Source organism: Dreissena polymorpha, chromosome 5, assembly GCF_020536995.1.
Source record: "Dreissena polymorpha isolate Duluth1 chromosome 5, UMN_Dpol_1.0, whole genome shotgun sequence".
NCBI classification, from domain to species: Eukaryota; Metazoa; Mollusca; class Bivalvia; order Myida; family Dreissenidae; genus Dreissena; species Dreissena polymorpha.
The window spans coordinates 5003512-5075600 of NC_068359.1; the positions used below are offsets into that span (position 1 = coordinate 5003512).

General features: G+C 35.2%; 1 protein-coding gene and 2 long non-coding RNA genes across 5 annotated transcripts in view; all 3 read left to right on the forward strand.

The window, feature by feature from the left end:
* LOC127832253 (uncharacterized) overlaps positions 1–7046 on the forward strand; it is a 116205-nt gene extending 109159 nt beyond the window's left edge. The window contains exons 36-39 of the mRNA XM_052357580.1: positions 870–997; positions 1439–1643; positions 3999–4157; positions 4778–7046. Of these exons, the coding sequence (XP_052213540.1) occupies positions 870–997; positions 1439–1643; positions 3999–4157; positions 4778–4976 (691 nt within the window). The 3' untranslated portion in view covers positions 4977–7046. The remainder of the gene's footprint in view (positions 1–869; positions 998–1438; positions 1644–3998; positions 4158–4777) is intronic.
* Positions 7047–23616: 16570 nt separating this feature from the next.
* LOC127832315 (uncharacterized) lies at positions 23617–27102 on the forward strand. Its single transcript, XR_008026779.1, has 4 exons — positions 23617–24013; positions 24724–24836; positions 25139–25232; positions 25608–27102. It is a non-coding gene; the product is annotated as an uncharacterized LOC127832315 (long non-coding RNA).
* Positions 27103–27247: 145 nt separating this feature from the next.
* On the forward strand, positions 27248–47885 carry LOC127832311 (uncharacterized). Of its 3 annotated transcripts, none has more exons than XR_008026772.1 (8): positions 27248–27408; positions 29397–29464; positions 30043–31887; positions 44884–45142; positions 45400–45577; positions 46135–46338; positions 46615–46728; positions 47149–47885. It is a non-coding gene; the product is annotated as an uncharacterized LOC127832311 (long non-coding RNA). The 3 variants fall into 3 exon arrangements; XR_008026773.1 differs by having other exon boundaries at positions 44972–45142; positions 46615–46776; XR_008026771.1 differs by having other exon boundaries at positions 44972–45142; positions 47149–47884.
* The last annotated feature ends 24204 nt before the right edge of the window (positions 47886–72089 follow it).

A 72089-nucleotide genomic window follows, 5' to 3' on the forward strand; every position in this document is an offset into this window, starting at 1 on the left:
TGACCCCTATTAATTTTCAGGTCACTAGGTCAAAGGTCAGGGTCACAGTGACAAAAAATATATTCACAGAATGGCTGCCACTACAACTGACAGCCCATATGGGGGTCATGCATGTTTTACAAACAGCTCTTGTTGTTTTATTATTATTCTATTTATGACAACAGTTTTTAACCAGGTTTTCCAAAGGAAAAAACTGGTTATTAGATTGGCGAATGCGGGCGGGCTGGCTGGCGGGCTGGCTGGCTGGCGAGCGAGAGGCGGAACAAGCTTGTCCGGGCCATAACTATGTCGTTCATTGTCAGATTTTAAAATCATTTGGCACATTTGTTCACCATCATTGGATGGTGTGTCGCGCGAAATAATTACGTCGATATCTCCAAGGTCAAGGTCACACTTTTGAGTTCAAAGGTCAAAAATGGCCATAAATGAGCTTGTCCTGGCCATAACTATGTCATTCATTGTGAGATTTTAAAATCATTTGGCACATTTGTTCACCATCATGGGACGGTGTGTCGCACGAAAGAATCATGTCAATATCTCCAATGTCAAGGTCGCCATGACTAAAAATAGATTTTTTTTAAAAACAAACTTACAAAGGGGGTTAATTTTGTTTGTTCATTTCAAAAGTTCAGTTTGAGTTTTCTCCATTTATCAGATTTTTTTTTCACAATGAAAACCTGGTTTTGTGACAATTTTGTCCCTTGTTGTGTTTATTTTGAAAGTACACACAAGTATACTGCATTTAGAAACACTATTCTGCAGCCTTAAAAAAAGGCATGTTTCTTTTAAATCACCTTAAAAAGGTAAAGTAATTAGAATTGATTCAAGTATAGTTTTGATAATTATAGTGACTGTCACAATGTTGTTAGGCATACGTTGCTGCGAATGCAGAAAGAGATTCGCGCCCAGTCAGCGGCGCAACGACGGAACGCCTATGACATGATCCAGAAAGACAAACAGGCACAGAAACTCTTTAACTCTCGATGTGACTCTGCCAGTACGATCTTTTGTTACTTTTATTTTTTGCTAAGATTGGAGACCCAATCATTTTTAATTGTTTTTTGCTTGAAGAAAAAATGCGGTAATTAATATATTTTCTTTAATGACTTAGGTTTTATGAGATATTGTCCTGTACTTTATTGCTTAGATTTAAAAGACCTGTACTTTAAATATACATGTTTGATAATATTCATTAATTTTAATTGGAAAAAAAACACACACACTACAAAACTCTGATTTACTTCAGAAGTCAGTTTGAGTTTTTAAAAACTTAAAATTGACCTTAAATGCAATCTTTTTGGTTAATACTGTGGCAAACATTGGCATAATGTCTGAATTCTACTTTATAACTGCAAGATGAAATAAACCATTTTGAAAAATCAACTATCTGATAGATGATGTAAATGTCCATATTTTCCATAAATGTCCATATTTCCAGTTGGCGGGTTCTCCCAGACCGATACCTCAAGTATTCAGATGGTGAAGCGCGCCAACACATCCATGTCTGTGCCTATCACCATGGGTTACGGGGTGGGTACTGCCCCACCGCCTATTAGAGACACACCCCGCCCCAAGACTGCCGGCCCAAACATGCAGCAGCAGCAGATCCTGAAAAATGAACTGAGTCAGGAGAAAGCATACCGGTATGATGGTGAGTCAGGAGAATGCATACAGGTATGGTGGTGAGTCAGGAGAAAGCATACAGGTATGGTGGTGAGTCATTAGAAAGCATACTGGTATGGTGGTGAGTCAGGAGAAAGCATACAGGTATGGTGGTGAGTCAGGAGAAAGCATACAGGTATGGTGGTGAGTCAGGAGAAAGCATACAGGTATGGTGGTGAGTCAGGAGAAAGCATACAGGTGTGATGGTGAGTCAGGAGAAAGCATACTGGTATGGTGGTGAGTCAGGAGAAAGCATACAAGTATGGTGGTGAGTCAGGAGAAAGCATACAGGTATGGTGGTGAGTCAGGAGAAAGCATACAGGTATGGTGGTGAGTCAGGAGAAAGCATACAGGTATGGTGGTGAGTCAGGAGAAAGCATACAGGTTTGGTGGTGAGTCAGGAGAAAGCATACAGGTATGGTGGTGAGTCAGGAGAAAGCATACAGGTATGATAATGAGTCAGGAGAAAGCATACAGGTATGATGGTCAGTCAGGAGAAAGCAAACAGGTGAGATGGTGAGTCAGGAGAAAGCATACAGGTGTGGTAATGAGTCAGGAGAAAGCATACAGGTATGGTGGTGAGTCAGGAGAAAGCATACAGGTATGGTGGTGAGTCAGGAGAAAGCATACAGGTATGGTGGTGAGTCAGGAGAAAGCATACAGATATGATGGTGAGTAAGGAGAAAGCATAAAGGTATGATGGTGAGTCAGGAGAAAGCATACAGGTATGGTGGTGTGTCAGGAGGAAGCATACAGGTATGGTGCAGGTATGGTGGTGAGTCAAGAGAAAGCATACAGGTATGGTGGTGAGTCAGGAGAAAGCATACAGGTATGGTGGTGTGTCAGGAGAAAGCATACAGGTATGGTGGTGAGTCAGGAGAAAGCATACAGGTATGGTAGTGAGTCAGGAGAAAGCATACAGGTATTGTGGTGCATTTTGTTTGTATGCCCTGTCTGTCTGTCCGTCCAACCAGCACCCATTTCTGAAGATTTTTCCTGAAAGCTTTCAAATATTTACCTGAGTTTTGGTGTTTCAGTCTATCTGCAGGACTTACAGATCAAGTCTGAGTTTTTTTCTGGTCCATTAATTTTTGGCCAAGTTACGTTACTTGAAACTAAAATTTTTATCTAAAATAGCTGCTATGCAGCTACAAAGTGCAGTAGGGGGCATTTTTGTCACAAACACATCTCTTGTTGTATAGTTAATTTGGTCATCTGCTATGAAAGCTGTGTATACTTGAGACACTTGCAAGTTAGTTTAAATTTAGGATGGCTACACATGGCAAATAGGTATTCAAACTAAATAAAAATCAAATAAATGGCATTAGGCAAAGTGCAAGTGGCTGCTCCACCTTTTGGATTGTTTGTCAGGTGAATGTTTCATTTTGATTCAAAGAAACAAACACTAACAACTTTGCAAACCATCCTTGTACACTAACACACCCACCATCATTTCTATTCAAACAACTGCAAGCTTAGCACAGCTTATCTTAAATAAGCAAAAAAAGTGTATAACATAGATATTGCAAGCTGCATACAATCACATGGTTAAATTAATGAACTCAAAAGTATACTCTTATTACATGCAGTTTAAATAAATATGATGGACAGAAGACAGACAATAGTTAAATACACCCAAATATACATGATACAATATTGTAAGCAAGTTATTGTATGTCATATTCAAACAACAATATGAATATTTGTACATGTTTCCTGTCCAAATTATTATTTTAATTGTTAAATATATGAAGGCGTTGTGCAAGTCAATATAGGTCAATATCACCAAGCAAACCATATCCTTGAATATCGTCTCTTGATCCTCTTGATTCAGTTTCCTGTGTAGTACCAGCACTGAAATTGTATTTGTGTTAGCTTGGGATTAAAAAGTAAAATACATTTAAATAATTCCTTATTATAATAAACATGGCATTGCCACTAAATAAGATTTTCAATGTTTCAGAGATCAATTAAAATAAATTGATCTTTGAAACATTGAAAACCTTAAGTTTTGTGGCAATGCCATGTTTATTATAATGAGGAATTACTCAGAACTTTTACCATATTATCCATTCTACATTTGATGGGCCAGTTAATTCAGTCTGTAATTTCAAGTGGTGATTGGATTAAACTTATTTTGCCATTATCAACCAAACCTCTTGATTCAAATATTACAGCTGTCAGGGACTGATATTATGTGTATCACTTAGTAGCGAAACCAGCTAACACAGGAAAAGTGTAAGTGCGTTAACAGACTGCAGTTGAAGTACCAGACTGAAGTACTGTTGAATATGACGAATAGTCTGCATTAAATAACTAACATATTTGCTCTGCAGGTACAGGTTGAGCAAGCAGCAGCCCTCTACTGCACGGTCGCGGCCTGCCAGTTCCAAGTCCATCTCCACAGTTGCAGACTTCAGTCCACACTGGATTGATCCGCGCAACCCAGACGCTTGGAGACTTAAGTCCAGTCGGTCTATACCAAGCAAGTGCAAGTAGGTCTCACATGGATGTAGTTTGGGTTACACACAGTTATATCAACACAACATTGTACAATTTTGTAACATTTGAATTATTTCATTAGAGACTTTATAAATTCAATGTTCAAGAATGAAGAGCCATGATGCTTTTTTTATTATGAAAATTGATAACTTAAAGATACCATATTACTTGGGTTTCTTTTGTATTATTTTCTTATTGGGAAGTAAAACAATTTTAAAAGCATATGTTAACATTCATTTTGCAAGTTACAAAAAAGTTATTACATCTTAATATATTTAAACTGTATTCTAGTTAAATTTTGCTGTCAAGCATTTCTAGCTAATTTAAGACTTTGTATAGCTAATATTGCTCAGTGTTCTTGTCATTTTACCCTTTGCATGCTGGGAAATTTGTCATCTGCTAAAATGTCGTCTGCTGAATTTCTAAAAAAAGCATTTTCTTCGATTTTTTTCACAGAATACTATCAAAATAGCAAATAGTTTGGATCCTGATGAGACGCCACGTTCTGTGGCGTCTCATCTGGATCCAAACTGTTTGCAAAGTCCTTCAAAATTCGGTTCCCGCACTGATAGAGTTAATTGGAGTATCATGCACATTTCTTTTTCTTTTCCAGTCGTTATGTCCTAGTGAGCAAGCCTAGGGAGAAACCAACCATGGCTGCCCCTTCACCACTAGAGGAGCAGCTATTGGTCGAGAGGTTCCCGAAAATGGGGTCAAAGGTCGTTCCTAATATGGCAGAACTGATAACCCCAAGGGTCAAAAAGTCATATACAATGGAGTACAGTCCATTTGTATATCAGAGATTTGCATAGCACTGGGAATTCGTTTAGTGTAGGAAACAAATGTGCCTTTTAAAAACAACAACTTTTTTGTACATGTATGTGCTTCAAACATGTGAAAACATGTTATATCATTTTCCAGGTAATCTATGCATTTATATTTTCAATTTGAAATCTTAAGCATCACTTATTTAAATTTATACTTTACCTTACCATATGCAACAATGTTTTTAACTTAAAGTTATTTATCTTAATTTGCATCGACATCTTTAACTTAATTTTTGATAAGTAATTAATGCATTAAGTTGTCACATTTTTCATCAACTATTTCAAGTTGATTATCTGCTTGATACCTATGTTTAATTCATTTAATTTTATCATTTGCTACAGAAACGTGCCTTAAATATGCTTGTAAACAACAAAAATGTGTGTACGTACGTTTAGTATGTGCATGATGTCTATGCATTTCAGTTGTAATAGTGATTTGGTGGTAATCCATTAATCAGTAGTTAAGCAACTTTTGTGTCTGAATATCAGCTTCAATCAGTCAGGTTGCACTGAAAACATTGCTGCACAATTTGCCATTTCTCCCTTGCGTGGATTTTAAGAATCCACTGTCTGTACAGCCATGCTTGCTGTGTTGCCTCCCCATGTTGTTATTATTATTTTATCATCTATTTTGCATTTCTATCTTTACATACCAGTATGACTCATCAACTGTGTGCATTTAATTCCACACAAAATCAGGGTTTGCTTGTTTCCTATTTTCATTTAATAATGATGTAACAAAAAATTATGTGTAAGGTGCTTGGAAGGAGTATTGACAAGACAAAACACTGTCTCATTCACTATTGGGACTATATGTAAGCTAAATTTATAGGGAAGGGGGGGGGGGCTATAACTCTAAACATGTATTGCTCAAAACATTATTGGAGTATTTTTTTCACTGATTTGACAGTTCATATATATTTATAGTTCAACTAAGAAATATTTCTGACAATACCTGAATATTTCTACTAAATCCTTATGACTTAAAGTGCTAACAGTGTAATTATAATATGAAATTGGTCAGTAACTGGGTATAAAGATTAGGCGAATGGAATAATTTTTAATTGAATAAACAATTATAATGGGCATGCTGCCTGGAGAAAACTCCTACACAAATACAAGCTGCTACAGTTTATCCTACATCTATGAGTTCATGTATATTGACAGTGTGAATTGATTTTGTCATTAGTATGATGTGAAGTGTAAGTTAATCATGTTAGCTGCTCAACATTGCATTTATATTATCAGTACATATTCAGTCAGTATTTTGGTACAAATTGTACATTCTGTCAGTTCTTTGAAATTATTAATGAGCCACACAGCCAGTATTACTTGAGTTACTTCTGTTTGCCAGAAACAAATCTGTGATGTGTGAATGCTAGTTAATTTACTTTAAAACATGTAATTGATGTATGTTTTTACAGAGATCTTTATTTTGTTCAACGCAAAAGTTTTATTTAAATCTGAACCATACCTGAACCATTAGTTTTTTTTTGCACTACTACAATATATTTTGATCAGTGCCAGAAATATTCATATTTGGTAAGCTAGATGTTTATGTTGTGGTTTATCAAAAATCTAAAACATACAGCCAACACGCTCAAGCAATAGTAATACTACTCCTAAACATCTCACAGACATGACCATCTAATCTCACAAAATCTCCAACATACTATTCACAAATGTATTGCCTTGTTTGCTGTATATAATTGTTCTATGACATAACACAAGTTTAGTTCAAGTTTGGAAGACTTGCCAACTAAACAACCACATAGAATTTCAACATAAAACTGTGTACATGCAGTCACAAGTCGTACAGACTTGTCCCCTCTATGCTTGTGCTAAGAGAAGTCTTCAATTGCAAGAAAGATATCATACCAGTATTGTGGATATCTCGGCTCAACACATGATCAAATGTGATTCTTGGACATGTTTCATTATAATATGGTGTCATTGTTGAACAGCATTAAAATAAAAATCAAATAGAAACATGAAGCAATGCCGTGACCTGCTCATCCATTACATGAATATAATTCACCTGAACTTGTGTACAGAACCAAATTCAAATTCAAATTCACTCAAATTCACCACAGTGTGAAAGAGTCTAAGCATTCTGGATAGTTTAAGACAAGAGTTATTTTAGTTATTTTTATTCCCCTTCCATGTATGGATACCTTGAGTCATTAAAGCAATTAGCATGTCCGTTCCCTCTTCTGCCTGTTTGTAATCTGTTTGAGATAAATCTGTACAAGGTATTTCAACAAACATAACATTACCTTATTTTGACATTGACCTCCAATTCAAAAAGGTCTTAATTCTTAGTTGACCTGACTCGACTGACATTAAAACGACTTACCAATAACCATTGAACTTTCAATAATGACTTAACACACATCACATTACCTTATTTTGAATTACCCGGTAGACATTAACTAAACTTTTGTCAAATACTTCATCACATGGGCCAATTAATCTATTCATTTGATTATAGCATGATCATTTCAAAATGAAATAAATCATGTATATACTTGTATAATTAACTTAAGAATCCAAATTGTAAATGTCTTGGCACTTCTTTTCTGCGAGGAAATCTGGAACTCATGTTACGTACCCAAATAGTTTATTTCAAGGATAAGGAAAGTATATGTGGAAAATTCTGCATTTGGATATATCTAGGATATGCATTCAGGCTACCAGTGTTGATGAAAATGTCATTCATGAATCGTTTTAATGAAATAATGGTGTATGTAAATATCAGACGTGAATACCATGTCATACTAAGAATTAATGTACTATCTTACATGTCCACGATTATTTTATTTTTGAGTCTAAGTAATACAATTAGTAAGTTTGATAATTGATATACAGGTACGATGGTTACATACCATGTGTTTGTTTTCAAAAGTTGACAGTGTGGTATTTTCAAGTTTTGTTAATTTTCTCAGTGAATTTTTTTATGATGCTGTTGTTGTGAACTGTTTGAATATATATTTATTTTTGTTGACTGTGATGTTAGCCTGTGATAATTTTGTAATAAAATATTTTATATCAGTGTTTTATGAGTCGATGTGCTTACAGATTAGAGTATTACTACTCATTTCTGTGGTTGTTTTTTCTATTTGCTAAATATTTTTTATTTTTGTGTCTAAGCCAGCTTTTCACCTTACCTGACCTTTGTAAGTGTCCAATAAACTTTCCCGCGGCTAGACACGAATGAATACACTTCATTTATTCCATTGGCTGATTTGAGCATAATCCCCCAGAACGTTGGAAACATGACTGCGTCTTTGTAGTATAGCATGTAACAAGTTATCATTGGGACAAATCTTCTGACCAAGTTTCATGAAGATCGGAAAATAAATGTAGACTCTAGAGTGTTAACAAGGTCTTACTATAGCCACATAAGGAAAAATGCCCTGCCCCCTGGCGGCCATGTTTTTCAACCAAAGGGCATCATTTTTAAACTCGTCCAAGATAGTATTAGGATGAATCTTCTGACCAAGTTTCATGAAGATTGGACAATAAATGTGGCCCCTAGAGCATTAACAAGATTTTACTATAGCCATATAAGGAAAAAATGCCCCGCCTTGTGGCACCCATGTTTTTCAAGCAAAGGTTACCATTTTCAAGCTGGTTCAAGATATCATTGGGATGAATCTTTTGACCAAGTTTCATGAAGATCGGACAATAAATGTGGCCTCTAGAGTGTTAACAAGATTTTACTATAGCCATACATGTATATAGCCATATGAGGAAAAATGTCCCGCCCTTTGGCAGCCATGTTTTTCAAGCAAAGGTTACCGTTTTTGAACTCATCCAAGATATCATTGGGACTAATCTTCTGAGCAAGTTTCATGAAGATCGGAAAATAAATGTGGCCTCTAGTAGAGTGTTAACAAGGTTTTACTATATCCATATAAGGAAAAATGCCCCGCCCCCTGGCGGCCATGTTTTTCAACCAACCAGCATCATTTTCGAACTCGTCCCAGATATTATTGGGATGAATCTTCTGACCAAGTTTCATCAAAGACCTACAAAGACCTGTAGTATAGGTCTTTGTATAGGTCTTTGGTTTCATGAAGATCAGACAATACATGTGGCCTCTAGAGTGTTAACAAGATTTTACTATAGCCCCTTGGCAGCCATGTTTTTAAGTGAATGTACCCATTATCAAACTCATCCAAGATATTATTGAGACCAACCTTCTGACTAAATTTCATGAAGATTGGACAATAAATGTGGCCTCTACAGAGTTAACAAGGCAAATGTTGACGCCGCACAACGCATGACAGACAATAGGCGATCACAAAAGCTCACGTTGTGCTCAGGTGAGCTAAAAAAGTAACCCTCAACTGAGCCCGAACCACTAGAAAAATGGTAAATGTTCAGTAAGACTATTTCCTCACAAATATCACAACTAAAAGGAAAGTTTGCGAATCTGAAACAACTTTTTTAAATTTTGTCAATTTACCAAAACGTTATGAACAAGAAAAGTATAACAAGAGCTGTTAGAGGACAGCGCGCTCGACTATTTGAGTGCTTGACATTATAACGTTAGCCATCATGAGAGGGGGGTATAGTGTGGGTGTGTGGTCATTTAATAGATGATCTTTCAAAAATAAGGGAAACAAAAAATATTAATTTTTTTTTTTTGGGGGGGGGAGGCGGGGACTCTTGGGTGGGGCATGGGGGATGGTTTGGGTGGAGTGCATTGTGGTATGTCAGGTAAGTGCTGTTTTGTAAAAGTATGAAACAAATGTGATAATAAATAAAGAAGTTATGGCAATTTACGCAAAATTTATTAATTTGACCTTGAAAGTCAAGGTCATTCAAAGGTCAAACTCAACTTGCCAGGTACAGTACAATCATGATAGCAAGAAAGTATTTTAAGTTTGAAAGCAATAGCATTGATATTTTAAAAATAAATCGAATCTAAACACAACATTTAACAAAATATTCAAAGTTACAAAGACAAAAAAGGGCCATAATTCCGTTAAAAAGCCAACAAGAATTATACAACTTGCCCAATACCGTCCCCTTACGAGAGTTAGCGAGTTTCCCAAGTCTTAAAAGCAATATCTATGATACTTTAGGAGTAAAATGGACCAAAACACAAAATTTAACCAAATTTTCAATTATCTAAGTATAAAAGAGGCCATAATTCTGTCAAAATGCTTGGTACAGTTGTCTGCTCTTGTTTAAAGATTGGGGTCATGTTGGTAAAGAAGTATGCAAAATATGAAAGCAATATGTCAAAGGACATAGAAAATATTTGAGGCGGAACGCAAACTTTAACAAAGATTTATCAATAATAGATTTATTAATAATATGCATATTCTAAGTGAAAAAATGGCCATAATTGTTACAAAATGCTTGATAGAGTTGTCTGCTCTTGTTTATAGGTTGGGGTCATGTTGGAAAACAAGTATGCAAAATATGAAAGCAATATGTCAAGTGACATTGAACATATTTGGGGTGGTACGCAAACTCTAACATAGATTTATCAATAACATGCATATTCTAAGTTGAAAAAGGGCCATAATTATCACAAAATGCTTGATAGAGTTGTCTGCTCTTGTTTATAGGTTGGGGTCATGTTGGTAAAGAAGTATGCAACATATGAAAGCAATATGTCAAGGGACCTTGAAAATATTCGGGGTAGTACGCAATTTAACATTTGCACGCTAACACTAAAGGGAACGCCGACGCCGGGGTGAGTAGGATTACTCCACTATATATATTTCATATATAATAGTCGAGCTAAAAATCTCACACGGAATTATATAGTTATGACAGGGACCAGATCATTTATGGCCTTTTTTACCTTTGAACTCAAAGTGTGACCTTGACCTTGGAGATATCGACGTAATTCTTTCGCATGTCACACCGTCTAATGATTGTGAACAAATGTACCGAGTAATTTCAAAATTTTACAAGTCATGACATAGTAATGACCAGAACAAGATTATTTATATCCATTTTTGACCTTTGAACTCAACGTGTGACCTTGACGTTGCAGATATCGATGTAATCCTATCGCATGACATATCGTCCAATGATGGTGAACAAATGCGCCAAATGATTTAAAAATCTCACAACGAACGACATAGTTATGGTCCGGACAAGCTCATTTAGAATTGTTCCGTCCGCCCATCCATGGACATTCACCAAACTAATAACCACTTTTTTTCTTAGGAAAACCTGGTTAATAAAAGGTAATTAAAGGGCATTCAATTTAATTACCATTTACTTACTCAATGGTAGGAAGGAGACCAGAGCAACAGAGTTACAACTTTTTGAGGAACTATGAAATGAAATTACGAACAAGTGTCAACTACATCCCTTCTTTTTAGAAAAAAGATTTAAGAATAAAGCATCATATACTTAATATTTCAGATCAGCATCGTGCAAATACAGGAAGAACCAACAATATTGGGTGTAAAAGATCAATGTTACATAGCTTGGTTGTTTATGTGACTGTAATTAACATACCTTGGAAATAAATGTAAAGAAAATGAATGTAATACCTAAAAAGAATAACGTATGGTCTATGGTGATAATTCATTAAATTAAACAAGAAATATCTTTAAAAAAGATATACGGCGTTGATTGTGGTCGATGTTTATGAACGATCAAAAGTTATCTCTATGAGATAAAAAGTAGCGGATGCCTTTTTTCTGCGCAGTTCTTAGCTACATCACAAGCAAATCAATTACGGGGTGTTGCGCCACCTTTCGTGGCTTATTTTGCTGTATGTGATATTATTACTCAGATATCTATTTTTACAGAATAGAAAAACACAAGAATCATGAAAATAAACGAGTGCATATAGGTCAGCCGGCAATACTCGCGAATCTTATTTAATTGCATAATTATAGTATAGAGAATTATTGTGCTCATGCTTAATAAACTGGTCTAAATGGATAAATATTTCTAATTAATTTTATCAAAATTGGTCCTTATCATGCAAATGTTGAAAACATATTAAAAATCGATGATTGACATACCACAATAATATCGCTGAATATCTTTATTTAGTATCTTTTTGATCAAAACAGACTTCAAGTGCACATAGTAAAGGAGACGGCGTTTATATAAAGATTTCTGCAACGGACCGCAAACTGACCTTGATACCTTGCGGATTGGAATGCAATGCATTAAAGTTAGGTAACAATTCTGCTGCTGAAACGACGGCTTGTTTACGCCAACTGTACACGACCAAGGCAACAGCTGTGCCTAAAATATTGATATATCGACAAAGGGACCCGAAACCACGCGGGTTGAAATGCAATGCAAGTAAGTACTAAATATGAGAATATAGCCTTTAGTCGCTTTTGCGCTGGTAATTCTCTGAAAATAAAAGGTGAACGCAAATACTGTATTTATGTCGAAAATTGATTGTAAAACTGTTCTATCTATTGAGCCTTTTCATTAGAGATAAAATTGTTTCATGCAGTAAAACAGTGTTACAAAGACGCGGATATGTTTCCAATGTTCTGGTGTTATACTCAAATCAGCCAATGGAATAAATGAAGTGTATTCAGTCGTACCTAGCCGCGGGAAATTTTATTTGAATATTATTGGACACTTACAAAGGTCAAGTCAGGGTGAAAAGCTGGCTTAATACAGCTTACGCCGAAAAATTAAACTAGTAATGACAAAAAGCTGCCTGATCTATACACGCATATATTATTAAAAATAAATAAAAAAAGCTTGAAATAAATCAATCAAGAAACGCCCGTCATAGAGAAAATATTAATTAAGTTTAACAATATAAACCCGATGACCTATGCATGTATCTGAGACAGTAAAAGTAGATTGGATGCAATTTTGCAGGACAGTTTCTACATTCACCTCTGAAAGTAGTCAATCCGAAATCATATTATTTTAAATCACATGAAAAAGGCATTCAAAATGGCAACGCCCATTAAAATGTCAGTAAAGTCTGGAATTACAGGCAGTTGCGAAGACGCAGGCAACCTGTAAATAAACTCTGACTTGAATCATAAGGATGAAACAAACCTATGATTTAATTGTTTAACTGAAAACTTCATCAAATAAATGCACTGGTAAAATGTTCTTCATTAAGTCTGAAAGCGGTTTATGTGTTCAGCGACGCTTAAAAAGATGTGTAGCTGCCTCTTCAATTAATAACACAGTGACTCTTGAACGCCAGAATGTGATTCCAAGGAAGTACAGGTCAAGGATATTTCAGATATTCATGTCATGCTTTAAAAAATATTGTTTCTGCATTTTCTTAAATATTTATTTAAGACATGTCTTACTTTGTGTGTTTGTTTTTCTGCAAAAAAAAAATTATGATTGTGGTAAATGTCATAGTTAATGATTATTGTATACATGTAATCCTAAACATTGTTTTAATCATAGCGGAATTGGTTTGTTACAAAAATGAAGATGACAATAATATCATATATCAGTCTTAATTCATTATCATGATATAATGTATTATAATATGGATAGGGGTGTTTTATGTAAACAAACATACATTTTCGCATCACAAAATATCTAAGATCTCCAAATACTGGGTATATATTTGAAAGTAAATCCTCAAAGGGAAATAAATAAATTACAAGGGCTGTTTGTAAAACACGCATGCCCCCCAAATGGGCTGTCAGTTGTAGTGGCAGCCATTGTATTAATACGTTAGTGTAAGTGACCTTCACCTTTGAACCAGTGACCTGAATATCAATAGGGGTCATCTGCCAGTCATGATCAATGTACCTAAGAAGTTTCATGATCCTAGGCCTTAGCGCTGTTGAGTTATCATCTGGAAACCATTAACTGTTTTGAGTCAATGTGACCTTGACCTTTGACCTGGTCCCCTAAATATCAGTAGGGGTCATCTACCAGTCATGATCAATTTACCTATGAAGTTTCATGATCCTAGGCCTAAGCATTCTTGAGTAATAATCCGGAAAATATTTTTACTGTTTCCATTCACTGTGACCTTGACCTTTGACCTAGTAATCTGAAAATCAATAGGAGTCATCTACTAGTCATGATCAATTTACCTATGAAGTTTCATGATCATAGGCCTAAGCATTCTTGAGTAATCATCCGGAAAATATTTTTACTGTTTCCATTTACTGTGACCTTGACCTTTGACCTAGTGACCTGAAATCAATAGGGGTCATGTGCTAGTCATGATCAAAGTACTTATGAAGTTTCATGATCTTTGGCCTTAGCATGCTTGAGTTATCATCTGGAAAACATTTTACAATTTCCCGTTGCTGTAACCTTGACCTTTTACCTAGTGACTTGAAAATCAATAGGTGTCATCTGCCAGTCATGATCAATGTACCTATGAAGTTTCATTATCCTAGGACTAAGCGTTTTTGAGTGATGATCCGGAAACCATTTGGTGAAAGGACTGACAGACCGACGGACGGACCGACATGTGCAAAACAATATACCCCCTCTTCTTCGAAGGGGGGGAATTAAACAATATAAAAAGGTAGTATAAAAGACAAAACAGCAAATTACCAATGTTCAATCTATGCAGGTTTTGATAATCAGAGAAAAAATCACCATTCTAAACGATCATATCACATAAACAATGAATATTGGAAGTGTTTATATCTTAATCAAAACAAAATACTTGTTTGGCAGTCTTTTGGAGCTATTTAAGTAGTAGTGACTTACTCCAAATTGGGCTAGAATTTTGTAAAACTTACTTATATGTGGGTACAAATCTTTCAAAATCACTTACCATATGAATTCTGATTATTTTAACGAATCTATCACTTGTTGATTCAGTTAGCCTTATTTGTGCCAAAGAAGGTGTAAATATTTTTTTCCAAAGTTGCAGAGACCTGGATAACACTTATTCCCCAAATATGAATACCGGTACAAGTTTTTTTCTTCTGGAATAACACAGGTTTTGTCGTTATGGGACACAGTTGTGTTTTTTTTTCATACACATTAAAACACAATTTTCCACTTGATCAAAACAAGTTTGGGCACACCTTTGAAAATGAACATAGAATCAAATTGTATGGCCTTGTTTCAAAATGAGGCAATAATCAAGAGATATACTGTCAATATGCCATTTAACAACTCTAATGACAAGGGATTGTATTAAATTTTTGTCTGCAAAATATATAAGTAATGAAACACATAATGTCACCATTGTTAATGTATAGCTTAAATTTTGTATAAATATAATGTCTGTTTTCGGGAAGTACACTTGATATTTATTGCAAAAAATGAAACATTTCCCAGTATATAGAAAAGGGATTTGTCCCCCATTAATATAATCTTAGTTAAGTGTCAAAATCAGACATTGGAAATTCAGTCCCCCTTGTGCAATGTTGCAGACTTCAAATGTGCAAACCCTTTCTATAAGTAAGAAAAAATAATTAGCTGCATTCCTACACTTATCTGCTGTTCAAAACCCAGGACATAAAATAATGGCTCTTCAACAACAAATGATGTCCATTCATTAGTTTGATGTCTTTTGATTTATGTTGAAACAAAGATTATTTTCAATACATTTGCATGTTGAAAGCAAATACAATCGTTTGTCGCAAAATGCATCTTCTCTGAAGCCCCCGCCGGGATTTGAACCCAGATCTCTTTACTCTGGCAAGGAAAGTATTCTATCTTGAAATAAAAGGGCATGTTAGAAGAAAATAATCAATTTTAAGACTAAAAACCTTCAAAAATATTTTATCTGTGGTATAATGTAACAACTTTCCTTAAGATAATTTTTCACCGGATCCTTCTTACATAACACACATCTCTGAATCTGCAATTCATTATAGATTAAGTTCAGTTTTGTATTATTTTGTATTGTTCAAGTATTGTGTTTATCCTCATTGAATGGTATTACTAAAACACATGCGTTAACTATTGGTATTAAAATAATAAAAGATTTCCGATAAAATGTAGATCAGATGACTTTAAATTAAGAGGTCAAAGGTTGACCATTAGCTACAATAAAAGGTAAAAAGGTGAGTAATTTCAGAAATGTTCATCTGAAACTGGAGTTACTGGACTGAAGAAGAAACAGGAAAAATATAAGACAGAAGAAAAAGCTATGAAAGGAGAAGAACGGGGAAAGAAGAAAAAAAAAGAAGAAACAAGATGTGTTTGTGAAACACTATATCCCCCCCATATATTTGACCTTTGACCTTGAAGGATGACCTTGACCTTTTACCACTCAAAATGTTCAGCTCAATGAGATACACATGCACGCCAAATATCAAGTTGCTATATTCAATATTGCAAATGTTATGGCCAATGTTAAAGTTTGACGCAAACAAAACAACAAACAAACCAACAAACAGACCGGGCAAAAACAATATGTCTTCTTGTATAGACTGGGGTACATAAAAACATCAGACAAATGGAAAAAATAGAATTGAAAAAAGAAAATAATAATAAACCTCAAACAATAGCACCGCATAATGGGTGCCACGCTCGGCTGCAAAAGGTTGTCAGATTATTTTTTTAGAGGTCACAGTGACCTTGACCTTTGACCTAGTGACCCAAAATGTGTTTCGCGTGTAGAAGTCATCAAGGTGCATCTACATATGAAGTTTCAAAAGTTGTAGGTGAAAGCACTTTGATTTACGAGCCAATGTTAAGGTTTTAGCACGACGCGGACGGCGAGCTGGCTATGACAATAGCTCGTGTTTTCTCCGAAAACAGCCTCGCTAAAAACAACTTGTTTCATTTTAATATTATGTGCCTATTGAAGTTTTCCAGGAAAGACTTAAGATGGCTTGATATTTTAAATTGCAACATTGTACAAGGGGGACTAAATTTCCGAGGTCTGAATTTGACACTTAACTAAGATTATATTAATGGGGAACAAATCCCTTTTCTATAAACTGGGAAATGTTTCATTTTTTTGCAATAAATATCAAGTGTATTTCCTGAAAACAGACATAATATATATACAAATTTTAAGCTATACATTAACAATGGTGACATTATGTATTTTATTACTTATATATTTTGCAGACAAAAATTTAATACAATCCCTTGTCATTAGAGTTGTTAAATGGCATATTGACAGTATATCTCTTGATTATTGCCTCATTTTTACAATGCCATACAATTTGATTCTATGTTTATCTTCAAAGGTGTGCCCAAACTTCTTTTGATCAAGTGGAAAATTGTGATTTAGTGTGTATGAAAAAAAAACTGTGACCCATAACGACAAAACCTGTGTTATTCCAGAAAAAAAACTTGTACCGGTATTCATATTTGGGGAATAAGTGTTATCCAGGTCTCTGCAACTTTGGAAAAATTTATTTACGCCTTCTTTGGCACAAATAAGGCTTACTGAATCAGCAAGTGATAGATTCATTGAAATAATCAAAATTCATATGGTAAGTGATTTTGAAAGATTTGTACCCACATATAAGTAAGTTTAACAAAATTCTAGCCCAATTTGGAGTAAGTCACTACTACTTAAATAGCTCCAAGAGACTGCCAAACAAGTATTTTGTTTTGATTAAGATATAAACACTTCCAATATTCATTGTTTATGTGATAGGATCGTTTAGAATGGTGATTTATTTTTCTGATTATCAAAACCTGCATAGATTGAACATTGGTAATTTGCTGTTTTGTCTTTTATACTACCTTTTTACATTGTTTTAATTCCCCCCTTCGAAGAAGAGGGAGTATATTGTTTTGCACATATCGGTCCGTCCGTCGGTCTGTCAGTCCTTCCACCAAATGGTTTCCGGATCATCACTCAAGAACGCTTAGTCCTAGGATCATGAAACTGCATAGGTACATTGATCATGACTGGCAGACGACGCCTATTGATTTTCAAGTCACTAGGTAAAAGGTCAAGGTCACAACAACGGGAAACTGTAAAATGTTTTCCAGATGATAATTCAAGCATGCTTAGGCCTAAGATCATGGAACTTCATAAGTACTTTGATCATGACTAGCACATGACCCCTATTGATTTCAGGTCACTAGGTCAAAGGTCAAGGTCACAGTAAATGGAAACAGTAAAAATATTTTCCGGATGATTACTCAAGAATGCTTAGGCCTATGATCATGAAACTTCATAGGTAAATTGATCATGACTGGTAGATGACCCCTACTGATATTCAGGTCACCAGGTCAAAAGTCAAGGTCATATTGACTCAAAACAGTTAATGGTTTCCAGATGATTACTCAACAGCACTTAGGCCTGGGATCATGAAACTTCTTAGGCACATTGATCATGACTGGCAGTTGACCCCTTTTGACATTCAGGTCACTGGTTCAAAGGTGAAGGTCACATACACTAACGTATTCATACAATGGCTGCCACTACAACTGACAGCCCATTTGGGGGGGGGGGAGGGGGCATGCGTGTTTTACAAACAGCCCTTGTAATTTATTTATTCCCCTTTGAGGATTTACTTTCAAATATTTACCCAGTAATTGGAGATCTTAGATATTCTGTGATGCGAAAATATATGTTTGTTTACATAAAACACCCCTTTCCACATTATAATATATTATATTATAATAATGAATTAAGACTGATATATGATATTATTGTCTTTTTCATTTTAGTAACAAACAAATACCGCTATGATAAAAACAATGTTTAGGATTACATGTATACAATGATCATTAACTATGACATTTACAACAATCATAAATTATTTTAAAAATTTACAGATAAACAAACACACAAAGTAAGACATGTCTTAACAAAATATTTATAAAAAATGCAGAAACAATATTTTTTAAAGCATGACATGAATATCTGATAATATCCTTGACCTGTTCTTCCTTGGAATCACATTCTGGCGTTCAAGAGTCACTGTGTTATTAGTTGAAGAAGAAGCTACACATCTTTTTAAGCGTCGCTCTAAACATAAACCGCTTTCAAACTTATTGAAGAACATTTTACCAGTGCATTTAGTTGATGAAGTATTCAGTTAAACAATTAAATCATAGGTTTGTTTCATCCTTATGATTCAAGTCAGAGTTTATTTACAGGTTGCCTGCGTCTTCGCAACTGCCTGTAATTCCAGACTTTACTGACATTTTAATGGGCGTTGCCATTTTGAATGCCTTTTTCATGTGATTTAAAATAATATGATTTCGGATTGACTACTTTCAGAGGTGAATGTAGAAACTGTCCTGCAAAATTGCATCCAATCTAAGTTTACTGTCTCAGATACATGTATAGGTCATCGGGGTTATATTGTTAAACTTAATTAATATTTTCTCTATGACGGGCGTTTCTAGATTGATTTATTTCAAGCTTTTTTTTATTTATTTCGAATAGTATATGCGTGTATAGATCAGGCAGCTTTTTGTCATTACTAGTTTAATTTTTGTTTAATGAATTATCACCATAGTCTATACGGTTATTCTTTTAGGTATTACATTCATTTTCTCTTACATTTATTTCCAATGTATGTTACAGTCACATAAACAACCAAGCTATGTAACATGGATCTTTTACACCCAATATTGTTGGTTCTTCCTGTATTTGCACGATGCTGATCTAAAATATTAAGTATATGATGCTTTATTCTTAAACCTTTTCTTCTAAAAAAAGGGATGTAGTTGACACTTGTTCGTAATTTCATTTCATAGTTCCTAAAAAAGTTGTAACTCTGTTGCTCTGGTCTCCTTCCTACCATTGAGTAAGTAAATGGTAATTAAATTGAATGCCCTTTAATAACCTTTTATAAACCAGGTTTTCCTAAGAAAAAAAAACTGGTTATTAGTTTGGTGAATGTCCATGGATGGGCGGGCGGAACATTTCTAAATCAGCTTGTCCTGGCCATAACTATGTCGTTCGTTGTGAGATTTAAAAACATTTGGCACATTTGTTCACCATCATTGGACGATGTGTCATACGAAAGGATGACATCGATATCTGCAACGCCAAGGTCACACTTTGAGTTCAAAGGTCAAAAATGGATATAAATAATCTTGTCCTGGTCATAATTATGTCATGACTTGTACAATTTTGAAATTGCTTGGTACATTTGTTCACAATAACTATACGGTGTGTCATGCGAAAGAATTACGTCGATATCTCCAAGGTCAAGGTCACACTTTGAGTTCAAAGGTAAAAAATGGCCATACATGACCTTGTCCGTGTCATAAATATGTAATTCCGTGTGAGATTTTTAGCTCGACAATTATATATGAAATATATATAGTGGAGCTATCCTACTCACCCCGGCGTCGGCGTTCCCGTTAGTGTTAGCGTGCAAATGTTGAAGTTTGCGTACCACCTAAAATATTTTCAAGGTCCCTTGACATATTGCTTTCATATTATGCATATTTCTTTACCAACATGACCCCAACCTATAAACAAGAGCAGAAAACTCTTTCAAGCATTTTGTAATAATTATGGCCCTTTTTCCACTTAGAATATGCATATTCTTGATAAATCTATGTTAAAGTTTGCGTACCACCCCAAATATTTTTAATGTCACTTGACATATTGCTTTCATATTTTGCATACTTGTTTTCCAACATGATCCCAACCTATAAACAAGAGCAGACAACTCTATCAAGCATTTTGTAACAATTATGGCCCTTTTTCACTTAACTATGCATATTATTGATAAATCTATGTTAAAGTTTGCGTACTACCCCAAATATTTTCAAGGTCCCTTGACACATTGCTTTCATATTTTGCATACTTCTTTACCATCATGACCACAATCTATAAACAAGAGCAGACAACTGTATCAAGCATTTTGACAGAATTATGGCCCCTTTTATACTTAGATCATTGAACATTTGGTTAAGTTTTGTGTTTTGGTCCATTTTACTCCTAAAGTATCATAGATATTGCTTTTTAGACTTGGGAAACTCGCTAACTATCGTAAGGGGACTGTACTGGGCAAGTTGAATAATTCTGGTTGGCCTTTTAACGGAATTATGGCCCTTTATTGTCTTTGTAACTTTGAATATTTTGTTATATTTTGTGTTTAGATCCAATTTATTTCTAAAGTATCAATGCTATTGCTTTCAAACTTCAAATACTTTCTTGCTATCATGATGTTACTGTACCTGGCAAGTTGAGTTTGACCTTGACCTTTAAATGACCTTGACTCTCAAGGTCAAATTAATAATTTTTGCGTAAATTGCCATAACTTCTTTATTTATGATCACATTTGATTCATACTTTGACAAAACAACACTTACCTGACATATCACAATGCACTCCACCCAAACCATCCCCCATGCCCCACCCCAGAATCCCCCCCCCCCCAAAAAAAAAAAAAATTTAAAAATTGTTTCCCTTATTTTTGAAAGATCATCTTTTAAATGACCACACACCCACATTATATCCCCCCCCCTCTCCATGATGGCTTACGTTATACTGTTAAGCCCTCGAATAGTCGAGCGCGCTGTCCTCTACCAGCTCTTGTTATACTTTTCTTCATAGAGCCCTTATTTTTGGATCAATTCCTTCAATATTTAGTATGTTCATAGGTCACATTAAAGTGACATTTAACGTTTTGGTAAATTGACAAAATTTTAAAAAGTTGTTTCAGATTCGCAAATTTTCCTTTTACTTCTGATATTTGTGAGGAATTAGTCATACTGAACATTGACCATTGTTCTAAAATATCCATTACCGGTATATGCATATTTTGACGATTTTGAAACCTGAAAATTATAAAGTGTTGCAACACGAGATGATTGAATAATTTAGAAAGTTCTGTTGTGGTCGTTATGTTTTGTGAAACTACAAGGATTGCTAATATACTATTAAGTTAAAAATACATCCCCTTAAAGCATGAGCACTGATGGTCAAGTTGTCTAAGCGGGCGACTTTCTACTCCAGGATGTCAGGGGTAAGTGGTTCGAGCCCAGTTGAGGGTTACTTTTTTAGCTCCTCTGAGCACAACGTGAGCTTTTGTGATTGCCTTTTTGTCTGACGTACGTTGTGCGTTGTGCGGCGTCAACATTGCCTTGTTAACTCTGTAGAGGCCACATTTATTGTCCAATCTTCATGAAATTTAGTCCGAAGGTTGGTCTCAATAATATCTTGGATGAGTTTGATTATGGGTACATTCACTTGAAAAACATGGCTGCCAAAGGGCGGGGAATTTTTCCTGGCCATATATGGCTATAGTAAAATCTTGTTAACACTCTAGATGCGACATTTATTGTCTGATCTTCATGAAACTTGGTCAGAAGATTCATCCCAATAATATCTGGGACGAGTTCAAAAATGATGCCAGTTGGTTGAAAAACATGGCTGCCAGGGGGTGGGACATTTTTCCTTATATGGCTATAGTAAAACATTGTTAACACTCTAGAGGCCACATTTATTTTCCGATCTTCATGAAACTTGGTCAGAAGATTTGTCCCAATAATATCTTGTTATCTCAGGTGAGCGACTTTTGGCCTTTCAGGACCTCTGGTTTTCTTTTTTGAATTTTATTCTTGTTTTTTTACTGGAGATTTTAAGGTCAAATGTTTAAATTTATCAAAATACAATGTACAGCATTTAATGACAGCTTCAATACATGTCAAAACATCTGAAAAGGTCCCTTTTAATGGGGTCAATGGTCATGTTGGTCAAGTTCAGGGTTACTTTTGCTAATGATTTTACTATTGATGATTGCGTTTTTTGGCAAAAATTATTCCTAACACCTGTTATGCAATTTTTTACCTGGACCCGTTGTTCACTTTTCACATACACATCCAACAGTACTTGGTTTCTAACCATTACTTGTTGCTATGTTAACATTTAAACTTGATGAGTAACACATTTGCACTTCTTCAATGACATAAAACATGATATAGTTAAATGAAGTAATTTAAACAAAACTTCAACACACGTAAAAATTAGTCAACAGAGAAGCTGTTTCAAATTGAAAACCTGGTTTTTGTGACAAATTTGTCCCTTGTTATACACCCACAAATGAAGTATAGAGGGGTATATACATGTAGGAGTGAACTTGTCTGTCTGTCTGTCTGTCTGTCTGTCTGTCTGTCTGTCTGTCTGTCTGTCTGTCTGTCTGTCTGTCTGTCTGTCTCTAGTTACTGTTTAATTTGAGTTGCAATGCTCTGAGGTTACATTTTATTTACACTTAAATGTATCAGGAATATTGCTGGGCCAAGTGTGAGGTTAAGTGTTCTAAAACCGGTTTAAATCCCCAGTTCTTAGCATAGACCATTCCAATGCGGTTACCCTAGCTTTATTCTAATATGTGTGAATGTTCTTTCGTATTTTGCCGTAGTGTCTTGGCAATTTGGTTACTTGCCATAAATTAAGGACCACTAACGTGCATATAATCGCATGAACTCAATACCAAGAGTACCATCTTGCATAATATCTGAAATAAGCATTATTGACTAAAACTATGATTTCTTAATTTTATATCCACGTGTTTTCGTCAGAAAAGGCTTGTTTTCCGCAGTAACAGTATTCATCATTATATTCACTATTTTTCCCAATTTTCTAAAAAAATGAATTTATTTTAGAAACAATGATAGATAATTTGAATGTACGGATAGGATTTATCGATAACAGTGCTAAAAAGTGTGAAAAATAATACTTAACCAAATGTTGATGATCTTTTAAAAATCAGTCGCGCTGGCTGTATCATGCGTATGATGACGTCATACACTAATGATGTCATACAATAATATGTGACGTCGTCAGCGAAAATCAGTCTTGTGTACGCTGACGTTTATGTCGGGAAATCGCGAGATAAAAATCTTGTACGAAAATGCGCTGGATATTTCGTCTTTTTCATACAATTTCTCGGCTCATAATTTATGACATGCTTTGAAAATTTCCACAATATAGCATGAATATGTCCTTTAAACACTGGCACAATTGGTGGTTTGTAATCCGCTTATTTAATTCAAATTATTCCCCTTGAAAGACACTGTTTCGTTTGTGCAGTTCACAGGTAGCGCAACCTGTCTCGTAGTGTTCATTTTCAATGGCTATTAAACGCTGTAAATCAAAATGACATCGTGTACTAATGGATGTCTTCAACCGAAGAAGGTTCGGAAATGATATTTCCACATGCTTAAAATAGGTAAGTGAAATATATATATGTGTAGTTTGGCTTTGTGATTAATTTTCGCGACTCGCAAGTTTGACCCGGAAGTAAACTGTACGATAGCAACTGAATTGTTTACATGAAATGGTGGAAGATTTAAATTTGACTTTAAAATATCATGTCTCAATTTATTAACACCAACACTATTCCGTGTGAAATTTCACAAGACCAGGACACTTCGTTTTTAAATTTAAATGATTTATCGAATGTAAATGAACTTTATTTTGAAACTTCTCACCCCGCTAGGCGCTACTCAAGATTTGTTTGATGTGGTACATGATTATGAAAGCACAGGAGTTTAAAATTCTATCAATATAGCTAATATAATGGCTTAAGAAAAAAAATATACCCCAATATAGTATAAGACTAGTCTTTATACTATATAGGAGTATAATTTTTTTTATTTAGCCATTAGATTAGCTATATTGATAGAATTTCAAACTCCTGTGATGAAAGTGACCTTGAGTCAAACCATGAGTCTGATATTGATATTGATATAGAAGCTGTCAAAAAAACATCAGATACTGCGTTAATTGAAAAGTCTGAACTTCATGTGGCAGAAGCTGATAAACAAAACAAATTTAAGGTTGACTTTTTAAATATGTTTAAGCACAAATTTAATTAATAATTATTATTATAAAAAAAGTGTTATGTAGATAAATAACCAATAATTTGATATTCTACAGGTTGGGAAGTTACGGTCTTGGCGAACAGCATTCTCACTTTCAGTGTGACAACTGTTGCGGCCAAAATAAAAACAACATAGTCATCTGGTACCTTCTGTGGAGTGTTCTTGTAGGTAATAACAAGCCCTTAGTTATTGTGTTTCTGATAGCTTTTTTTAATGTTGAGAAATTAATTTAGCTAAACCTATTGTTAAAAATATTTGTTTGCAGTAATGCAATTGCAAAATGGTAAAGCATATTGATATGTAGTAAATATGTTAACAAAAAAATTACTCTGGTATCAATCCCAAAAGGAAAATTCTCTTAAAATAATATATTGAAATGAGTCAACATTTTTGAGTCAGTCAATTACTACAAAATACATATTCTAAATTGTAGCCTGACCTTTTTTAATAATTATTTTTTAACATTTCAGGTTTACACAGAATCATCACACGAAGCTTTATGTTGATAAGACATACAAAGTTTACACCAGATTGGCACTTTGGCATCTGGAAGTCAAAGTGGAGGTAAATTCCTTATCACAGTATGGTGTATGTGACCTGCATGATCCTTCTTGATAAACCTTGTTTGCATTCCCATAGGTCTATCCAGTTGTGTAGTTCTGCCATGTAATAAAATATAAAAATAATAAAACATTAATCAATTAAAAATAGTGTGAAGGTACTTTATGTCTTGTAACAGGAAAATAAATATTCATTTTAATGGTTTCAGCTGTTTTATTGGTATGACATTCTTGATATGGCAAACAAAATCCCATGCAAAATCATCCTTCAAACTTTGTAGTTTTCTATTACATCAACAACAACAACTAAATAATAATTTGATAATAGGAAAACTATATTTTGCAATTGTTTCTTAATTAAATGGTAATCTTGATACAGAAACTTCAATGCAGAAATGTTGTCTGATGTCGCTGCGTCTGTGGGGTTATCGTCAAGGACGGGCCACAACATCCCCCAGCTTGTGGGGGACTCTTCCAATCCTGTTGTTATCTAAGACAGGAAGGATTGCCTTACGACATTGTTTCACCACATAAAGAATGTCACCAAATTTCATCAATTTCCATGTGTCAGCGGAGCATCCCGGTGTTGTGGAATGCAGGGAATTTAGTGAATCACCAGTAGTCAGAATCACTCTCAGGAAGGTCTCGAAAGTGAATGTTAATGTGAGCTGTGACAACCTGCCATAAGAAATGTTTGCGAAAGGGCTTGATCTGGACCATCAGTGGTATTTATTTGAAAAAATTCGTGAATTCTGTCGCATAGATGAACCAAAAACTTGACATGTCAGAAACGCGCTACTGGTGAGCAACAAAAAACAGACTGTGCCCCCCAAAAAAGAAGATGCATTAAGATGCGCATCTGATCTTCTCTGATGGTGCCACAACAATTACATACATCATGTATCAGTGTTTATTTTTGCCAAGGTATTGGGTGATATATTTTCCCACAAACAATGCAAAAAATCCTCTATTCCTAGGAAAGCTAAAACATGTATATGATTGCTTAATGTGTCAGTTGATACAGGTTTTGAAATGTTCAATGCAAACTTTTGTTGTTTTAATTGCACAAGCTTATTTTCAAGTTTTTTATATCATATTTACAAAACAAAAATCATTTGTTCCATGTAGATCTAACCATGCAATTGTTTTCACCTTATGGACACAGACTGCCTATCAGAAAAACTGGAAAAAAATCAGTGTGTATATTGTATTTATTTATGTTTTACAATGAAAATCCTATATTTTTGTTTGTTTGCTACATTGTTTCCATAGTAACAAAAACAAACAATTTTTATGTTTAAGTTATTGTTTATTTTTTCTATTTTTCTCTATCAGAAATAATGATAATAATGATTATTTCATTTACTGAAACATTTAGTATCCAAGTGTACTTTCAACCAACACGTTTCAATGCTGTGTTTTTCCATTCTGTTGTGTTTGAGGTTACATTATACTTAAATACACATGTAACTGAATAAAAAAAGCAAATTGTTCATGGAACACACACATTATTGATTGTTATTGTTTAACTAGTTACAAAACAGTGAAATTAATGTTGTGTTTGCCTTTAAACAAACACTTGATTGAAAATACAATTCGTAGATTTATAAAAGGCGTGATTGTGTGCTCTGGTGATTATTTACATGTAGATTGGTTACCATAGCAACACAAATGGTACATTTTAAATGTCCATAATGCTGTTGTCAGTTTATTGCACTATAAATATGTATTTGACTAAAGGAAAGATTATTGTTTTAATAAAACAATGTGCTTGTTGTTTGAAAATTGTCTTTGTTTTTTTGTATTAAATGATAACTTTTAGTGACGGTAAAATGTAGGGTTGGTCACTTTGGAAGGTCATAAAATTAGTTTTGAATGTGATAAATAAAAAAATCTATATCATTTTTGTGAACTACAATGTTCAGAGAATCCAAAATTGCCAAAAAGTCAAAATGTGATTTTTTGAACACAAGACTGATTTTCCCAGCTTTGGTCACATATAAACTTTGACATATGTCGTTTGGTAGTAAACAAAACTGTCGAAAAACATGAGTTGGAACATTAAATGGGAATTTCCTGATGTTTATATAACCATAAATGGTGTAAGGTGTGTTGGCGACTCAGGGAAACCTAACACAATATAGAAGTGTGCTAGTGGAAACAGCAAAGATGAAATCTGGGTATGCCCTTACCTTTTCTTTTGCAGCTAATTTCACCTATGCCTATTATTTTAAACGCTCAAAATGATTGAAATTAAATGTACGGACAGTTTCATGCTGGTGATTTATTTTTAACTTGAATGTTCAGTTTATGTAATGTTTTTTATTTATTTTTATATATTCAATCATTAATATTTCTTCAAAAGCTATTGTCAAGTGCCCTGAGTGAGAATACAATCGAGACAGGAGTTCCGGATCACTAATGAAACTAACGCCGTTTAAAAATCCGAATTTACACTAATTTGCTAGTGTTATACCTCGTTGGAGGCGGCATTTTGTCCACTATCCTACACAAGTTTTAAAAGTTGGAATAATTCCATTCATCAATATTTTAACATCGAAATTCCTAGTCCACTCAGAGCAGTTGTTTCGAATCAAGGACAGGTCTTCCGGATCACGTGACGTAAACTTTTACCAATGCTGGGGACCGTTTCAAAATTATGTTTAACTGTCAAATAGCTTGCATATCAGCTGGTTAAGCACTTTTTAGAAGTAAAGGAAAAGACAAATGTATTTATTGTCTCCTACCGGTTTCACATGGTTTGCGCTCCGTCTGTCTGTCCGTCACACTTTTCTGGATCCTGCGATAACTTTAATAAAAGTTCTCTTTTTTTCATGAAATTTGAAACATGGATAGTTTGCAATATGGACATTATGCACGTCATTTCATTTTGTTCCTACGTCAACAATTCTGGTTGCTATGGCAACAAAAAGACAAGAAATACTGCTGAAAATGGTGGTTTTCTTGAAACATAAATAGATGGCAATATGGACATCTTGCACGTTATTTCATTTTGTTCCTATGTCAAAAATTCTGATTGCTATTGCAACGAATATTTAAAAAAAATAATTAAAGACTGAATAGAATTGCAAATTCATTAACATGTGTTTATTGTTGTGTAATAAATCAGTACTACAATATTTTATAAGACTTTGAATTGTTTTTAATAGCATTAAACTTAATTGTAGATCTTCTATTTAATAAATTCAGTGATAGCTCATTCAAGACCCTAAATTCTTTTCTGTGGGCATAGCATTAATTAGTCAATTCAAAATTAATCACCAGTTTGCAAATAAAATATATGCCCCTGATGTTATTGTAAGCGAATAATATGTGTTATTAACGCCTCATTGTAGGTATACCTCTATAAAGATACATTTTAACGAAACCTCCACAACATTCACTACAATTACCGAATTTGTTATTTACCGAAACCTCCAGAACCCATTGTAAATGGCCATTTTACCATAAAATAGATTTATTCTATACAAAATGTGCTAAAATTAATTAAATGGCTAGTCAGGAACGAAAATATCAATATAACAATACATTTCTCATATATTTGATACATTTAATTTGTTTGAGATGTTCCCCGTGTTTTTGCTCCAATGTCATTGGCAATGATTCGGAATACCTGCCTCTATATATGTGAATAAAAAGGCAATCTGATCTTTTTCCAGTAACTTCTAACACTATTTAACATTATGGTTATCTAAAGTAAGCGTATGAACTCTAATTTAAATCAAAATATGTAATACCAAACGTACGTTTAAGTTTTTGCGGTACTCAAAAATGTCTGGCTTTGTTTTCGCGTCAGCGTTGCGAAGGTAAATTAATCCACCCTGTAAAAAAAATTAATGGGTCGCAGAACATCAATTTATGCTCAAAAACCGTGGTAAACGGCTCGATGTGACCGAGAATAGATGGACTTTACGATTATAGTAGCTTCAATTCAAAATTGAATGTGTTTTTTCTCGTAAAGAGAAGTAATTCACGCTACTGATTCGGAACTCCTGCTGATCCGGAACTACTGACCCAACTGTATGGCCTGAATTTGTGAAAACTTTAAACTGTATTGTTTAATGCCAACCATCAGAGAGCAGGTTTAATGCTTTGATATACAATATGTTTAAAGATCTTTGTTTAATGCTTGAAAAATGGCTTGTAGTTCAAATTTGAGAAGAAAAGACTGGGAAACGGTTGAAGCGGAGTCTTATAGAGAAGGGTAACGCAAAGGTATTCCTGGGTTAAGTAATTGTGTGCAGTGCATATAGCTGCACATCATTATTCTTATCAGTTTATCATAAATTAATGTCTCTATGCCTTTCTTGATTTATTGATCCCTACCGGTTTCTGTCAGTCTGTCTGTCAGTGCGTCAGTCTGTCACACTTTTCTGGATCTTAAAAGTTCTTCATATTTTTTCATGAAACTTGAAACATGGATAGATGGCAATATGGACATTATGCACGTTATTTCATTTTGTTCCTACGTCAAAATTTTGGTTGCTATGGCCACAAACATAAAAAAAATGATAATGGCGGAGCCGGTAGGGGACATATATTGCTTGGCAATAGTCTTGTTGCAAATATAATTAGGTGAAATATAAATATCCCTTCAACCACCACGCTTGGTATTTCATTAATGGCCAGCGACCAATTAGCACAAATTACTGTCCTTTTATAAATCAATAAATGCAATCATTATATAAAAATATATCAAATTTAACGATTAATTTCATAAGTAATGTTTGTGAACAATCATTATCAAGGCAAAACCAACTTGTTAAATGTTGTTATGTCAATTTCATTCACAGTTTTCATCTGCCATCTCCAATTCACAGTTCCTTGAAATCTGTGAAAGAATGAGGATTCCCGTGCAAAGGAAGGGAATAAATAGTAAGTGTTACCATAATCATTCAACATTTTATTTAACGTAATGATACATCGACATGCCTGATTTCATTCAGGACGTGATCAATCCAATAAATTATTCTACCAGGTTATTAAAAATGCATCGTCCAACAAGCATATTGGTTGAATTGATATCCCCCGCGAAATAAATTTTGTTTATGGCCAAAACAATATCCCTCCGCCTTTGGCGGATGAATCCGGGGGTATAATAACTCCAATTTGCAGGGAAATTACATTGTGTTATGTTGAAAAAAGCATAAGCAATTTAATTTTTATATACATTATAAAGTATATGAAATAGAAGTTATGTGAAGTTGTATCATTGTGTGTTATGTATCTGATTGTGTTTTTCTTAAATGCAAGCTGTTCCTGCATGTACAACTATTAATCATGTTGACAAAGAGGTGGAACCAGTGCCAACACCTGTACCTGGCGCAGCCTGGAGTGAAAATATTTATTTTTTATGATCACGAGTGAATTAAAATCGACATTCTATGGAATCCAACAAATTGTCTTTTTATTTTATGATTTTTACACTGTTTATTTACATTGTAAAAGTGTTTAACTTGATAATTTTGCTGGATTTATGATGTCATTTCGCAGAAAAAATAACTTCATTTCACAGAAAAACATTTAAAATATCTATAATTTTCACTGTTATGTTTCACTTTTGAAAATTGTGAAATACCAGTTTTATTTCACTGATATTCCTCAATAAACCACCGGAAAGCATGAAAAAAACTTCTTGAAAACATAAGAGATCAATATATTTCAATTATTGTCCTCTTACACTTAGAATATGACTATATTACCTTGACCTTATATTGAATATGAACAATTTCCCCATGATGGCTTACGTTATACTGTCAAGCACTCGAATAGTCGAGCGCGCTGTCTTCTGACAGCTCTTGTTTATAAAATTATTTTTTTAACTCTGTTTAGTATTTATTTGTTAATTATTGGTATTTGACTTTGTCAATTCTATTGCCACATACTTTTGTCATACTTAATTATTTTTTCGTTTAAAAATAATAGCCACATAAAAAAATTATTGTTAGTATTGTTTGTCAGCATGAGGTCAAATCTGTGCATTGACAATTAAAAATACATGTACACAAAATATGCTTTACAGCTTGTGTCTCCCATGCTTTATTTAGTTCACACTTGAATCTAAAAGTTATCTTTTGTATATGCAAACGTTTTACCTTAATGTGTGCCGAAGTATCGGCCTGGGATTGTGTCATAATCATCTTTATAAGAGCAAAACAAATTATTAGCAATCAATTTGAAGTTTGCTTTGAGGCAAACTAATAGTACACCCTTTGGCCTTTTCTATACAAAAAGTGTATACATGCAACGAAAAGATATGACAATAGAATGGAAATAGTAAAAATTTAAATATGTCGCTTATTATTCGCTATTAAGCATCCTCATATCTTAACCTTTACATTCTATTATCTAAAATATCTGAAATACAATTAGTAAGGTTTGGTATATCATTTATGAATAAGAAACTCAAACAGGACAATTGCAAAAACCACATCTTAATTTATTGTGCTAAGTGTGTTATGTATTGAAATGTACCGGTAACATGTTTTTTCATGGTTGATTTGGATTGCCTGACCGCTTCAAGTGAAGAATTATTGATCCGGTGCACAGACACTACATGGGTGAGGCAAATAAAAGAGAGCATGAGGTCTCAACCATCAAGGCCTGTTACAAGAATTCCGGTTCTTTGTGAAAGAGAGGTAAAAACATAATATCAGTTTCACATTACAATTAACTTGTGCCAATACTTAAATAATACATTTTAAGCTTTTTACAAATCCCAAAAAATGTTTGCTTGACATAACTTTTCATTTTTTAGTTCACCTGTCACGAAGTGACATGGTGAGCTTATGTGACCGTGTGATGTCCGGCGTCCGTTGTGTGTGCGTGCGTGTGTGCGTGCGTCCGTCCGTCAACAATTTGTTTGTGTAGACAGTAGAGGTCATAGTTTTCATCCAATCTTTGTGAAATTTGGTCAGAATGTTTATATTGATAGAAACTGGGTTGGGATTGTATTTGGGTCATCTGGGGTCAAAAACTAGGTCACTAGGTCAAACACTAGGTCAAATAATAGAAAAAAACTTGTGTAGACAATAGAGGTCGCAGTTTTCATCCAATCTTCATGAAATTCGGTCAGAAGGTTTATTTTGATAAAATTTGGGTTGGGATTGTATTTGGTTTATCTGGGGTCAAAAACTAGGTCACTATCTCAAAAACTAGGTCAAATAATAGAAAAACTTTGTGTAGACAGTAGAGGTCACAGTTTTCATCCAATCTTTATGAAATTTGCTCAGAATGTTTATCTTGATGAACTCTGGGTTTGGATAGTATTTGGGTCATATGAGGTCAAAAACTAGGTCCCTAGGTTAAATAATAGAAAACCGTGTGTAGACAATAAAGGTCGCAGTTTTCATCCAATCTTTATGAAATTTGGTCAGAATGTTTATTTTGATGAAATCTGGGTTGGCATTGTTTTAATGTCATAAATACATACCTGCTATCCCTAGCTATACTTTTCTAGGTGGGTTAGCTTCTCCAGAAATCTTCAAGTGCCGGAATTCGGCAACCTCTCTAACTGAAAACAGATCAGGTTAAACATAGAACAATGTAACCTAACCGGAAATCAAGAACCGTAACTCATCTTACTTTTCGGGAGACACACCGTGCAGATCGCCATTTTTTATCGGCTTTAAATTTGGACTTTTTGTTCAATTCTGCGTGGTGGGTTTGGGTTTAAAATGGATGAATTGTATCATCGTTTCTACTTCATTCAGAAATCTTTTCTCGTATTATTTTGTTGATAATTATTTGTTTTTGGCATTTTGCCGGGTTTTTACATGTGCTCATTAATTTAACACGAGGATTTCGTGAATTATGTCAAAAAGTTATTGACTATATTATGCAATGTAAATAATTTGTTTAACTGAATAATTCAGTTATTTTGTTCGTTTTACACTGTTTTCTTACGTGGATTCTTTTCTTTTTCTAATTTCCGAATAAGAATGAATTTGCAAACTAGAGGTTCACGTGGTCACATTAAGGATTCGTGGGATTCCCACAATACTTGTTATGTACTAATTGTACCTTTGATCATAAATGCTCTGTTTGTAGTGCGTGGGACGATGCGACGTGGCAGAAAGCAATTCGTCGCAGAACGTTTCCGAGCAGAAAATGGGCAGATGAACCTTCATCAGATAAGAAATTCCCGGTGACTTTACAGACTACAGACGAGTATTTGCAGCATCAGTCACCGGGTATAGGTCAAGATGAAGATCGTGCAATGCTAACTAAGATAGAAAGTCGATCAACATCAGACCATATGGTGGCAACCGTCAGCCGGTCTATGTCCGATGGCATTGGTCAAGGACTACCACCACAACCGGACCATTTGGCAGCCGCCATACGGTAATTGCCTGGTGACAACACTGGTCATAGTATGACCGGTACGTCATCGGGTAACGGACCGGTCACTGGGGACCGGTCACCGGTCCATGGCACCGGCCACCGGTCCGTGGTACCGGTCACCGGGGACCGGGCCGTGGTACCGGTCACGTCACCGGGGACCGGTCCGGTCACCGGTCCGAGGTACCGGGGACCGATCCGTTACCCGTCCGTGGTACCAGTCACCGGGGACCAGTCCGGTCACCAGTCACCGGTCAATACCACCTGTCACCGGTCATCAGGGACCGGTCCGGTAACCGGTCAATACTACCGGTCACCGGTCCATACCACTGGTCATCAGGGATCGGTCCCGTCACCGGTCATCTATCAACAGTGACCGGTCCGGTCACCGGTCATTACCACCGGTCACCAGGGACCGGTCCGGTCACCGTTCAATACTACCTGTCACCGGTCAATACCACCGGTAACCAAGGACCGGTCCGGTCACCGGTCAATCAATCCTTCCGGTCACCGGTCAGTACTACCGGTCACATTTCACCGGTCATCGATTAGGAAAGAGACATCGATCATCATTATCGATATATTCCTCCTCCTCCTCTTCTTCTTCTACTTCTTCTTCTTCTTCAAAGGCATCTGAGTCGTCAACTAGTACTGACAATAGAGGTAGAAGTCGTACACAATCTCCTTTATCGAGTAGTCCTCATTCACGGCGTCGATATGATCGATACCAATCATCTCGAGACTCTAGTAGACGTTATTCTAGGAGACGTCGTTCCATCCAAGCCGATCTGTTTCTCGGCATCGTAGAAATAAAACTCGTAGTCATGCTTCACGTAGACAGTGTCACTCTGACTACCCTTATCCTACACAGTACTATCCTGTCTCGGATTGTAATGTTGCTGTACCCTATGTACCAGATCCAGTTTCCAGTTTAACATTAACAAATGTTGCTGTGACTAGTACTACTTCGCAGACCTTGTCTTCTGGTGTTTTTCTCACCACTACAGATACTTACTCATCTCCACGGGTATCTGCTACGTTACATATTCGGGTACCTCCTGCTACGGCACCGTCTAATCCGGACAAGTTATTTCTTGAAGATTCGTATGGACAATTCTTACCAGTCAATCCTGATAATTTAACGTCATCTTCCTGTTTTAATTGTCAGGGTGTTGATTGTGTAGATGGTCATTCATCATTACCAGATACTCGCAATCTGGTGCATGATAATCGACCTAGTATTTCCACTTAGGTTTCCACTGCTGGTGTTATAGACAATGAGGCGGATTCAGAGGCAGATTCCAACGATGACACATATCAATATTTGTCATCAATTAATCAGATCTATGAACTAATATTTCAACTCTTGGTGATGATTATTGCCCAAGACCTGCGGACATGTCTACAAATTCGACGATCTTTATCAAGGAAAATTAGTTCGTACATTTGATCCCAACCGGCTTTCTAAGGCTACTTCTCGCCTTGATACACGCCTTCCTATTGGTTTCTACTGTCTTATCAGTTTTTCAATCTTTGGAATTAGCTAATAAGACCATTCCTAAAGAAGAGAACTGTGGAAAGTGCCTAAGGATTTATCTGGTCCTAAGCATAATGAACGTACTAGAAGCTACAAGCGTTCTGTACCATATCCAACTTCCGGCTTGGATTTGCCAAATTACCGGTTCAGGATCTTGACATCAATAAGCTGTTGCTTAATATGCCTAATTCTTCGACTTCTGTTTCTGTTCCTTATTCAATGTTGGAACATTGGGAAGTGAGAGAACGCAGATCTTTAGGTGTTACAAACCAGATAGATCTCATCCTGGCAACTATTTTGCAGTTGGTGTGTGATTGGTCGGACTCTGTTCCTGAAGAACTTCGTGATTTGTTAATTAATCTTTCAAGAACGACATTTTCCATTTCACATAATGCTGCTTCTTTAATGTCGGAGATGCTAAGGATTCGTAGAGATATTATCCTTTCTCTTCTTTAACTAAAGATTTTCTATTAGAACCGGGTATGAATTCTCTCAGAACGGCACCTCTCTCATCAGGATTTCTTTTCGGTGGAAGGATACAAGACGCACTTTCAGCGGACAAAGATGATCAACTTCATGCTTCTTTAGCTAGAAACAACTCTGGACAACGCCAACGGGCCTTGAAGCGACCTGTTTCTAGACCAATGGCAAATCCAGTAGTTAAGAGAGATAAGAGGAATAACCTTTTCTCTAAAAGGCCTTCATTGAATCCGCGGTCAGTTCCTAACAAACAGTCTTCATTCAACAGACCTTCTGTTTCTCAGAAATCGTCTGTTAAAAAATCTGGTAGGAAGAACAAGTCTCCGCCGGATAAGAGTTATTCCAAACCTTTTACTGGCAAGGGTGGACCTCTTGCTTACCAGCCCTAGGTACCTACCCTTTCTACCGCCTTCTCATCCGATGCCGGAAATACCGGCATGGGCCAGACTTCTACATTTTTCAGTTTGTTGGCTTCGTATAACTAAGGACGCTTGGGTTTATTATCTCGTTATTGAAAGCCTGACTTTTCAATTCGAAAACAGACCTCCACTCTCTCGCGTCTCTGTAGAGCTGGTATCTCCGCATCCACAGATTCTAGAGTCAATTCTCGGTCTTTTGGAAAAACAGGCTGTAGAAAGGGTTACAGACCCTTATTCTCCAGGATTTTACAGTCGTCTTTTTCATTTTCATAAGAAAAATGGCTCCTGGAGACCAGTTATAGACTTTAAAGTTTTCAACACGTTTCTACTCAAACCTACTTTCAAGATGGAGACTCCTTCCTTCAAAAGGGATTCCATCAAACCCCTGCACTGGGGGGTGTTCTTGGACCTGGAAGATGCGTACTTCCATGTTCTTATACACCCCATCTACCGGAAGTACCTAGTTTTTGCATTTCGAGGCCAGGTATACCAGTTCCGAGCGATGCCAATTGGGTTGGCAACAGCCCCTCTAGTCTTTACCAAGCTTATGGCTACAGTAGGAGCACATCTCCGTGTTCACGGTATTCTGCTTTTTCAGTACTTCGACGACTGGCTGTTACACCATCTCGATCGTCAATTGCTTCTGCAACATCTGGAATTTTCTTGGAAGGAACTCCTATCATTAGGGCAAATGCAGACAAATCAGACCTCATTCCATCTCAAGATTTCACTTTTGTGGGAATGAACTTCTTGACTCACATCAACAAGGTCAGAGTGTCTCGTCAACATATATCAGACCTTCTGGTGAAAGTCATTTGGATTTTGTCCCAATCTCATATAACAGCTCAAGAGTTCCTATCTCTCAACGGTATCCTGAGCTCAGTAGCAGACTTTGTGCAATAAGAACGTCTGTTCCTTCGTCCTCCTCAGCATTACCTTTCAGCTTGTTGGAAATGGTCTCCGGACAATATGTTATCGCAGATTCCTATTCTTCCGGAGTTAATACCACATCTTCAGTGGTGGCTAAACGAGGAGACTCTCTTGGCAGGAGTGCCCCTTCTGCCTGCGCAACCGTCTTTGTATCTTATGACGGACGCGAGCAAGGAAGTGTGGGGTGCTCATCTGGAACCACTCAGTCTGACAGTTTCGGCGTAGTGGTCTCATCATGAGTCACATCTGCATATCAACAATCTAGAAATGCGAGTGGTATTTCTATCTGTATCTCATTTACAGTCACTCTTGTGTGATGGTGTCAACGGACAACACATCAGTTGTGACTTACATTCAGACACAGGGGGGAACACATTCTCACTCCCTGTATCTGGAAACCAAGAAATTACTTGTTCTTTGCAATACGCTCAACATTTTTTTCTTGTCAAATTTATTCCAGGTCGTCTCAACGCCCTGACAGACGGGTTGTCTCGCAAACACCAATTACTTCCATCGGCGTGGACACTTCATCAGGAAGTGACCAATCAGATTTTTCTCATGTTCGATTATCTTCTAGTCGACCTTTTTGCAACCAGACACAGTCACAGACATCCTCTGTAAGTGAGTCCGGTTTACGATCCAGCAGCGTGGGCAGTAGATGCGTTTTCGTTCGATTAGGACCAACTGGACGCTTACGCGTATCCCCCACCAATTCTGATTCCCTAAATATTGGCGAAAATCAGGGTGAGTTTGTGTCGCATACTGCTGATCGCCCCCTTGCTGGCCCAGGATATAGTTGTTCAACGATCTTCTCCTGTACGATTGTTCCAGGACACTACCTCACAGATCAGATCTTCTTTCTCAAAGAGGCAGACTTCATACTGATCCAGCAATGTTCCACTTACACGTCTGGCTGTTAGCAGGCAACCTCTGCAGAAGAAACGCTTTTCTGTCAGGGCTTCAATATAAAGAAGTGAAACTCCAGCTGCTGGAGCAGTATTGAATTCTCATTATAAACAATTAGTTGGTCTTTTATTTAAGGCAAGTGACCGATTGCCCAAACAGTATAAAACAGCACAATACAGCACAATACAAACCAACATAAACACAAAATATGAATAAAGCTGGGGTCACCGCCTTGGAACGGTCAATGCAAAGCATTGGGGGTTTAAACCGGTTATAAAGCGCTCAACCTCACACTTGGCCAAGCAATATTCATAATACATTTAAGTGTAAATAAAATTTAACGCCATAGCATTGTAACTCAAATTAAACAATAATAAAAGGGAATTAAAACGCATTCAATTTAATTACTCAATGGTATTGAAGATACCAGAGCAACAGAGTTACAACTTTTTGACGAACGATCAAATGAAACTACTAACAAGTGTCAACTACATTCCTTCTTTATAGAAAAAGATTTAAGAATATAGCGTCATTAAGTTAATATTTCAGATAATCATCGCGCAAATACAGGAAGAAGCAGCAATAATGGGTGTAAAAATTCCATATTACATTGCTTGGTTGTTTATGTAACTGCTAAAAAATAAAATAATAATAATTAAATCAAACAAGAAACGCCTATCAGAAAGAAAATATAAATAAAATTGAACGTTATAAACCCAATGACCTATGCATGTAGATTACAACTGGAAAGTTGATCGTATGACGTCAAAAAATCCATGTACCCAGGAACAGAGAAAGAGTTATGACGTAATTGACAAGCGAAGACACAATGACGTGAACAAAATCCAGGGGCAGTACTGTAAAGTAATAAAAAAAACTATTAATGGGGGCTACTGCAAAATTGAACTACTAATAAAACAAGTTTAGTTGATTAAATATTAAGAATCAAATGTATAAAAATGGTAATTCCATTAAAGCGACATTATTGGAATCAAACAGTATATAGGTGTTTTGACAACTGACGACAGAAATGATTTGATGTACGATGTGAGTCCAAATGTAGTTTTCATGCAGATTTGTGCATACGACACAATGACACAATTTTGTTCAATAGTGAAAAATGCCTATAATATCACTAATGATTCAAAATTTTAAGAGAAGAAAGATATAGTGAATCGAAAACCATCAAACACGTGTTTTTAAGTACATAAGCATCGTATCCTTTTGATAAAAACAAGTTAATTAAATTGAAAAGTTTAATAAGAACATTTGTTTTAACATATTTTAATTTGCGGACACGCTTCAAAACATCTCCATAAAATGATGGATGTGAGATTCCATTATTTAAATGCCATTTTAAAGAAACATTATATTTTGAAATTAAATCACCATACTTAGAGTAAAATTTAGCGAATTTACTTCTTAGGTTATGATACAAAAAGCCTTGTTTTAGCAATTTTTTTGTTAATATTAGATTACGATCATTAAAATCTTTAAAACATGAATATGCTCTGGCATAACGTACCAACTGCGAAATGTAAATACCATAGGAAGGTCCTTTAGGGATGTTGCCATCTAGGAAAGGAAAATTCACAATTTCAAAGTTAAAGTCGTCCCGTTTGTCGTATAAACTAGTTTTGATCAAATTATTATTAATAGTTAATTGTAAGTCTAAATACGCAGCGTCTGTATTGGATATACACGATCTATTTAAGACTAGTTCTTTTGGGTAGATTTTGTGAATATATTGTTCAAATAATGGATTTTCTAAATTAAGTATGTCATCAATGTACCTACTAGTAAGGTTAAAACAATGAATCAAATCTACTTGCTTAGTTTTATATAATTCTAACATAAATTCGCTTTCATAACAATAAAAAAAGGGTCAGCTATAAGTGGCGCACAATTAGTACCCATAGGAACGCCAATAATTTGTTTAAATATTTTACCATTAAATTCAACAAACAAGTTATCCAGAAGAAAAGTAAGTGCTGCACAAAAGTCAAGACCAGTCCAAATGATGTAATTATCTAATATCTGATTAATAAAAAAAGCTGTTTTAGTGTTTAAAGCTAAATACAAACACTTCTCTCTAGCAAAAGTTTTTTCACTCAAAGAAACAAGTTTGGATTTTATTAAAGCGTGAGGAAGCGTTGTATATAGTGTAGAAAAATCATAAGTACTTACCTGTGACACCTTATATTTTTTCTTTTCAATTTTATCAATAACTTCTAAGGTGTTTTTTATTGACCAAAATAGGTTAATATTACTATTTTCATAAACTTTATTACAAAATTTAGCTATATGATATCTAATAGCACTCAATGCAGATGTAAGATACACTGATAATTGTTTGGTGGTACAAGACACTGAATTAGCGATAAAACGAATTTTATATGGCGTCTTATGTAATTTAGGTATCCAGTAAAGTGATGGCAATTTCTTGTCAGTAATATTGACTATTACATTTAATTTTTTGCATTAGGCAATATGGTCGGCAATAATTTCATTAGGTTGCTTATTGTACTCACAATATGATGTAGTTTGTGAAAGTAAAACCTCGTTGCTTCTGCAAGGAGAAAGTCCACCAGAGCAGTCTATGATGCTCGATGGAAACTCTTCTCTAATTGGTGTATTCGAGGGAAAAGTGATCCCCTCAATTCCTCTGCTAGACGCATAGCGGATTTTCTCATCTATCTTTTTCGGCGTTAGCTGTATACGCCAGCTTTTCACCTTAGCCTGACCTTTGTTAGCGTCCAATAGAATTCAAATAAAACTTCCCGCGGCCAAGTACAGATGAATACACATCATTGACTGCATTGGCTGATTTGAGAATACGACCAGAACATTGGAAACATGTCCGCGTCTTTAAAACACTGTTTTACTGCGTGTTCAGCATGAAACAATGTTTTATCTAATGAAAAGGCTTAATAGATAGAACAGTTTTACACTCAATCTCGACATCAATACAATTTGTGCGTCCACCTTTTATTTTCAGAAGATTTTCAGCGCGAGAACTTTTGCACTTAAAAGCTATGTTCTCATATTTAGTACTAACTTCCATATTCCTGTCAACATGTTAACATGTTAAAGTATAGAGAGCAGTGGAAGCGAATACTCACTTTAATGCATTGCATTTCAACTCGCGAGGTATATCGGGTCAATTTGCGGCCACTGTGTGTGAATGTCAGAGTTTACATACAGGTCATCACTGCGTCTCTACCCTATGTGCTGATCGGAGTTCGCGGCCAGGAAAATAATCATTACATAATAAAGACGCTATAGCGTGAACTAGGTGAACTGGAATTTTCTTTAGACCAGACAGATGTTAAATGAAGATATCCAGCGATATCATATGGTATTTCAATAATAGATTCTTAATGTGTTTTACAACAATACCATGATAAATATTATTTTTAATTAATTTAACAAGAATGATGCCATCATATTGACTAATGAATTAAGCATGAGCGCAATGATTCTCGATACTGTTTATAATCGAATCAAATAGCAACGCCAGACAAACCACTAAAACAGGTTTGTTCGAGGAACGCGCGTATAAATATTTAAAATATGTACGGATACTTCGCGTGTGGCCGATTGACTCATATGTTTTAATTTCACTTCCATTCTTCTTTTGGTTTTCTGTTTTGTATCTATACGTTTATGACCAGAAATATGTAATAATGTAAAATAAGCCGCGAAAAATCCGCGTATCATCTCGTACTGCGTTTGCTGCAGCTAAGACCTGCACAGAAAAAGACATTCGCTATCTTTTATCTCATTCATTGACGTCTTTACCTTTCATTAACTGCAACCACAATCAACGCCGTATATCTTTTTTAAAGATATTTCTTGTTGATGATAAGAAACTTTTTCTTAGCTCCATCAAAGGATATAGATCTATGATTTCGCATACATTGGCTTTAACTAAATCATCACAAGTCTAATCCAGCGATTTTCGGAACTGATTCGATCTATGGAACTTAAACGTCCTGTATCTCGTACACTGGCGCCTAAATGGGATTTGGCTTGTGTGCTTGATTCTCTAGATCAAGCTTCTTGAAAGTTCCTAACTTGGAAGATCGTATTCCTTCTTACTATGGCTTCAGCCAATAGGATAATTGAAATTCATGCTCTTTCTATCGAGGATGGCCATCTTTGTTTGATTCCTCAGATGGATCTGTAACGTTGTTATGTCAGCCAGGATTCATTGCTAATAATCAACTCCCCTCTATGGCTTCTAACCCTTCAAAGTTTCAAGTCTTGTTAATACTTGTGGACATGAAGATGATGATAGACTTTTTTGCCCGGTCAGGGCTTTGAAGTTCTATCTTAAAAGAGTAAAGTCTTTTCGAGGTTCTCGCAAAAGACTTTTCATTCCGTTAAAAAAGGGGGGGGGGGTAGGTGTCTGCGGCATTTATTTGTCGTTGGGTAGCCTCGACTATTAAGAAAGCTTATTCATCTCTCATCTTGGGATGTATCCCTGTTTAAGATTAAGCCGCCTGAATTAAGAGCTCTTTCGGCTTCGTGGGCGTATATTAATTATGTTCCACTTTCTGAAGTGCTTCAAGCTGCTTTCTGGAGGAATCCGACCACCTTTTCCTCTTTCTATCTTCGTTCTCTTGAGTGTCAACAAGACAATTTATTTATGTTGGGTTCTCTTGTGGTTGCTCAAACAGTAGTTTCTTCCATGGCGAAAATGTAATGGCACTATCCAAAAACTAAAGTACAATACTGTACTAACGAAGATTAGCTGAGGGCATGTTTCTACTATCTCTGGCTGAAAAACCTGAATATGGGGTTTTGCTGTGATGGGAAAATATAACAATAACCTCCCGCAACAGCTAAAAATTCAGCTAGGGATAGCAGGTATGTATTTATGACATTAAAACAAATTTTCTTAAAATAAAATTCATTTTAATTATTAAATACTTACCTGCTATCGGTAAGTCCAACCTCCCACCCCGCTCATCGTTCAATATTTTCATAATTGCATGAAAAGTAAGATGAGTTACGGTTCTTGATTTCCGAATAGGTTACATTGTACTATGCTTAACCTGATCTGTTTTCAGTTAGCAAGGTGGCCGAATTCCGGCACTTGAAGATTTCTGGAGAAGCTAACCCACCTAGAAAGGTATAGCTAGGGATAGCAGGTAAGTATTTAATAATTCAAATGAATTTTATTTTAAGAAAATTTGTATTTGGGTCATCTGAGGTCAAAAACTAGGTCACAAGGTCAAATAATAGAAAAACCGTCAACAATTTGTTTGTGTAGACAGTAGAGGTCACAGTTTTCATCCAATCTTTATGAAATTGGGTCAGATTGTTTATCTTGATAAAATCTGGGTAGATATTGTATTTGGGTCATCTGGGGTTAAAAACTAGGTCACTAGGTCTAAAACTAGGTCACTAGGTCAAAAACTAGGTCACTAGGTCAAATAATAGAAAAACCTTGTATAGACAATAGAGGTCACAGTTTTCATCCAATCTTTATGAAATTTGGTCAGAATGTTTATCTTGGTGAAATCTGGGATGGGATTGTATTTGGGTCATCTGGGGTCAAAAACTATGTCACAAGGTCAAATAATAGAAAAACCTTGTGTTGACAATAGAGGTCACAGTTTTCATCCAATCTTTAAAAAATTTGATCAGAATGTTTATCTTGATGTAATCTGGGTTTGGATTGTATTTGGGTCACTTGGGGTCAAAAACTCGGTCACTAGGTCAAATAATAGAAAAACCTTGTGTAGACAATAGAGGTCACAGTTTTCATCCAATCTTTATGAAATTTGGTCAGAATGTTTATCTTGATGAAATCTGGGTTGGGATTGTATTTGGTTAGTCAGGTGAGCGATTCAGGGCCATCATGGCCCTCTTGTTTTCTTACACCATAATGATTAAACACTGCTGAAATTCACTGCATCATTTTGTATAAACATGTACATTTAGATTCCCCCAGTGGATTTTTGCATTAAGAACATGCATCCACTTCTTACACTGGGTGGAAAACATATGGTGACTGCCATGAAGGATCTTCTGATAGAAGAAGCGATCCTGATTTTGAATGTTTGAGGCAAGTTTAACAAGAAAAATCAAGCATAATATTCTGTTGTCTGACTTTTCGTTAGTTTAAGTAAAAAAAATCCAGTGGAATAAGAAGTGGAAATATCTTTTTTTTTCTATATCAGTATGCTATATTTCCGAAAAACACGTAAATTTACTCAAATTAAAATAAATATACACTTTTTTTATGCTTTTCAGTAAAAGAGCGGAAAATACGATTGAAAGATTAACCACCATTTTTTTGCTAGTGAAAATATTAGGTTGACATTTTAATCTAGCTTTTAAATGATGCAGAGATTTTCTTAACAACTGAAGGACAATAAGCCTGGTGTGGTATTTCAGAAGCATCTTAAGTTAAATTTTGTTTTAAATTGAGAATTTTTCCTATGTATTTCATTCATATTGCAATAGTAAGGCATCGAGAATAACATCAAAATAACATCATTATATCAATTTTATTTGAGGAATACAAAAAACATGCATGACTATATAGTAAAGAAATACAAAACATTGTAATTTTGAACTTAAGTGAAAATATTTAAGAAATGACTTAAGATGTTTCTGGAATACGACCCCAGTAGTGTTGGCTTCTGTAGCAGTTTGATTTTTACACGGTAAGGGGGGGGGGGGGGGGGGGGGGCTAGCCTCACGCGTAACCTTCCTTCTTTTCTCAGCCGGGCTTAGGACCGTCCATGGCGGAGTTTTCGAGCCTTATTAAATATAGTAATTCTGATGTATTTCACATTGCCATAAGTAGCATAACAACATGTCTTTAGTACACTGGTTGAAATTCTTAATAAAATTATTTTAAAAATTGCCATTTGAAAACAAGCGCCACTTATCGGCGTGTTTACAGCCATTAACGTTTAATTCGGAACCCCACAAAGTCACGCGATCATCCACTCTGTAAATAGAAATGCTGATTTTCAAGGTGTATCATGCTTTGTGCTATAAAGGGCAGATGAAGCGCAGTAAATGTGTTGGCCGTTCCAAGCGTGGGAAAAGAAAACCTGTTTTCACCAACGGGTTAACATATACTTACAGCGGTTCAACCCTAGCAAACAGACGACAGTTTGGCGTTGCAGCGTTCGCAACAAGACATGGACATGTCTAGCATTAGTTGTGCACAACGGTTAGTCCTTCGTCCTAAACGAATGTAATCACTCCCAACATACAAAACCAGGCTTACACAAGGGTATCGTCATCACCACCCAGGTATGTTTGTGTTTTTTTCGGACTCCTTATACGGCACTTTATTCGATATCTTGTAAAGCTTACCTTTCTCATGTTTACTACATGAAACAATAATTAAAGCAATAAAACAATTTTAAACCTTCCATTTAAGATGGTATACCGGTACTGCCTTATTGAGCGTTAATAAGCATTTCAATAAACATACATGTATTCATATTCTGACCGGAACCTTCACGATGTTTACTTTTCTTCATATTTATACTATCGTAAATTTACAGTTTAACGCCGAGTCTGACAAAATAGGTTTGAGTCAGCTGGAACCATTGTGGATAGAATATTTCGACAAGAAGTAGATAACCGCCTTCCCGAGGCATCCAAGCCTAATTATATCAACCTTGTACGAAAATGCAACAGACGACCCAACGCCTAAAAGATCCCACCGACATGAACTTTCAGGTTATCATCACACATGTGTTAAAGTAACATAAATACTAAAAAAAAACGAATATTTCGCAAAATATTTCGTTAAATAGAGTTAACCCATAACAAAAATCAGTGTTCCTTATAGCAATAACCACAATATAACAACGCTAGATGTGGTATGGTAACATAGATTTAACGAGATACCAAATGCTCGTTTTTATTTTTGTGTGGCACAATATATTCACTTTTAATTTCTTGCAAAGATTTCTATTCATACGACACACGAACACTAACATAGTACATGAGCATGTTGAATATATATTTCCGCCAAAATAAAAAAGAGCATTTTGTTTCATGTTAAATCTTTGTTACCAGACCACATCTAGCGTTGAAAGTTTGGATATTGCTATAAGGAAAATTGCGATTTTATGTGTTAATTTTATTTTTCGAAATATTGTACTAACATTCTTTGATTTTGAGTGTTTATGCCTTTTAAGATTTTAAGATATATACTAATAATATTTTTTCGCGGACTGATAGCAATGCTATCTGTAAATGCATGATATAATGATGCATACGCTTCTTTTAAGCTTGACATGGCATTCACCAATGAGAAGATTTCGTCGTCTTTCTTCCGGGCCGAGGTCCACAACAGCGACAGACGACACCTCAGATTCGCCACTGACCTGCTGGCTGCATCTGTTGAAGAAAGCAAAAACCTGGTACATGGACGGGACGTTCAAGGTCGTCACACAGCCGTTTTATCAGTTGCTGTCTATTTATTCGTTTGTCAGGTGCGGTGAAGACAAGAAACAGCTTCCTTTTCTTTTTCTGTGATGGCAAAAACAATGAAGACTTAAAACAGGAAATTGTATTACCATTACACATTGTACCCTTACGGATATATTTGCATATGCCTAAATATACAGTAATAAAAACAAATCGTTCACAGACTGTGATTGTGTTCACACTCATGCACTATTGAAAGTTGAGCAACGAATAAATTCATAAATAAATAAATAAATAAATGATAAAACACAGGCTACATATTTTTTCCAATATTCTTCCAGGTTTTAAAAGGCATCATGGACATCGTCCATAACGAATTTAAAGTGAAGGAGTTCGTGGTAGATTTTGAAGCCGGTATGTGACGGGACATTCGGGACGTGTTCATGAATCAGGCTGTATGTCATAAGTTGAAAAGCTTAGGTCTCCAGTTAATAAATATGCATGTAATTATATATTTTATATAATTGTATGATTCTGCGTATGGGTAATACAATTTTGGCCGAGATATACATTTTTAAAAAAAAAAATATACAAACAAAGCCGATGTTTCATAACATAGTATGTCAATCATTTTTCAGGTCGCCTTCAGCAACGCGACACTGTATTCAAATTTGTAAGCAGGATCCTGTCTCTACCGATACTGCCGGCTATTATGAACTAGATGGCTTATTTGACAAATATTCCAAGAAATACAAAAACACAATGGTTATGATTCACTTCTTTAGAAATAATTAGAAGAATAATTCAGACTATACCTTTAAACATGACTTGTTTCTTGTAATAGTACTCATTCATGTATTTTTTTCATGCTTAAGCAATCAACAACAGACGAAACCTTGACCGACCTGCTTGCGTATTTCGACACGGCTTTCAATCTTCGGTGTATGGATCAGCAAATAGGAGCGTGTTCGATAGGAGTGTAAGAACCAATAGCGACTGCGATCGATGGCACTTAAAAATAAACCAGCAGGCAAAATATTATTGCCATTTCACTTGTTGCTGGTGCTTCTATATGAAGAGGCATCTCTTTTACCCACTTAGGTAAAAATGATAGCCGAAGGAAAATTTTGCAGGCGACAGCGCAAGAAGGCAGACTCTTCAAGTTTGGGAAGCGTACGAGAGGGGAGAATTATCTGTATATGGCCTGCTGAGGAAGTGCAGTGGAATTTAAGGACCAAATGCCCGTGTTGTCAATATTTGAATTTATAAATTGCATGAAGTGTTAGAAATCATTGCTGATTTGAATTTTTTTCTCATTATTGGAAATGTTTGAAATTATTGATAATATTAAGCGTTGTATTTGGAATGCTTGCTCTGTACAGCCGTTGTGTTTGAAATCGAATGACGTGTAAGAAATTATTGCTCTTTATAACATGTGTGTTGGTAATGCTGTATCATTGTAATTAATGTTTCAAATGAATGACAATATTTAGCCTTGTCTATGCAATGCTTGCTTTTTATAACCATAGTGTTTAAAATCATTAAAATGATTTCCCTGAAAAGCATTGTTTTCATAAATGTTTTTATTTGTTTCATTTAACATGCAATTATTGATGATTTGTATGTTTTCAATAAAAAAAGTATACTGAGTATGCAATTCTAATAAATTATGAAAATAACACATTTCTTTTTTTGTTGTTTTCCCCTATATTATGCGTTTGGTGTATTCGGCATTTCTTTGTAAATTGTTATGTAATACATGCTTTCCAACAAAGATTCTTTTATATATGACAAAATAATTAAGGACGGGTTGTCATTTCGTTTTGGGCGAGTTATCTTTTGACTAAGACGAATTGTCCTAAAATACATTTGGTGTTCGTACGAGATATTTGTCACAAATATGACGACGACTCGAACAATCAAGAACAAACCAATTCAGATAAAATACTAGTGCTATCATTTATATATTTTATTTTTTACATAATTGCAAGTAAGCAGATCACATAAAATAACCTAGATGAAGCTTTGTGGCCGATAGCATGCGAATAACTTATTGTCCAGGGGTGTTAACATTGTCGTTTACATACTTTTTCTGTACCCATCCGACTGGTAATGATCACGTTTTCCTAGTTTACGGTACATGCTAGCACTTTATAATACGAAAGGAATTTTGTCTCTATTTTCTCGTGCATTTCGTGTGTCACAAACACATTTGAAAATGCCTACAGTATGTACATTGTATAATTTAATGTAAGTAATCGCCATAGTTGTTACTTGTACTTAATGGGTCCGTTTTTAAGAAGCTGGCGTAAACTATGACGGAATACATTCATTAAGTCATAACTATCATTGACTGACTGTATTGTTTAAATGCGTTTGTATATTTAATTACAGGTATCCGAAGATTTAGATCAAAAATGATTAAAATACGTGTACTAGAAAAATAAGAGACACTCTAAAAATATTTATGTTACCAGAAATCAATGTACTTAACATGAATTTAATATGACAGTTGAGCCTTAGTTTGCACATGGCCTGACGAAAAAACTGCTCTGTTGCAATATTTATTGTACAGATGTTATTTAAAGGGTCTTATAATCTTAAATCTAGGGGGAAAATAAAGAATCTCCAAGTAAGCATTTTATCATGGCCCGACACGCACGTTCGCAATCTCCACGCAGAGTTGTCGTTCCTTGCTCTCACATACAACTCTGCGAAAGGCTCAGCCCTCCATTTTGTCTATAAAATAGATAAAACCGAACAAACGCATTCAACGTATATTTGATTGGATATTTAAGATCGCATGCATTAAATTAAGAAATATGACTTTTAAATGTACGCTAAATCGTGCAAAAACTTGCGAGTTTTAATGCAACTCTTTGGAACTAATTTATTGCACATTTACGCAGATGGAATCATTCCACGCACTTCACAAATGTAAACAATTGAACATATTTTTTTGAGTGACGTAAGGAATTGCTTCGACGTGTGTATGTATGTTGGTTTCTTAACATAAAAACCATATCAATTTTATAATAATGAATTAAGACTGATATAAGATATCATGGTATGAGATGGTTTTCTTTAATGCAGTGAATGCAATGTAACCGTCGTGCAAGATATTGTTTAGTATTCTGTAACCTCAATGATGAACGCTTGGAATGATCATGACATAAATGAGACGCTTTCATAACAATAGTCCGTTCTGAGCCCAACACAGAGGTGAATGTAATGTAATCGTCGTGAAAGAGATTGGCACGTTCGATCCATTCCGTGTATCTCCGTTTATCATATACTGAAATGTAACGGACATTATTAGTCACGGGTAAGATGGTATTTCCTAAATGCCGGTAAGAAAACTTTTTGAACAAGAAAAAAAATAACAAGAAAACCAACAGATTACATTTATACGTATGTAAATATGCTGATATGACCAATTGAATATATTAATCTTAGAATATGACGCATGTTTCCATGAGCCAATGCTACTTCCGAGGTGGCGCTCAGGCCCGGTTGTTTTGACATTTTACGGATAATTTTACAGGGTGATTAGTTTTTTTTTGTTTTTTTTTTCAACATATTTCGCATTATTTTTAAAAATCGGCCAGTATTGTGATCTATTTATCACCACTAGTTTCAATTGAAACAAGTTATGTGATATTTACCTGTGCCATGGTTTGGGATGGTATTATTAGTTATTATATATATTCTATTTCATTGAATACTTGTTTTTAATCCATTTAGTTAACACATTTACAGACGTTTGCATGCGTTTATACTGCAGTAAATGTTTTAAAGCTAGGATAGGAACACTGCATGTGTTGTGATGACCACAAAGGCTGGTATATACCGGTAATAATTTGTTCAAACCATTCAAATGTTTATCTTAAACACCGTCCGTCCTTTTGTTGTATTCATACAAACTCTTAAATGTTCAAATTGTCAGAATATTACTTTGCTCAAAATAATATATGTTTGACATTGACATGTAAACCAGTGTGACACATGCTTTATATTTATCTTAGATGCATTCAAATAACATAGCTGTTGTCTTCTTTTTCAGATGCGTCAGCTTGTATTTTTTATATATAAACCTGAGACTAATAAAAGTAAGACATCTATGAAAAAGCCTTGTTTTCAGGAACGATAAATACAAATAAACAACAACACAAAGAAAAAACACGAAGAAATTCATTTTTCACTTGGAGCTTGTTGTATTGACATACTATTAAATTATCCAATTGTCAGAATAACAAATTGCCACAAATAAATTATTCTTTGAGATTATCATTTAGTACATGTTGCACAGTTTGTAACGTGTTATATAGTTATCCTAGATTCACTCATATTGCATAGCTTATGTCTTTTTCATATGTGTCTATTTGTACAAAATTGAGACTTAAAGAAAACATCTATGAAATAATTGTATTTTCAAAAACAGCCAAATACATACAAACTATATTAGCAAATAACCAGAGGCAACACATTCTTAAAATACGAAGACACCAAAGTATGGCGACAACGAGAGACATTCGAATCCTGAACTACTTTGGAAACCTCACGTCATCCATTGATTTCGCCACCTGTACTACCGTTTGTTGCCGTAACTTTTTATTGCATTACACTATGGAAATAATCGCCACATAGAAGTAGTCGGCCTGCGTCCGTTACCTGTATGTAGGTTTAAGATACTAATTATGACATGATTTTTATATGATATCCTATGGCATTTAGGGTAGATATCACATCTTCGTGTTTGGATAGGATGGGAACTTCCCTCATCATCATCATCACCACCACCATCATCATCATCATCATCAATCCCCTGACCGGTTTGGCCGTTGGGGGGAAATAAGGGACAACGATAGAGAAATCGTCCTTCAGTCAGGTCTGTTGTGTACTGCTTAGACTAATTAATCCATGGGAAGGGATATCCACTGTTTTACAATATCCATCAAGCTTTTCTTCGGACGGCCTCGACGTCGACCTCCCTCTAGCGTTCCCCGGAGAACAGTCTTGCATAGAGAGTCGCGCATTGTGACGTGTCCAAACCAAGCCAGCTTACGTCGTTTGAGCCAGTAGGGGCTTTTGTGGACCAACACTTGTTGCAGTCATGTTCCTCTCCGTATAGGAGATGCGGAGCAGTCTTCGGAGACATTTATATTCAACTGCCTGTATCCTGCGTTATGTGTCCGCGTGAAGCGTCCAGGTCTCGCAGCCGTATAGTAAGATGGAGACTACGAGGGACTTTTAGATCCTGAGCGTGGTGGGAGAGCTAATTGAACTGCTTGTCAACAACCTGCTCAGTATGGCCCTCGCTGCGGTCGCTTTGGCAATTCTTATTCGGACCTCTGCGGTACTGATACCATTCTTGAACAGTTACTTGAAGCTGACTACTTCTTCTAGCTTCTTGCCGTTCATGTAGATATCTGCACTGGTGTTGGTCGTGCCTTTCACCATGATCTTAGACTTCTCCGAGCTGACCTCCATCCCGTATGCTCTTGCTCTTTCATAGAGTCTGTTGGTGAGATCTTGAAGTTCACTGCTAGTGCCACCCATGAGGCTCATGTCATCAGCAAATCTCAAGTTGGAGATGCGTCTTCCATCGTTGGAGATGGAGTTGTGGTAGTGGTCATGGAGAGTCTCCTGCATTATCTTCTCAAGGAAAGGGTTGAAAAGGACGGGAGACATCCCTGACGGACACCCACTAATGTGATGAATTTCCCCTGTTGTCTGTTGAGAAGTACTGCACTACTGGCGTTTCCGTAGAGTTCTTGAATGACTTGTATCAGCCATTCGTCAATCGTGAATCCTCTCATGCCATAGGCCTTCATGCCACGCGGGGTCGAAAGCTTCTTAAAGTAAATGAAGTTGTGAAAGAGCTCACGTTGGTGATGCAAGTGGTTCTCAATTATGATTCTGCAGTTGAAGATCTTCCACTGTGCTCCGCCCAGTTCTGAATCCAGCCTCCTCTTCGACCAACAGTTCCTCGGCCTTACTTTTCAATAAATTAAAGATGATGCGTAGCATGACTTTTCCGGTGATGACTGATTAGACTGATGGTGCGGTAATTGTCGCACAACTTGAGGTTGCCTTTTTTCGGTAGGGTTATGACCAGTGACTGGGTCCCTCATTTGGTCACTTCTTCTCCTCCCAGATATTTTGGCATAGTGCCGCCAATGCTGCAGTTGTAGCCTCTCCTCCGTTCTTAATCAGCTGGGAAGGGACTTTGTCGACTCCCGGAGATTATCCAGCACACACTGCGTCCTCCAACTATGCTTTCATTATGGGAGGACTTTCGTCGTCCGCAAATTTACCGCTAAATATATTTGCTAGAAAAATAAACAGTATTCGTTCAAAGTTCTGAAGAATGAATATTTTAACTTTACCTTTGCTTATGACTTATGATTGGTGATTGTAGGAATCTGGTTCTAGTTTATTTAACACAGTGTCTTAACAAGCTTACAACCTCTTACCATGTAATTTAAAATCTTATTTAGCTCTGGACAACATATTAAAGTATTTGACCTTAAATTATTAACTTTACGATGGACATAGAGACCTTGTTCTTTCTCGCTATGCTAAAGATTTCTGTCAATTTGATAATCCATGTTTGACATAAAGTTTAGCTCCGGACAAGGTTTGACGTGTTTCTTGTTAGTGGGTAAACATTTCGGCGCTCCAGCAAAACCCGTTCAATCTGTAAATGGTTTTCTTCATAATATTGTATATCCAATTCGAGTTGGGACTTTGGAGTTTCTTATAAGTTTATTCATGAATTATAATCAACTCTGTGCGTTTGTAGCGGCTCCTGTTTTTTTTTCCATTGTTCGACGAACACAATGCCTTTCCGGCATGACCTTGTTAACACGTCTCCAATCCAAAGTGTAGTGGTTCGAGGATGTTCTTGGTGTTATGTACAAGGCATGTGTTTGCATTTCGTACAAGCAGATACTAAATAATAAATCTAGCTTATACTATACTTGTAGTATGATATAATTAAAATAATTATTCATCTTTTGATACAAAAATACATATTTTGTGTTGTTTTATGTTAAACGTTAGTTTCATTTAGATTTTAATCATTTGTCTGATATTAAATACTTAAATTCATTTTATTTGTTTAAAATATAAAACCTTTTTTTAGTCTTTACTAGCCAAGTGTACCGCAAAGAACTAAATATTGATTTGTGGAGAACTACGTTTACACTTGCGGATGAATAGCTCTCAGTGCCAGAATGCTGTCCCGAAAATTAACTGGCAGGTGTCAGACAATAACTTTTTTCTCATTTATTTTTATTCCATGTTTGACATTTACATTGGCACCATTAACATTTGTATACATACACAAATGGATAATATAACATAAAATGCACATTCAATCAGATTTCTTTTGAGTTGTAAACATGTATATACTACAGTGAATTCATTGATAAAAGTTGATACACATACAACATATATTGTAAGAGGTACACTAAACACAAAATAAACACACACACACACACACACACACACACACACACACACACACACACACACACACACACACACACACACACACACACACACACACACACACACACACACACACACACACACACACACACACACACACACACACACACACACGCGTACGCACGACCGCAAGCATGCAAAACACCCGAGGCATACACACATTACACAATGTGTTTAGACGGTTCATGAAAAAATAACATAACACTTTCAATTATGTTCAAAGCATTATAAAAATAGCTCATAACTCTTTATTGGGTTTTACGTTTCGTGAACGTTGTTAACATAAAAAATTATTGTGTTGAGAACATGGGCTAATATGTGTTCAAAACGTAAAAGTACTAGTATTGGTTGAAAAATATCTAATGAAGTGGATCCATTATTAATTATGTTTTTCATGTTTGTTTTTTAAGGGAAGAGGGGGGGGCAATATCTGCGTCTGTTAAATATGAATGTTTTCATAATAATTAATAAATAATAATTATAATTAATATAAATTCAAAACATCGCTGTATACGTTTTTGTCGATAATACAAAAAAAAGCAATTTCTTTCTTTAATTTTATTTCAATATTCACTTCTTTATGCAGTTTGGTCCATAATTCTTAAATGTAAGCGCATTCCCCCAAAAAGTGGTCAATTGTTTCAATATCATATTTGTGAAACTCGCATAAACTTCACTCTTTTGGTTTATTTTCTTCTTAGTTTTAATGTATTAGTTATTACTAATCAAGATAACAACTTGTATTTAAAATTATGCAGATATATATTCATTGTTGACATAAATGGAATTGTATATATTATATTCCAGTCGATAGTTTTGTTTATATTCAAATGTTTTTCTTCCATTTCATTTCAGTTCTGTTGTATTATGCGATTTTGCTGTATGCTTAAAAGTTTATTTGTTTGGTACTCTTTATTATATTGCAAACAAAATCTGGCACTGTTAATGTTCTCATCCATTGTGTTAGGAATTGCGGATAATAGTGATAATAATTATCAAGGATTTATTTTATATAAGTATTGCATTTCACTAAACGTATAATATGCTTTTCTTTGATAATTGTACAAATGTCAAATTGTTTTTATACCATAGATTTGTTATTGGTTTTTTATATCTTTGTTGTTCCATATAACATGATATCATATAGGAATACTTTTATGTGAACTATTATATTGGTTTTTATGTTCCCCACTATAGTAGTGGGGGACATATTGTTTTTGCCCTGTCTGTTGGTTGGTTGGTTGGTCTGTTGGTCTGTTTGTGTCAACTTTAACATTTGCAATAACTTTTGCAATATTGAAGATAGCAACTTGATATTTGGCATGCATATGTATCTCATGGAGCTGCACATTTTGAGTGGTGAAAGCTCAATGTCAAGGTCATCCTTCAAGGTCAAAGGTCAAATATATGGGTCAAAATCGCTAATTTAATGTACACTTTTGCAGTATTTCAATATTCAAGATAGCAACTTGATATTTAGCATGCATGTGTATCTCATGGAGCTGCACATTTTGAGTGGTGAAAGGTCAAGGTCATCCTTCAAGGTCAGAGGTCAAGGTCATCCTTCAAGGTCAGAGGTCAAATATATGTGGCCAAAATCGCTCATTTTATGAGTACTTTTGCAATATTGAAGATAGCAACTTGATATTTGGCATGCATGTGTATCTCATGGAGCTGCACATTTTAAGTGGTGAAAGGTCAAGGTCAAGGTCATTCTTCAAGGTCAGAGGTAAAATATATGTGGCCCAAATCGCTTATTTTATGAATACTTTTGCAATATTGAGGATAGCAACTTGATATTTGGAATGCACGTGTATCTCATGGAGCTGCACATTTTGAGTGATGAAAGGTCAAGGTCATCCTTCAAGGTCAAATATATGGGTCAAAATTGCTCATGTAATGTCACTTCTGCAATATTGAAGCTAGCAATTTTATATTTGAAATGCATGTGTATCTCATGGAGCTGCACATTTTGAGTGGTAAAGGGTCAAGGTCAAGGTCATCCTTCAAGGTCAAACGTCATATAGGGGGACATTGTGTTTCACAAACGCATCTTTTTGATTGTTTACTTACTTTTTTTAATTATAGCTTCATCTAAGTTACATTCAAATATAAGACTGGTTCCAACATGTTTGAGTTTTGCTGGAAGCAGGAGTTTTCATTTATCATGATGTTTTTTTTTAAGAATCGTTTAACTCAACCCGCTGTAAAGGCGTTCAAAAACAATAAATGTCTGTAAGATTTAGACCTCTTTTTCCATAAGGTTGAATCAATCGTTTTCTTTTAAATGTGTCGGGCTTATCATACCAAATAAATTTAAACATAGCTGTTTTTAATTAATCTATTACTTTCTTTGTTGGATTTGGAAGAATAGAAAATGGATATAGTAACTATGGTAATGCATATATTTGTATATCAGTAACTTTCCCATTAAAGTGAGTTTGCGATTTTGCCACTGTTTTAAGCAGGCTTCAAATCCTTTAATTTTCGGCATTGTGTTTTTAAACATTAAGTTTATGTTCATTGTAAAATTTCGTTACTAGCATTTTAAACCCATTAGATGTCAAACTAAATTTATTTTCAATACAATATTTAGATTTTGAGTTTTTATAATACCCGTTTCTCATGACTAGATTTCGATGAGTTTAGGTTTACTCCTGATATTTTGCTAAAGTTGTGAAGGGTTTCTACTAGTGCTTCAAATCACTTTGCTGATCTAACATTGGAAAAAGTTGCATCGTCCGTAACAAAGGTTTGCTTAATTTCCTCGTCGGTGATTGTTATTACTTTGATCATTTTATTGGCATTTATATAATTTAATAGTATTTCTATACATAACATAAATAAGGAAGACGATAGTGGACAACCTTGTCGAACACCTTTTCCTATTTGAAAACTTCTGGAAATGCTTCAATTGTTTAAAATGATACTATTTTATCTCATCACCAAATACCTTTATCCAATGAATTAGCTGTTGTCCAAAATTAAATAACAGTCCAGGTTTATAGTGAACTTGAAGATATTCAATTACACGGAATATTATAGACAGGCAGACAATTTATGCAGGCTTATACACAAGTACATCGTCTTCATACCAAAGTATGCTTATTATTTTCTGTCACGTAAATAGGTATAACAAAATAACATCAAATAACTTAAAACAGACACTTAAGAATACACATACTTATAAACTATCAAAGAGGCAATTAAATTATTGAACAGTATCATTTAGAATCGCATTTCTTATAACAAGAGCTTCTTTGATATATTTACATACATTATAAATAACTGATTTGACACACGAAACTATTATAATTTAACATTTTTACCTATACATATTTATCGTTCTTTCATGAAACCAGATTGGTCACAACTAATAATTTGATTCAAGACTTATTTCAAACGGTTAGCTATAGACTTCGTTGCAATTTTGTAAACCATATTAAATTAACTAACAAGTCACCAAATCGAAATGTACTCCAAATTGTTATCAGGATTTGGAATAAGCGTTATGATACCCTGTTTTTGTAGAGCAGTTATTTCACTATTGTCAAAAGAGTATTGCATTGATCTTGTATAGTTTTCTTTTTATGCTTGCCATAATATTTTATAAAAGTCAACAGTAAGTCCGTCAGACCCAGGATCTTTATTATTCGGCATTCCTTATAATGCACATCTACATTCATAATCCGTAAGTTTTCCTTTACATTGATTTTTTTTCACTTAGTTTATGTATAGGTTCTTCGAAAAAATCCGAAGCAGCATTTTGTTCAATTTGATTTTGTTTATAAAGGGATTTACAATAGTAAGCTTCCGCTTCTCATATTCTGTCTTTATCGTTTATAAATTTGCTGTCTACAACTAGTAAATGAATAGTTTTCTTTTCGGCTTACCTTTTTTCTAGGTTGGCAAAGTATTCTGAATTCTTTTCATTGCCTTCGATTCGAATAGCCTCTGATCTTAAAATATATCCATTAATATTTTTGTAATATATGTGTTTTAGTTCAAACTGTTTAGTTATTTATATATTGTATTATATTTTATGTCAAGTAAGTAGAGTAACATTTTTTAAAATTGTGTTGCAGTTTAAATGTTGTAATTTCTGCAAGATGTCCTCTTACTCCACAGTGTATAAACCAATTGTATCATACCCGGATGTTGCGATGTGATTGCAATGGCGTAACGGATATATACCGCTGTAAATTTTGATACAAATCGATGGATTAATACTGCAAAAAAGTAAGTAAACCCTGTACTTTAGATGTCGTAGAGAATTAAGTTTCCCATGTCCATGTATAAATCCGCTTCTAAGAAGTTGTTGTTTATGAAAACATTGCAAATCACCGAAGAAAATTGGAATACACATGTTGTTCTATGCCAAAATATCTTTTTTTGTCTAAAATCTGTTACGAAATATACATATTTTGGTATGTTATATTTTGCAATTGAAGTCAAATAACTGTAATGATACATATAATATATCGGCATTTTGAATATACTAAGATATTGATTAAAAAACACAAGATAGTTTTTAAAATGACTGTATCATATTTTGCAGTAATGCTGTATCATTGATTGCGATTACATTATAATGCATTCTGTATGAATTATTGCGATAAACCTATGCCGATTTGCAGATTTTTATCATTAATTGTGATTAACAATAATTGATTAAGTTTTGATTTTGTCTGTTTTAGACACAATTGAAGAATTCCGATGCATTTACTGTGATTTTTCAACAAGCGTATTCGCACACACAATCAATCGAACTTTTATCTTCTTCCATAAAAGTTCCATCTTCTGTCAGTGCCATCTAATGGCATATCCCAATAAAAAATTATCAAACCAACATTCCAGGATTAATGAAATGCATCAGTAAGCTGACTTACGCTACACACAAAATCACTCTGTACGTGCACTGAACTGTTGTTGATAATCAAAATAAGAAAACTTAAGCAAACAAAAATAAAAGCAAACCCCTTTCTTACTAGGAGATAAAATGGAAATAAAAAACTAATCAATATGCAGTGTTGCTACACATGTACATAGTAAATATGTACATTTAGGAACTGTGTGCATGCTTAGCGTGATAAATCAAACTGGATCGCCACTTGAAAGTCTTTTCACATTTTCCACATGCCAGTCTTTCATTCTGGTGTTCGGCTCTATTGTGCTCAAAAAGTGCTCTGTATGACGAAAACATTGACTTACATGAATCAACAGAGCAAGTGAAAGAGACACACTGATATGCATGGCTTTCATGCGATCTTGCCAGATTAATATGTACCTGATTGTTGCAGCTATTTGAATCCTTTGCTGCACGTATGGCATGTGAACTTGAAAAGTTTAGTGTGCATTGTATTAATATGTAACTAAAGGGCATATTTTGATTTGAATTGTTTGCCACAAGTTTTACAAACATACAACTGCTTGTGCTCTGTTCTGTCTTCCCCGCTGTTACTGTGTATTTTCTGGTGACGTTTAAGATTACACTTGTACATTGTACAATAAGCGCAGGAATCACACGTATAGTCGGACTTGGTTATGATCTTCTTTTGACGACTACTGACGGCAGTTGCTTATCTTTATATGAACGTTCATGTGTCTTGTCAGGTTATGCTTTAACTAGGTCGAATATTCACATATGTAACAAATATGGTTAACTGAAAAGCTTGAACTTTTTCCAATACATCTTCGTTGTAACTCATGTCCAGCACATTGTTATTGCTGTCCTTTGGTTGGCTGATGGGGGACATGGTGCAACTCAGGTCAAGTGATGTTTCAGCAGAGATATTTTTCATAGGGGTTAACGTGCAATTGACCGTAGCAAAACTACCGTCCAAGCCAAAAACTTCTATTGAATTTTCCCCCATGTTTCTGTAAAATAGCAATAATTAAGTTCTATATTAATGTTTCCCAAGAAATGCAAAAAGTTAATATAAATCACCAAAATAATAATAACAATCACTCCCATCTTGATGATCATCATCATCGTTATCATCACTTTAGTTGGTATCATCATTAGCAACAGCAACACCACCACCAGCAGCATAAACTGTTCGTACTGGCAATAGGTGTTAAATTACGTATGACCTGTGGAAAAACAAGAAACGATATTTTCTTTAACTTTATAATGAAAGGGTGACCTTGATTTTGGATGAATTAGAATTCAACTTTATAATAAAAGGGTAACCTTGATTTTGGATGATTTAGAATTTGCATTATTTTTCCAGTACATAGGCACATGTATATAATGTACACTTACGTGTGCGAAGTACTGAAATCCCGTATTACTATAGGCCATGCAAGAATAGGCTATATCATGAATGCATATTAATACAGAACGAATGTTCAGCTAAAATAAATTTGAAATAAATAACGGACAGAAATACCTGCAAATTATATTCCTTAAACCGAAAAGAGTATTACAAAATCTCCACAGTCTCTTCACTTTTATTAACTAACACCTGTACATGCATGTGTGTGCCAGCTATCTATTTATAGTGTTTAACATAGGTAATCAATGAAGTGAATGAAACTGTTTCGTAGGTGTTTAAAACATTTAGGAGGACGAAATAATGACCAGTTAACTTCAATAACATATTGAAAATCCCAATAATTGATACATAATAAGCGCTATAATCATACAAATGATTGATTCAGTTTATGCAATAATTGATACAGAAGTACAAGCACACGTGTGTAGTATTAAATGCATATATCTGATGTAAGATAGAATCCCTAAAAAAGGCGTTGTACTGATCGAAAGTGCACATTTTAATATAACATCTGATGTTTAAATAGTTCTTGTTATTTGTTAAAACGCCAGTACAAAAAAAATCAAAACTAGATCATGACAATTTGACGAGATGTTCGGTGATCAGTAACACATTTCATCCTTATTTCAATATATACAATTCATAAAAGCAGGCCCGAGAAATCTGCATTCAAATCTGAATATAAATTACTGTTTGAAGACTATCATAATGACAAAGAAGGAAACTAATTTACCTTTCTAGCAACGCACGTATGCCAAATATTCATTTCGCCATGGCAATCACATCGCAACATCCGGGTATGATACAATTGGTTTATACACTCTGGAATATAAAGATTTGTGCAAATGCAATTCACGATACGATTTCAGTAGAAGTGATCAATATATATATTATATTATTTCTCTTTTATACTTATGTGAAAACAAATTATTTGAGACTGTTGTATTTAGGAAATAAAGTATTGGTTCACTTAGATACGTTATTTCGTTTGTTCCTAACATTGTATTCTAATCTTTAGTCATATTAATATGTCAAATGTATAACGAATTCATTCCGACCCAAATGTTTTTTATCATCATTTAAGAGCTGAATACTCTTAAAATGTATGCAAAGACATCGTAGGAAGAAATGACCTTACACATATAAATGGTTTACCATTATCTTCATTCAAAACAAACAACGTGAGAAACTAGCATCATTACATATACGGAACAAACTTGTAATTAAGTAGCACTCATACCAATTATATGTCGGGCGTATCTATGTAGACTATATAACAAAAACACTACAAACATCAGCTGTAAATGTTTTGTTTGGTTCGTCTTTTTTTATTTGCCGTTTTAGTCCGGCTCTGTAGAAGGATTCCTTCTTTCATATTCTACATTTAAACTCGTGTGGTCCATGAATGGGAGCATGGTATCTCCATCCTCCCCTGATGTAAAATTCCTTATTACATATACTGCAATGAAATATGCACGTATTTTCGCCCTTTAACCTGCATTATCTGAAAAGACAGCAAAAGAATGGTTAAGCAAAAGTTCATATCAGAATAAGGTCGACACGTCATTGAATACATTAAATTAATTATAATATTACTGAAAGGGCATATAAACGTTCTATTATCTCTGACATCAGCCACCCCACAACCCATCTTATTAAAAATAGGTGAATTGATTCAATTGGTCGGCAGATTTTTCGTAAAGCATTATTATAATTCTACAGTAAGTAACGTGATTAAGAAAACACTTATATTGCACCACATAACATGCTATAAAATGTGCTTAAAAGGAAGTCAGTAGCAAAAAGGGGGGTAAAACCAATAATTTTTGCCAATAAATTAATTATCAGAGATTAAACGGCATCGGGAGAATGAAATAATCATGTTTTTAGTTATATTTTACTGTTCACGTATGTCAATCCTGTGCATTATAAGAGAAAATGATATTTGTACATCCAATTTCTCGAACGTCTGGTAAGAAGATAACAGATTTATTTGCGGTTTTTATTAAATGATTGTAATATAAGAGCAACTACTGGGTTGAAAATGTTAAACCATTGTTAAATGAATACCGCTTTTCTTATGTTTTTGCGAATATAACTAATAGTCATGTTTTATATGTTACTTAAAATGAAGTATTATTGACAACTTTAAGCAAGACTGGTTTGGTAATATGAATAGAATTTATATTCTAGATGTGTATAGAATGTTTAAAACTACTCTTGAACATGAAAACTACTTAGACTTATAGCCCAAGAGTCTACGTGTATACTTTGTAAAATTTAGGGATTCTGTCAATCAATTGAGAATGCATACCGGAAAATACACACGCAACAATATCTCTTGTGAAGAACGTATTGCCTTTGTTTTAATCAACGGGCTATTAGGATGAATACCATTTTATTTATGTTTGTCTATGTTACCGTTTACTACGTCAAAAATACATTAAAAGTTTTATTACACGAATCCGTCTGTTGTAACTTTCCATAGTTTACTAACATAAATATCTACATTTGAAATATTTAACGTGTGTAACTATGCAAATGAAGCCTTAACTGTTCAAAACACTATTATAAATACCACTAATTGAATTAATAGTTGGACGAACTTCCCTTAACAGAAGTTTATGCATCACTTTGCAGTCACTGATAGTATTTGAATTATAATTATAAATACAAAAGTAAATGAAACGTTATAGTTTGTTCTAACTGCCTTTGAAATTAATATGTTTCTTCTTTTCAAACTCGTTGTTGTTCTAAATTCTTATTTTGTTTCGAAATTTTATTGAATTTTGTTTCGAAATTTCATTTGATTTACTTACATATAATTATAAATTGTAATATTGATTTGGTTACCTTCTATAGTATACTGACACGTGACATTACTTGATTTATAATTATATGCATTACAGACGATGTACAAGTCTTTATAAACTGTCTGTTTTGTTCTGTTCATGTTTTTCTATCAGCGGAACACTTTCCAGTAAACTGCCTTTGTGTGGGAGAAAAAAAAGCACAATTGATTAAAACCGATTACGCAATCCAGATGTGGATATGAGTAATTTGTGATGAAAGGTAATTTTAAACATTCGCCATGTTGAAAAACATTTGCAGACCGTGCCCGTCAATCAAAAACGACCGCAAGAGGGCGTAGGTGAAGTCTATAATACGGATATCTTCGCCACACTCTGTGTATTTTCTTATGTTATAAATCTGAATTGACGATTCAATGAAATACATATAAATTTTAATTGTGGCAAAGAGATAACCTATTTGTTTATCAACGTTCGCCTTTTTCTTCCTACAATTCTGTGGTAATCTCGTCAGCTGCCGAGATTTCCAGATAAGTCTCGTTAGCAAGAGATTTCTAAACGAGATTGCTATTTCAAATAAACGAATTTCTTCTTTAATTTCTGTAGGCGGATGTTTATTGGGCGACTGAAAGCTATTTGTCAAACAGTTAATAAAAATGTTCCACATGTTTAAACGTCTTTCGAAAGCCTCGCTTGAACAAGAATGCCCCGCAAAAAAAATCTATTAAAGTGTTGCTGCCTGTTTGAAGTAGACTGTTTTATTATATTTTAAAATAAAATTTAAATGTCATGCGTTATTCACACGTTAAAACATATAAACGCGTAGAACATATAAAACATATACGTCTTCCGTTATTCATATGTAGGAACACATGAAATATGTGTTATTATAGCAAACGTGTATTTAGTTATTGCTACCACGTTCTATAATTTACAAAGTTTGTTAAACTATTGTTTTTTAATTAACTTATTTATGGAGAGAGTTCATTCCCAGTGGTAATGGATGAATTTCGTTTCATTTGTTCATTGGTTTGCCTTGTGTTGTTTTTCAGTCTTGTCCGTTTAACGATATGCATGTTGCCGATCTTCCATTTGATTATTCGTTAGCTCTTTTTTTACCAAATTAATACCTTACATGTAATAATGTCTTACTTCTTATAAAATTGTAGAAATATCGATTCAATTTTCCGTCTATCCGTCACTCTCTGTCGGTATACAAAACATAGTCGAGTCAATTAATAAAATTTTCTTCCGTCAATTGTCATCATACTTGGTAATAACTTAATGGGTCTTGTAGATATCAGTGGACGTAAGGATATGGTCAGCTGACCAAAAGAGAATATCAAAACGTATAATAGTTGTCAAACCTAGGGCGTTGTGCCAGAAGGTCAGCTTTATCATTTGATGATTGACAACATGTGCATGAAATAATGCACTTCCCAAGTATCAATATGCCATGATGTCATTCATCACTGACAAATGTTAATTATTCAATTATAAGTTCGTAAAAATATTATTGTTCGTTGTGTGTGGTTGTTTTGTTGTTGTTGTTGTTCTCGTATTCTTCAGAATTTTGATTTCTGTGGAAGTTAATAAATAATGTTTTTGAAATTATAACCTGTTTATGAGCTGGCTTATTTTTATTGTTTGTCTTCCTTGCAAAAGCCAGCAGTTCTACGGAAATCGAAAGGAAAACAAAGATAATGATTAAGTGTTATGTAACCTTTGTGCTTTCCGGTAATTACTTATCAGCAGGCTTGTGAGTGCCTTGGCTTATCAGTTCAAGAGAAACAAGCAGGTGATAATACAAACAATCAGCTGATTAACGCGTAACAGCAAACAATTTGAGCGCGGCTTTTCTTGAACAATGTTTATTCCACGATTTATTTGTCTCTATCATTAAAATACTGCGTTTGCACGGACTTGTGTTAGCATTAAACGTACCTCGTGTGCATAACAAACATATTGACGAGTTTGCGATAATTTCGACGGATATGTTTGCGGATTTATCGTCAGAATTTTAAGAAGGACATTCCGTATATGAAATAGAAATAACATTCATAATAATTCATATATAATTACTCTTTGAACCTATATTGTATTTTACCAAGTTAAATGCGTGACTCAATGATGATGACTGAACCTATTCTTCTCTTCCACATTAAAACAATCATAATAAAGTATCTGTACCAGAAGATAAGGCGTAAACGCGTTATTTGCTTTCAATTGACCGACCGACCCTAATTTAGTGTTTCAAAGCGAACCCTTATTTTGAGGGCCGGCATATAATCCTTCTGTTTGTTTTTGCAGGTAAAGTTATCGATCATTTTGCTATATACAGTACAATCTGCCCGAGCGACCGCCTGTTAATAGCGACCAACAGTCAATAACGACCTAACCGATTTCCTCCCGAACGATTTCACTATATATTGAACCTGCGAATAAAGCCCACCTGCGAACAAAGACCAAAGACCGCCTTTTTACATTCCCAGAAGTCTATTTTGATAGCTTACAACGACCACTGCAATCAAAAAAATCAACGATTTCGCAACTTTCAAAAAACAAAATGCCCACCATGACGCTGTGTAGTCACGTGATACACATCTAACCAGTGGAATCGTCTGTCGCTATGGGGATATTGGCAAGTGACAGTTTATTGCACTCGATAGCAGTTGTTTATTTAACAAGCATTGCTAATTGGTAGTCGCCTGCTTCTTTTATGCAATTGACGGTTGTCAAAAGTGTGAAAATTTGCCTTTGTATTTAAGTGACTCGCGATTAATGTACTAATTGCCGAAAATATCAAAGACAAGTTTGGGGCTTTCATCAACTCATTAAGGAAATTAACGGTGTCATTTCAATCACGATGCCCTAAATACAAACATTTGGATAGTCATTCCCTTCTTAAATTTCTCCGTGATAAGACGTGAATAGATTATAGAAAAGTAAATTGTCAGTTCAGGTTTACCATCATGGCTTCCAAGCGTAAGTTCTTGACGTTGGAAGAACGTGTTAAGGTCATTCGTTTGTTAGGTAAAGGACACAGTTGTAGACGAGTGGCTACTGATCTTGGTGTAGAAAAAACTCAAATCCAGAACATACTGATTAATGAAATAAATAATAAGGGAATGGAAATAATAAATATAAAAACGAAACTGTGTTTTCAATCCTTTATTTCATTATACATGCATAAGTATTAAAACATTAAAACAATAGAGCACATACATAGGTAAGGTACCTGTTGAAAAACTACTAGCATTTTTTGCAAAGTTTCAATCGACCCTGGGAATAAAGACCACCTGTGAACAAAGACCACAACGACCAAATCCCTTGAGTGGTCTTTATTGACAGGTTAGACTGTATACTTAAATAACTATTAAGTGTTCAATCATTTTGCTTTATTCGATTTAAATTTCCTAATTAAATTTAAAATAAGTTAAATTGTCCGAAGATACGACGTGAAATAGAGCTTTGGAAGTTTTCTGCATGTAGTTGAATATTCTCATTAAATTTGGAAATTTTCAAAATGATTTCAATTAGTTAAGGCAACCTACCTTACCCCACTTGTGGGCGATGTTCGTGGAAACAAATTACTTTTTTCTCATTCGTTTCAACTGGGGTTGTAATATATCCGGCGGCGGCGGAAGTTAGCATAAGCGGTAGCAACAACATTTTTGCAATGGCAGCATCATAAAATGCCCAGCGTGGGCGACCTATTACCGCCTGTGCTGGTTTCACTTGTCAGCAGACTCTCATAGCGACCTCGTTGTGCTTCTCACGGGTGATGAATTGCGTATAATTGTTTCCCCGACAGCTGAATATTTGTGTTGTGTTTAGGCCACCAAAACGTTAGGTTTTTAGGATATTGTTCGAATTTTCCAAGCGTATGTGTGTGATCGTTCGGGAAGAACCATATCTGTAACTTAACACTATCAGAATCATGGAATGTCGTCATTTTTGCCACTATTGATCAATGCAGTAATTTGTTGTGGAAACTCATCTTTACTTCATTGTTGAATTTAACCCAAATCTCACATCTGAACAACCATAATAAAAAATTGAAAATGAAACGATATACTGCAAAGAATTTCGCGGAAAAATTGCCTATTCAAGTATTCAGACTTAATAAAATGCGGTTTGCACGTCCTCTTATATTGACTAGTGATTTATTCGGTTTCATACGTCAAGGGTCCTCGGTGTCTGCTATACATCTATTCGATTCAAGAAATGATACGCATGTGTATGTGCATTCGATTCAATATCTGGTCGAGTTTTACTCAATTTGAACGCATGTGTGGTATATGCTGAACGTTCGACAAATGCGCATATTAGGACGGCCTGTTTGGTTCATTATTGCAGTCCGTTGCGCTTGTAAACGGCATGTTCCGTTTACTATCAAATGATTAGCTTAACCCGTTTATGCCTAGTGGACTCTCCCATCCTTCTAAATTGGATCAATTTATTTCCAAAATTAGGGATGTCTAGTATATTTATTTCTATATTTTGAATATTTCTTACAGAAATTCCTTTAAACAAACAGCGCAGACCCTGATGAGACGCCGCATCATTCGTCTACGCTGTTTGCCAAGGCCTTTTTTTCTAGACGCTAGGCATAGATGGGTTAATACAGTTTTATACAATATGTTAATTTGTAACATTACCGTCACAACGTTTGCTTTAAAAATGTTGAACGGTAAAATAATATTATTAAAGACGATTAAGACAGCAGGCTCAGAGCTTTATGAAAAGTTGAGGAATAACACGAAAACTAATTTTAATTGGACAAACCAGGTCGCTTGATGTCAAATTTACATACATACACTACTTCTTGGTTAGGGTTAGTTCAAAACAATACTACGTCATTTGAGGGTTAATATCTTTTGGAAGGCACATAGCACAACAACACTATTTGTATTGAAATGTAATACACACACATTTCTACACTATACTGACATAATCGTTTCTGTTGGCGCTAAAAGCTCTGACACTTTTGTCATTATATTTTATTTGTAAAAAAAGGTCGTACAATAATTTAGACAATATCACTTGTTTGCTGATAGTAATGCGAACATAGAAATTCTGAATTTGAAACAATGAGACGGAGTATTTTCATATTGAAATGGGATTGTTCGGTTAGCATTGTTAAAAAATCTCGGTCGACCTTCTGGTTATCTCTAAACAGCGTATTGGTAATGCGAATACATCCCTTATCATGAAATGGACGAATTTATTGCGAGCAAATGGAATAAACCCTACTGAAAACAATATTCAGAGACAAAAGAAACGTTAATTGGATATCGGGGCATGTTTCTTAGAGTGCTGATAAGACATATGAAGTTTGGTCGTCTGGAACTTGTTGGCGGAAGATGGTGAGTGTACACGGTGCAGAATCAATGCACACTTGTTTCATTGGCGTTGTGCTGATGGTGAGTGTACAGGGTGCAGAATCAATGCACGCTTGTTTCATTGGCGATATGCCGGAAGATGGTGAGTGTACACGGTGCAGAATCAATGCACACTTGTTTCATTGGCGTTGTGCTGATGGTGAGTGTACAGGGTGCAGAATCAATGCACGCTTGTTTCATTGGCGATGTGCCGAAAGATGGTGAGTGTACACGGTGCAGAATCAATGCACACTTGTTTCATTGGCGATGTTCCGAAAGATGGTGGATGTAAACGGTGCAGAATCAATGCACACTTGTTTCATTGGCGATATGCCGGAAGATGGTGAGTGTAGACGGTGCAGAATCAATGCACACTTGTTTCATTGGCGATGTGCCGGAAGATGGTGAGTGTACACGGTGCAGAATCAATGCACACTTGTTTCATTGGCGATGTGCCGGAAGATGGTGAATGTATACGGTGCAGAATCTATGCACACTTGTTTCATTGGCGATGTGCCGGAAGATGGTGAGTGTACGCGGTGCAGAATCAATGCACACTTGTTTAATTGGCGATATGCCGGAAGATGGTGAGTGTAGACGGTGCAGAATCAATGCACACTTGTTTCATTGGCGATGTGCCGGAAGATGGTGAGTGTACACGGTGCAGAATCAATGCACACTTGTTTCATTGGCGATGTGCCGGAAGATGGTGAATGTATACGGTGCAGAATTGATGCACGCTTGTTTCATTGGCGATGTGCCGATGGTATGTGTACACGGTGCAGAATCAATGCACACTTGTTTCATTGGCGATGAGCTGGAAGATGGTGAGTGTACACGGTGCAAAATCAATGCACACTTGTTTCATTGGCGATGTGCCGAAAGATGGTGAGTGTACACGGTGCAGAATAAATGCACACTTGTTTCAATGGCGATGTGCCGGAAGATGGTGAGTGTACACGGTGCAGAATCAATGCACGCTTGTTTCATTGGTGATGTGACGATGGTGAGTGTACACGGTGCAGAATCAATGCACGCTTGTTTCATAAGTAATGTACCGATGGTGAGTATACACGGTGCAGAATCAATGCACGCTTGTTTCATTGGCAATGTGCCGATGTTGAGTGTACACGGTGCAGAATCAATGCACGCTTGTTTTATTGGCGATGTGCCGATGGTGATTGAACACGGTGCAGAATCAATGCGCGCTTGTTTCATTGGCAATGTGCCGATGGTGAGTGTACTCGGTGCAGAATCAAAGCACACTTGTTTCATTGGCAATGTGCCGATGGTGAGTGTAAACGGTGCAGAATCAATGCACAATTGTTTCATTGGCGATGTGCCGAAAGGCGTTTGAATACAGAAGTGGTAGGCTTCCTTTTGTCCGTTCGAGCGTGCGTGCATGCGTGATTCCGTCCGTCACAAAGGCTTATATGTGCCACTTCTTAAGTCTGCTTGAAGTTACACGATTGCGATTTGTTGAATGTGTATGCGTCCTTTGTTTTACAATAACATACATGTAAATAAGCTTCTGTCAGAAACGTCTCCTATATGTTGCGTGCACTTTTCGTCAAACATTTACATAATAATTGTTTACAAGCGATACAATGCATTCGGTAAAGGTTTCGCGATTTTATTGTGTTTTCTAAGTTATTGCACTTTGTTAAATAGAATAATATGGTTAAACTATTTTTGCGTTCCTACCTTTTTATGAAAAGAACATTCAGCTTATTTTCAGTTTTTCACATTTTCCTATGATAATTGTTTTATAGCGATACATTACATATCGTAAAAGTTTCACGATTGTATTGTGCTATTGCACTTTGTTCTAATGAATAATATGGTTTGACTCTTTTTGATTCCCTTCGTTGTTTTATGAAAAGATGTCTGAGCTTTGTTTTCTTTTATTAACATTTTCGTAGGGCCTAGACGGATAACGATATGGATTTTAGGTAGCATGCGTGTAAAAAGCGAAAGAAAATATATGCAATATTAAAGTTATGTTCTTTAGTATTGGATGTTAAATGCTATGCCAATATGTAAAAAGGGTTGATATCTGCCAATGAAACATGTAATATAAAAAATATTTTGTGTTTATAATTTAAAAATACATATTATATATATATATATATACAGTTTGTTTTTTTATAATTGTATGTTTGTCTTTTGTTGTTATTTTCGCAATATACTCAATAATTTTAACTCAGACCATATCCAAACTGTTAATGCTATTGTATAAATACTACATAATAAACAGATCAATCGTATTAATCAGCGAGAACAAAATGTAACGTAACGTCATGATTATGGCAATGATGTTACGAGCTGCTGACGTTTTAACGTCTTTAACGTCATGAACTCTAATTGGACCTAATAATGACCTTGTGATGGCTTTGGAATAAAACGTATTGTCCAATATCATAAACTTGTCATTTTCAATTTAATATGCATTATATTCCCGTGTGTGCTTGACGTATCGAGGAAAGAGATTTGTACTTCGTGTTTACATGTTGAGACATTTAACATTCTTCAAGAGATTAGTTTAATTTCTGTAACTATAGTGTTTAAAAACGTATCGTAATAGAAATATGCATAGCATAAAACTAGGCCTTTAGGAAAAGGATTATTACACGTTTCATCGACGCTATAAATATTGGCTGACGTTGTAAGAGGTACGGATACAATTTTGTCTAATTTCGTTATATTTACCATGTTCTTTTTATATGGTATCTTGTTTATCCGGCCCAAAGGCAAGTGCAATTTAGAATTGACAGAAAAAGTTCCTTTTGATTGTTTAATGGTGATGTAATTGTTTCCTTGATGACACTGCATCTGTGGATGGTGATGATGTTTGTTTACTTTAAGTCGCCGTCGTTGTCACCACTACAACCATCGTAATCATCATCATCATCATCATCATCATCATCATCATCATCATCATCATCATCATCATCATCATCATCATCATCATCATCATCATCATCATCATCATCATCATCATCATCATCACCACCACCATCATCACCGTCATCATAAAATACATCATCATCATAATCATCACCGTCAACAGCATCAGTTAATGAACATCATCATCACCATCAATAACAGCAACACGAACAGAAAATAACGTCATTATCATCAGCATCTTTATCAACCTTATAATCGTCGTCGTCGCCCTAGTCATAATTATCAGCATGTTTATTTAATTCTTTTCATTCTACCTCACCCTTTTTATGGCTTCTTATTGAATGTGAAGATATGTATTTATTCATTCCAATAATTTCACAATGGGAGCGCTCTTTCGATCATCCCCAAAGATACCAAGTACTGGTTTATGGCAAGCGGTTCGACGCATAATCCCAACAAACTAGGTTTTTCATGAGAACCTAGGTTCTCATTCTGAGAACCTAGGTTCTTACCAGAACCTTGATTTTCAAATGAGGTTTTTATGAAAAACCTAGATTCTCAGGAGAACCTATGTTCTCATGAAAACCTATGATATCGAATAAAAACTTGGGTTCTGGAAGCCATGTGCAATCTTCAAGCGAGAACCTAGTTTTTCTCATGAAAAACCTAGTTTCTTGGGATTATGCGTCGAACCTCTTGTCATAATGGTTCCACTCGCGAAACGGACTCGTGCGCGTTTCAATTAGAAAATTTAAAATAGCTTTAAAGTAGACTTGACTAAATTAAACTAATTGCAATAATTAGATCGTCATATTTTCAAGAATGTTTAATCAATGTGTCCATTAATGCCTTGCGCACAGAAGACATTTGCAATTTATGGGTTGTCGTAATTGCTTTCACCATTTAGCCACTCTATTACTAT